The sequence below is a fragment of the Ovis canadensis genome, chromosome 21 (genome assembly GCF_042477335.2).
Source record: "Ovis canadensis isolate MfBH-ARS-UI-01 breed Bighorn chromosome 21, ARS-UI_OviCan_v2, whole genome shotgun sequence".
Lineage (NCBI taxonomy): Eukaryota > Metazoa > Chordata > Mammalia > Artiodactyla > Bovidae > Ovis > Ovis canadensis.
In genome coordinates this window covers 17,394,470-17,466,558 of record NC_091265.1, presented here as the reverse complement: position 1 = coordinate 17,466,558, position 72,089 = coordinate 17,394,470, and positions in this window count along the sequence as shown.

Here is a 72,089-nt window from a genome sequence, read left to right as displayed (position 1 = left end):
GGCCTCCCAGCAGCTTGAGGAAGGGCCTGACTTCTGAGCTGGTAGGTCATGGGTGCAGTTTCACACTGCAGGCCACTGGTTGGTGGTGTGATTGAGTCACTAGAGCCTTGTATGTGTCCGTCTGTCCATTCTCAGAGAGCTAATGAAGTGTTGGGTAAATCATCAGGAAATCAGGTAAATGAGCTTCACTATTGGAGCTTAACTCTGATATAATGTCACCACTGACTTGATGGACACGAGTTTGAGCAAGCTCCAGGCATTGGTGATGGACAGGGAAGCCTGGCGTAGAGTCCATGGGGTCACAAAGAGTCAGACATGACCGAGTGCCTGAACTGAAGTGAACTGAACTGAACTGAACTCACATATTCAACATTGTTCTCTGAAAATATTATTCTGTGAAGGGCAGTAGAGAAAGTGATTATGGCAAGTGCTAGGAAGCCCATATTTATTTTCCCACATTATTTACTTCTCTTGGTGGTTAATATAAATGGTTGTTGTACTTTAGTTGCCAAGTCATGCCAGACTCTGCGACCCCGTGCACTGTAGCCCATCAGGCTCCTCTGTCCATGGGATTTCCCAGGCAAGAATACTGGAGCGGGTTGCCATTTCCTCCTGCAGAGGATCTTCCCTGCCCAGTGATGGAGCCCGTATCTCCTGCAACGGTAGGTGGATTCTTTACTGCTGAGCCATCAGTAAAGCCCAATATAAATGGTAAGAAGGCTTTAAAGCTTGAAATAAATCCCAGGTGTCCTTCTAAAAGGCTCAAAAGGAAAAAAAGTATTTTCAAAAATGTACTTCTTTCCATTTTAAGCATTATGTATTGGTTAAACATTAACCTACAAGGAAGTGATTTAATCTGTGTTGTCTTCTAATGAAACTATTGTCATGCTGAGTACAGAAGTCTGGGTTTTCTCTGGACACTAAAATTCATTATTCTCACATGTAAAATCTAACTTGATAAGTCCCCTCTGTTTCATGATTTTAACATCAGGCTCTGGTTAGGGATTTGATTTGATACTCTGTCCCTGTCAGCTCTTATGTAGCCTAGTTTTCATCACAGTTCAAAAGCAGTGCGTGAAAGACTTGCTTATGGTAAGTAGGTCACCAGAGACACGTCAGACCTGAGCAATCCTCGAATTCCTGCTACTTAGAACACTCTCCATGGTGATCTGAGGAGCTGGCTCACAACTTAATAACATTGTTGGGTGATATCAGCAGACTTGGGAAGGAGTAGAACCAACCATACCTCACTAGGGAAATCTGCCTAAGAGGTACCGATCCCAGTGGACCTCATTAGAGAAAATTCATACGAGCACATAGCCTGCTTTTTCTAGTAAAAAGAAGTGGCATGAAGTTAGAAAGCTTCCACTTAGGAGACAGGAAATGTTCCAGTCAGAAGCTTGCATTCCAGCTAACATCCTCAGAAGTTTATAAGACAAGTGTGTTAGTTGCTCAGTCGTGTCCAACTCTTTGTGACCCCATGGACTGTAGCCCACCAGGTTCCTCTGTCCATGGAATTCTCCAGGCATGAATACTGGAGTGGTTGCCTTTCTCTTTTCCAGGGCATCTTCCCAACCCAAGGATCAAACCCCGGTCTCCTGCTTTGCAGGCAGGTTCTTTATCATCTGGGCCACCAGGGAAGCCCTTTAAGACAAGAAGTCCTGACAAAAAGATACCCTTAAAAAAGAGTGTCCCCAGCCTGTTTCCTTTAAGGCCAGGCTATAGCCAGTCACAGCAGACCCCATTTATATGGCTCTGTTCCTATCAATTTTGTTTCTCAGGCATAATAACACATAATTGTTCGTTGTTTGATTTTTCCTTCATAAAATGGCTAAGTACTTTGACTTGATTTTCTCAATAGGCTGCATCCATTTTATAATAGATTAAATCAAATATGGACTTCTTAAAGACAGGCCCATTGTATTAAGTCAGAGAAGTGAGAAATTTGCCAAGGAACAGTTCATTTTGCAAAATATAAATGCTTTCTTATTTATAGTCTAATCAGCTCTTTGAATCTACATTAATTGCATCAAGAAATTCTTTACCTTCTAAAAGTTTGACTAAAGTCAAACTTTTTAATCTTCATTGGTCATCATTCAAATATGGCTTTTGAAGGAAATAAAAAACAAAGTTCTTTATATCACAACATTTAGCTGTTTAAAAATAAGGCTCTTAATCATAATCTTTATTTACATGTCAATTACCACAACTTGATTCTGACATAGAAAATAAACTTACGGTTATCAAAGGGGAAAAGTGTTGGGGAGGGATAAATCAGGAGTTTGGGATTAACAGATGCACAGTACTGTATATAACATGGATAAACAACAAGGATCTGTATAGCACAGGTTTTCACTTTTCATTTTCGTTCATTGGAGAAGGAAATGGCAACCCACTCCAGGGTTTTTGCCTGGAGAATCCCAGGGACGGGTGAGCCTGGTGGGCTGCTGTCTATGGGGTCGCACAGAGTCGGGCATGACTGAAGCGACTTAGCAGCAGTAGCAACAGCAATAACCTGTTACAAGACGGTAGGAAAGACTAAAGGCAGGAGGAGAAGGGGGTGACAGAGGATGAGATGCTTGGATGGCGTCACCAACTCGATGGACATGAGTTTGTGCAAGCTCCGGGAGTAGGTGATGGACAAAAAAGCCTGGCATGCTGCAGTCAATGGGGTTGCAAAGAGTTGGATATTACTGAGTGACTGAACTGAATTGAATAATTTCTACTAGAAAAGAGTCTGAAAAAGAATATATATGTGTACATAAGAAACTGAATCTCCATGCTGTCCACCTGAAACACTGTAAATCAGCTCTACTTCAATTTTTTAAATCGTGAAAACAAACAAAAAAACCCCTTGATTCTGAACTCTAGATCTCCAAGCATAAAATTCACTTGGTCTCATACTTCTGGACTTGAACTAGTACAGTAGAGATGGGGTCAGAGTAGACTTTTCACTCAAGGCAGTTAGGTTTCCCAAGCATAAGATGGTACCTTTTGGAGTTGACCATAAATTACAGCTTCATATTATACAAAACTGTGCCTCTCAAGTGCCATACAGCTTGATTTCTTTAGGCACATCCTAGAAAAATGAAGCCATTAGCACACACAGGGCTGAATTCCAGGTTGTTACAACAGAGTGGTCAAAGAATCACCCTCTCCCTAAAAGCTCTCCTCCTGTATACTGTCCAAACCAATAGAAGAATGTGTTGTTAACTGCCGATATTCACAGGAATTGGTTCCTTGCCAGAGTCTTGAAACACATTTAATGGATTTATAAAGATTTGCCACTAAACCATCTGTTGTCTTTATAATTATCTTATTTTATGGTTGAGAAAGAAATATAAAGCTATGCTTAAAAAAAATAGAACTACTGTATGATCTAGCCACCCCATTACTGGGCATATATACCAGAGAAAACCATAATTCAAAAGATACATGCACCCCAATGCTCATTGCAGCACTATTCACAATAATCAGGACGTGGACGCAGCCTAGACGTCCATCAGGAGAGGGATGGATAAAGAAGATGTGGCACACAGATACAAGGAAATATTACTCAGCCATAAAAAAAGGAATGAAATTAGCTTGTTTGTAGACATGTGGATGGATCCAGAGACTCTCATACAGAGCGAAGTAAGTCAGAAGGAGAAAAACAAATATTCAATAACAGATATATGTGAAATCTAGAAAAAAATGGTACAGATGAACCTGTTTGCAAAATATAGATTGAGACACAGACGTAGAGGACAAATGCATGGACACCAAGAGGGGAAGGCAAGGGTGAGATGAATTGGGAGATGGGGATTGGCATACATACACTGTTGATACTGTGTGTAATTAACAAGAACCTACTGTACAGCTTGGGCAACTCTGCCAAGTGCTCTGTGGTGACCTAAATGGGAAGGAAATCTAGAAAAGGGGACATGTGTATACATACAGCTGATTCACTTTGCTGTACAGTAGAAACTAACACAACATTGTAAAGCAACTAAACTCCAGTAAAACTTAATTTTAAAAAATCTGCTTTGCAACAGAACTTTGTCTCAAGGCTAGAGTAACACACAGGCATGTCTTAATACCTTAAGTGAATATTCCTCAAGGAAATTGCTATTTACATGCCCCCACATGCCCACTTCTACAGTTTATTGATATCTTTGCTACAGCAGAGATTATTTCTCTGATTGTTTCTTCTTTTTGTTTCATTGAAATACAGCTTTTGTGTGTGGAAACCTAGCCATCTCTGCTATATGAGTGGACTCGGGCCAATGAGATTTGAGCAGAAAGAATATATGCAGCATATCATTCTTGCCCCTGAATCACGCAAATAAGGGCAACACTGTAGGGATGATGAGCACAAATCTTATGTGGTAATTCAGGAAAAATGATTCTTTATGTCAAATGCATTTGCATTCTATACCACCCTCTTGGATATGGCCATGCATATTAACATATTAAAGGCTACAAAACACTTCTTTTTAAATACAACTGTTGAGTTTTGTTTAATCTGGTGTTTCTCAAACTTATTTGACCATGGAACTCTTTTCACATAACATCTGTTTATAGAGACTTTACTATTCCAAAAATCAAATTTTAGGAAATTCTGCTTTAAAACTGTGGCCCTCGAACTTTGACATTCATTAGAATCACCCTGGTGGGCTTGTTAAAATGCAAATAGCTGGGAGACACCCTCAGCATTTCTGAGTCAGTAGGTCTGTGGTGGGAGCCAAGAATTCCTAAGTCTAAAAGCCCCAGATGGTGATGATGGTGTCACTGTCTATGGACCACGCTTTGAGAACTGCTTTTAAAGAGTAGAGAAATTCCATCAGGCTCTCTCATGTTATTTCCTACAATGATGCTTCGCAAACTTGAATGTGCACACCACTCACCTGGTGTTCTTTTAAAAATATAGATTTTGGTTTATAGTAGATCTGGGATAGGGCCTAAGATTCTGCATTTTAAAAACACAAGGGTGCTGTTGGTCCCTGGACCCAACTTTGTGAAGTAAGTCAATAGAACATGATACTGCCCAAGCTCTTTTGCTCTCTAAGTAATGAGATATCCATCTATTACAATTTCTGGTAAGTATCTCTATGTAATCCAAGTTTACTTTTCTAAGTAAACTAGTTCCCTTTATGTATCTGCTGCTGCTGCTGCTAAGTCGCTTCAGTTGTGTCCAACCCTGTGCGACCACATAGACGGCAGCCCACCAGACTCCCCAGCCCCTGGGATTCTCCAGGCAAGAACACTGGAGTGGGTTGCCATTGCCTTCTCCCTTTATGTATCTAGATGAGCACATAAATTTTTCACGTAGTATTTGTACTCACCATCCCTAGAGTATCGTTTCCACTGCAAACCTTAGGCTACCAGCATCGCTCTGCAAGCTAAAACACTGACTTCATGCCCCTAGGCCTCTAAGAAGTCTGATAATCAATAACCAGATTAGGATAGGTTTTTTGGTAATGTGTTGAGAAGTACAGAGAGAGTTCAGGTAATTTTTTATTAAAGTTAATAGCTCTTCTATTTGGGGAAAAAACCCAGAATGGTTCCACGTACAAAATATGCTTCTCAAAATCAACAACTGTTCACAGATAACTGAACCATTTAGATGGAGGAGGGACAATAATATATAGCTCATTTGCCCAATCCACTTGGGAAGAAAAACAGTCCATATACAAGAGCACTTACCCACACACAGCTGTACATGCCATGGGCCACCTGGACTGAAGAACTTCTCAGTGCCACAGGGATTAAAAATGAGTAGAGGTGCCTTCTAGTTGGGCCTGTGATACATTTCCCCTTAAATCTGAAAGTCTGTAGTAGACAAGGCATAGCAGTTCTCAGGAAAGGGAAAGCCATGGGATTTGAAGGGCAGCAAGAATACTTCCCAGAGCAGCTCACCTATGACTGAACCCTGAAGATAAGGTCAGGATTTGGGAAGGTCCTGGAATGACCACTTGACTGGAGAAGTCAGAAGACAGTAGATGCAGTCAGTGTAATGACCCCCCGCCTACACACACACACACACACACACACACACACACACACACACTCCGAATCACACTCCCAGTCAGTGTGATGACCCCCTACCTACACACACACTCACACACACTCACAATCAGTGTGATGACCCCCTCACCTACACACACATACACACACTCACACACACTCCAGTGTGATGACCCCCACCTACACACACACTCACACACACTCACAATCAGTGTGATGACCCCCTCACCTACACACACACACACACTCACACACACTCCAGTGTGATGACCCCCCACCTACACACACACTCACACACACTCACAATCAGTGTGATGACCCCCTCACCTACACACACACACACACTCACACACACTCCAGTGTGATGACCCCCACCTACACACACACTCACACACACTCCCAGTCAGTGTGATGACCCCCTACCTACACACACACTCACACACACTCAAAGTCAGTGTGATGACCCCCCCACCTATACACACACACACACACACTCATACACACTCACAGTCAGTGTGATGATCCCCACCTACACATACACACACACACACACACTCACACACACTCCCAGTGTGATGACCCCCACCTACACACACACACTCCCAGTCAGTGTGATGACCCCACACCTACACATACACACACTCACACACACTCCCAGTCAGGGTGATGACCCCCCCCCCACCACCACACACACACACACACACTCCTAGTTCAGGTATTAGCTTCAGTGTACAGGCTGAGTCCATACCTCTCCATTGTCACGGAGCCTAACTTTTCTCAGCCAACCCAATGCCTGACTTGCTCTTTCAATTGAGAAGCCTACTCTTACATTAGGTCACAGTATAGAGACTTACTGAAGAGCTTGGTCGCTTCCACATTAATCCGGCACGTCCAGAGGATCACTGCACTTACCCTCAGGATTCGCACCTTCTCTTCTAGCACTAAGCTGCGGTCGAAAAGAATGGCTGCCTCTGACCACATCTCCAGTGGGATGGTCTATACTCTCATAGCTAAGGTCCTAGCTTGCTTGGGATAGCCCCAGCTTACTCTGTTGTTTGGCAGGTCCCAGTTTGAATAGAAAGACATATGGCCACCTTCTGCACAGTGCTAGTCACCTTCCAACATGTGGGCATGTGCCCAGAGAGCCACTCTTGCCCCTTGCCCCAGCAAACTGGATCTACATTTCTGCTACTGTTCACAGGGATGTAATGACGGGCCAATACTGTCACCCCCACCAGGAGTGCAGATTTGGGTAAGGCCACTGTTCTTTGAAGGGCTTCCCAGGTGACTCAGTAGTAAAAGAATCTACCTGCCAATGCAGGAAACACAGGAGATGCCAGCTTGATCCCTGGGTAGGGAAGATCCCCTGGAGAAGTAACTGGCAACACATTCCAAAGTTGCCTGGAAAATCCCATGGACAGAAGAGCCTGGTGGGCTACAGGGGATCTCAAACAGTTAGACACGACTGAGTGACTGAGCACACACACACTGTTCTCTGAAATTCATCCTTTGAAAACAATTTAAATAGCCGCCTGGCCGACAATAACAACAAATCTATGTATTTTGACTTTTAACAGTGTTATGCTTTTCAAAGAGCCCAGCTAACACCATCACAAATTCTGCCCTTGCTCAGCAGCTCTGGTCTTGAATTCTCAGAGGGAAATTGGAGTACCTGGGGCTGCTACCCAGTGACCCATTTCCTCTTTACAAGGCTCAGAAACAACTGGAGAGGTGCGCTAACCAAATATCAGACATAAAAGTGACAATAAGCAAACAACAGAAGGGAAGAAGACAAGACAGGTCAGAAGCAGCCCCACACTACACACCTGCTCCAAGGGCAGACAGACCATAGAGTCCTGGCAGATTGTATGTACTACTCGCGTTAATGTCTCCATCTCCCAGCTCTAATTGAAAATCTCTCGCTACTTTTAATTTAAAGGACTCTGAGTCAGGCTTCTCCCCTGCTCAATTCTGAGACAAAAACATGCTGGGCAAGAAGGCTAGAAATGGCCTTTAACTGCTGGGTCTGGTTGGGTTGGCAAGTAATATAGATCATTTAGAACTCAATTTAAAGGAGTAAAAATATGAGACTATACTGTGAACAAGACCAAGTGGGGACTCTAGGGTTTTGAATATAATGTATTCCTTGACCAACACAGAGTTCACCAACAAAATTGCACTTACCAGGAGAGGTGAGGGAAGGGTAAAAATAAGCAGAAAATGAAATAGAATCTGACAAGTACCCTAAAGGAGTAGAAACAAGTGCAATGGAAACAAAAGAAGGAGAGAGTAGCTTTGACTTAGGGGAAGGTAAAGATTCATGGAGGTAGAAATTTTTAATTTATATTCTCATAATAAAAAACTTCCGCTAGTATTTATGGAGGGTTTACTAACACTCAAGAACTATTCTGAGTACTTTAAATGTATTTTTATCTAAATCAGTCTCATTTAAACTTGCCCTTGAATGAAAGCTATAATTAAGAGAAACAGAAGCGAAGAAGAAAGGGTATTCCTGGTAGCAGGAACAAACTGATGAAAGGTGTAACATTGGGAGGCATTCAGGAAACAGCTACGGTCATCATCACTTGGGGCAGACTTTGGGGTATGTAAAGAACAGGGAGGTAAGGCTCAAAGCAAAAAATTGGTGTCTAAAGTATCACGATAAAAAAGCTGAGGCTTATTCACTAGGCATTGAGGTCCCATTGCTGCAGTGACTCGGTCATCAGAATTGCTTGACAGGCTTTCTCAAAACCCACATGCCCTTGTCCTACTCCCAGAGACTAAGTCTCATTTGGAGTTGAGGACTTCAAAACTCCTGGGTGATTCTGGGGGACATCCCAGTCGAGAACCACTAATCTTCCAGGAACTGCTATGACTGGAACTCAGTTCTAAGAAGACATAAGCAGCAATGCAGAGGGGAATCAGGTGGGGCCCAGCCTGAGTGCAGAGTGCTGAGCTAATAAACCCTGTGATACAAACGCCATGTGAGGAGGCCTGATGTCAGGTGAATAGCAGGGGGGCTCTGCTGAGGTGATCAAAGCACAATGCTAGAATTGGCCAGATGGGAGGAGGGAGTGATATAACTCTGACATGTAAGTCCAAGTTGGGGGGATGGTACTGGTCTTGGCAGAGATGAGAAAGATGGAAAATTTCATAACTGAAAGCTGGCATGGTGAGTCTGATTTTGAACTTGCTGAGCTGAGATGACCACGAGGGACCTTATGTTGAAAACGGCACCGGATGACAGAAATGCACATCTGGCCCTTGTCCCTGGAAACCCTCAATTCTGGGCAATGTAGGACAGATGGTCACCCTGCCACCCTGGAAGGAAGAGCACATCAATGTTAGGTGGCAGCCTGGATGGGAGGGAGTTTGGGGGAGAATGGACACATGTATATGTATGGCTGAGTCCCTTCGCTGTTCACCTGAAATTATCACAACATTGTTTGTTAATTGGCTATACCCCCAAAACAAAATAAAGATTGCAAATATAATAATAGTTTTATCTTACAGTTAGAAAGTTTAAAAGAAATGATATTTAAGAAAGTTTAAAAGAAAAGCTACTGACATGGAGTAGCTACTAAATAAATGGCTCTTGCTGTCAGAAAAGAAAAAAGTGCACAGTGGCCTTAGACTGTTTATTAGATAGCCTTAGATTTAATACTCCCCCCACCCAAAGCTTATTTATTTTTAACTGAAGGAAAATTGCTTCCCAATATTGTATTGCCCTCTGTCATACATCAACATGTCACCCATAGGTATACATGTGTCCCCTGCCTCTTGAACCTCCCTCCCACCTTTCAGCCCTTCCTCCCTCTTCAGGTTGTTAAGATCCCTGGTTTGAGTCCCCTGAGTCATGCAGCAAGTCCCCACTGGCTCTATTTTACACACGGTAGCGTATATGCCTCCGTGTTACTCTCTCCATCTGTCCCAGCCTCTTCCTCCTCCCCCAGGCCACATCCATAAGTCTGTTCTCTGGGTCTGAGTCTCTGCTGTTGCCCTGTAAATAGGTTCAACACTGCCATCTTTCTAGATTTCATATACACATATTAATACATAATACTTGTTTTTCTTTCTGACTCACTCCACTCTATAATAGGCTCTAGGTTCATCCACCTCATTAGAACTGATTCAAATGTGTTTGTTTTTATGGCTGAGTCATATTCCACTGTATATATGTACCACAGTCTTTTATCCATTCATCTGGTGATGGACATCTAGATTTCTCCCATGTCCTAGCTATCGTAAATCATGCTGCAATGAACATTCGGGTACATGTGCCTTTACCAATTTTGGTTTCCTCAAGGTATATCCCAAGTAATGGGATTGCTGGGTCATATGGTGGTTCTACTCCCAGTTTTTTGAGGAATCTCCATACCGTCTTCCATAGTGGCTGTATCAATTTACATTCCCACCAACAGTGCAAGAGTGTTCCCTTTTCTCCACACCCTCTCCAGAATTTATTGTTTGTGGATTTTTATGATGGCCATTCTAACTGGTGTGAAGTGATATATCTCATTGTAGTTTTGATTTGCATTTCTCCAATAATGAGAGATTTAACACTTGTAATCGTTCACAAGTCCTTTTTAAGGAGACTTTTCACTATGATCCCATTCAAGGATAGAATTATTAACAATAGCTATAATAATGTGTTCATTGATCAGCTGCTACATTCTAGGCAGTTTGATAAGTTAATGCAGCAATGCCATGAGATTAACGTTATTATTCCCTAGCCAAGGTCTAGTTCCAGTGTCATCCATGTGGACAGAAATGAAAATCAAGAGACTTACAATTTATTCTATAAATTACAACCAAAGCAACTGATAAACTTAGAATAGGAAGATACTCCCTACATACAAATTCCTATCCTAAATCAATAGCATGCATCATTTTTTATGGTCGAATACTAGAAGTATTCTGCTAATGGTGGGAGGGAGACAAGCCAGCTACCACTGTTATTATTTAATTTCATCCTAGAAGTTTTAGACTGTAAAATAAGAATATTTAAAAGATTAAATAAATAAATAAAAATCATGATTGTCTACCCGCAAAACATTTTCAAATGAATTATTGCTAGCTCTAACAAAAGATTTTACCCATATATCCAGAAGAATAACCACTAGAAATATTTCCAGTTGAGTGTAACAGGGGAGTTTTATTTTCTTCTTCTTTGTGCTACAGTTGACATGCTAGGGATTCGAAGGGGTCCAAAAGAATTATCCTGAGACACCCTTATGAGCAGTAACTTTCCTCAGTGTTACTGAGGGCAGTTCACTTAAGAAAGGTAATACAGTAAGTCTCCCACATATAAAACTTAGTGAACTTTCAAAGATGTGAATGTCCCCTGTATGCCACCTGTCGTACTGAACTACTATACTTGCCAAGGTACTGTACTGTAAGATTAAAAATATTTTCTTTATTTTTTGTTTGTTTATTACATATTATTTGTGTCAAAAATACTATTGCAGTATAGTACTGTGTAGCTGATTGTGTTAGTTGGGTACCTAGGCTAACTTTGTTGGACTTATGAACAAATTGGTACTTAATGAGCATGCTCTCAGACTGGAATTCATTCATATATAGGGGACTTATTGTACAGGCATTTGGGACAACCAATCTTAGAAGGAGGGTAAGGAGTTTTATTGACTGGACTAGAGGTAGAATTAGCTTTTTTATGTTCAAGAACCCCAGAAATTGGGAACTGTTAGATCCAAAAGAGGCCCCAGGAGAGAAAGTGGTTGCAGTTTGGGGTCTGTAAGCTGCTAGACCCCTGGACCTGCCCTCAGAGGTCCATAATCACTCCAGCTCCCTGAAGGAGCTGTGCTGGGAAAGATGAGGCACAGAAGATTGTGTTTAACGTGATCCTATAATTTACTGATGGGCTTCCCTTGTGGCTCAGCAGTAAAGAATCCACCTGCCAATACAGAGACACAGGTTTGATTCCTGGGTCAGAAGGTCCTCTGGAGGAGGAAATGCCAACCCACTCCAGTACATTTGCCTGGGAAATTCCACAGACAGAGGAACCCACTGGGATACAGTCCATGGGTTGCAAAGAGTCAGATATGACCTAGCGACAAAACAACAAAATAATTTACTGACAAACTTGAGACATTTTTTGAGGCTCAAGCAGGACTCTATAATTATGCCAGGAGTCAAGTACGTGGTCCACCAGCGAATGTGCTCACTGGGGTGTGTGTGATCAGCCTGGCTGCTACTCGGCAGTGGCTGCTCCTTCTCGTGGTTCCGCCTGACCTTCTGGGATCAGGCTCCTGGTAAAACCTAGGAACCTCAGCTTTTCTGTCCTGGAGACATTGTTTGTTAATTCTTGGGTTCACAATGTAGGGAAGAACTGCATCAAATATATATTAACAAATACAATATGCACTTTCGGCTTCTCTGATGGCTCAGCAGGTAAAGAATCCCCCTGCAATGCAGGAGACACAGGAGACGTGGGTTTGATCCCTGGGTTGGGAAGACCTCCTGGAAATGGGAATGGATACTCACTCTAGTATTCTTGCCTGGAGAATTCCATGGACCAAAGGGACTGGTGCGCTATAATCCAAAGGGTCTCAAAGAGTCACACATAATTGAATAACTAAGCACACACACACCTGTGCACTTATGTATGTGTTTACATGTATTTGCAGAGAAGATATACTTACCTGTATTTTTAAACCTTCATCTAAAAACATGCCATTTCCATAGGAATAGTACACTGAATTTTCCCAAGGCACATCAGTCTGTGTGTACTGATAAGGCTATTTTCTCATTAACTGCCAGTTTTCTCTGGCTCATTTCCCCACATTCCAATAGCCACTAGCCTCTAAGAACCAACAGGAGATGTTCATATGTTAACAGACTGCTATCTGAGCTGCCTCTAGCTGATTTGTCAGGAGCCGGCGTCTCTCCTGTGACTCTGCTGAGCATAGCAGTTCTCTCTGGGTGCCAAAGCGGCGCAGCATTGAAAACTGAAAACTGTAGTCACAGTGGGTACCTGTGGGGAACAAGTGTGGGAGGGAAAACTTAACCTTTTTAACTATGCCCTGTTGTGCCTTTTGAGACTTTGTCTATACTTACAATTCTTTCAGATAGAGAAAAACTCCAAACAACCAAATAGCTGTGCAGGTAGCAGTGTAGGAGACAGCTAGAATGGCTCTCTGGTTTGCATGCTGTGCATCAGTGTGTTCCAGAACAGCCCTGGCACTTTAATTTTTAGTCCTTGCTCTGTTCAGGCCCAAGACCAGCACGTAGGAGTCATTTAAGGGACAGTCAAAGGGCAGCCACTTGCTCTAATCCCTCTTCCTGCTGATGCTTAAGGCTTTGTGCTGTGGTGAGTCAAACTCATTCTGTCTGGCTTCTTAGAAGATTCCTTTGAGTCGCGTAGAAATTCACCTCCACTCCCCAGATGGGCCACCAGCCAAGGGTTAACAATCCAACCAAGGGAAAAAGATGTTTATAAAAAAGAAGACAAATGCTCTGAGAAATGCCAGTTATAATTGAAATTGTTTATACAACCTTGTAAAGCGCTCTTGACTAAGCTGTAAAATGCTTAACGGAACTCCTCCTCTCCCAGGCAGGGGACTTAAACCGTGGGGACATGTTTGTGTGGTTAGTGCTAAGGTTACAGGAGCAGCTTGGGAAAGGCTTAGCTCTTCATTAAAGGAGGGATTTTCTGTCCCTGAGAAGCCTTAGGAAGTAGAGTTGTCTCAAGGGCTCCGGAGCCTTGTAACAATGCTCTACATGTAGCAAATGTTTAATAAATGTTAGCTTTTAAAATTATTGTTGTAGTTGTTTCCATAAATTCAAGTGACTTAGAGTGTCAAAAGCTAAAATTCATTTTTTTAAAATCTGGAGTTTAGCTCTCTCAAGAGACCAACCGTGACATCTCAAAGCCATGTATCATCGTTTTAGCAGTAATTACTCCCTCCAGAACGGCAGGATCTTCTTCCAGAAGATTCTCAAACCTAGTTGTTGGGGGAAACAGTGATTAAGGTAATACCATGGGCTCTGCTGTCGCCTAGTGGAAAATTGGATTATTATAAGCTGTTCTCAGTTACAACCTCATTGTGATAATAGCTCCCACTGACTTGCACTATATAGTTCTTCACAATTTCAAACCAAGAACAGAGTCCATGTCTGTGCTGACACGCCTTTTTTCTTATCCTCCCTGAAAATTGGAATATTCCCTGCCATATCAGGAAACAAAGATGTCACAGCGATCGCAGTTCTCCAGTATGAGCCAGTGAGCCTGAGGGAATTCAGAAACGAAAGGAATACCTACCATCTAGCAGTTTCAGGTCTGATCCCTGGATTGGGAAAATCCTCTGCCGAAGGGACTGGCAACCCACACTAGTATTCTTGCCTGGGACATCCCATGGACAGAGGAGCCTGGTGGGCTACCATCCGTAGTGTTGCACAGAGTTGGACACAATTTAGCAATTCCCTGCAGCCAGTTCCTTACAGTGAGCCCTGAGGAAACTCAGGATGTGAAAATACAGGACACTGGCCCCAGATAGCTGAGGTGCAGATCAGAGAAATGGTTTTAGGGAGTTTGTTCCATCTCCGCATACATTTTATGCTTGTTGAGTTGCTAAGTTGTGCCGTCCAACTCCGCGACCCAATGGACTGTAGCACTCTAGGTTCCTCTGTTAAAAGCACTGAACTCCTTAACTTGGGACACCTGGCTTTCTTTAACAATCATCTCTTGATATTCAGACTACCTGCCCTCTGCTGTAAAACTTCTATATAACCTAGCCCCTCCCCCCTTGCCTCCTCAGAGCAGTCCTCTCAGGGTTACTTGAGATGCTGCCTCCTGGGCCTAAGTCCTAAAAATTCCCACTGAATAAAATGTGACTCTGAGCTTTTAAGCTGTGAATATTCTTAATATTTTAAGTATATTTTTCATATTTTAAGTTTACACCCCGAAAAAGCAAAGGCACATGATCCGTGTGAAGCTGCTCAGTCAGAAACCAGTGGCTGTAGAGAACGTTCTTGACAATTTCGGGTCTCCTGGTCACTGGAACATTGCTGGATCCTGAGAGAAGAGGGTCGGGCACAAGGTGAGCCTTTGATAAATAACTGCAGGATGAATCTTTGCCACAATAATAACAAACAGACCGAAATAAGCAAACACATATACACACAACAAAAAATGAAAAATGGAAGCTACTTAATCACATTTCCTTTAGAGTTTTCAAAGTGTCTTCATATATTAAGATATTCTGAGAAACACCTATGAAATAGAGTATATTTTCCCATTTTAAAGATGAGGAAATTGCTGCTTGGGAAGGATAACGCAGTACGTCAAGCCAAAAAAACAAAAACAAAGCTGTCTTCTGACTCCAAATTCTGAGTCCTACCCATATCAGTCCTCTGCTTTGTGGGATCCTGTGAGGCTGTGGGTGGCTCATCAGGGGAGATATTAGCGAAGAAGGCAATGCTCTGGTTTGCTTTTGAGAGAGGAGAGGAAAACCTTATAGAAGACAAAGGGCACCCAGGACAGAAGGCAAGACTCTGAAGACCACAGGCAACTGCTAGGAAAAGATATGTCTCTCACCTCGTCAGAGCTGGCTCTGCCACCATGCTGAGCTCCCCTGCCTGTGGATTTCTCTGTGTGAGCGACCCTGTAGACTGTTGCCTGCCAGGCTCCTCTGTCCATGATATTCTCCAGGCAGGAATACTGGAGTGGGTTGCCACGCCCTCCTCCAGGAGATCTCCCTGATCCATGGATCGAACCTGCGTCCCCTGGTCTCCTGCACTGGCAAGTGGGTTCTTTACTGCTAGCGCCTCCTGGGAAGCCCGTGGATTCCTCTGGGCAGTTGCTGATCTAGGAATCCCTCTGCGTCAGTTCTCCAACCCTCCACTCTCCACAGGCAAATCCCTTCCAACTTTAAAAACCAACAATATCAATCTGCCTTTACCCAACAGTCACTAAGATTCTCTAGCATTGCTCTCCTAGTCTTCAAAGTAGGCTTAGCAGAATTATAGACTCAGTAATTTCATCCCTACAGTGACTCTTCATGGCACACAACCATAGTTTCAACACCAACCTCACTGTCGCCCCCCTCTGGAAGCTGCTTTCCCCAGGTTCCCCGGGACCACCTGACTGTCAAATCTGGTCAATTTTTCAGATGTCTGCTTTACTCCTCGGAGCATTCACACTGTTGCCCACGTCTCCATAACTGAAAATCTATCCTTCCAAACCTCCTGAGACATGGCGTTCCTGGGTTTGCCCTTCATGGGTCCCACTTCTTGGTCTTCTCCATTGTGATACTCTATTCCTCAGGTTCCCCCAAGAAAGACTCCCAAAGGCATGTCACCACCTGACACTTGATTCATGTCTCAGCCTAAACATCTCCTCTGAGTCTCACTGGATATCCCAGAGATGCTGTAAATGTACTGAATCAGAATGGTGCCCCTCGCCTTCTCTCCACTTGTACAAGCCAGAGGCAGAAGAGTTATCAACAGAAAAGTGTAACAGTGAAAAGGATTAATGGAAGACCTCTGGGCTTAAAGGGGAAATGATTTTCTATTTCATCTAGTTGGGGAGAGAACTTCACCTAAAGAAAAAAAAAATTGTTTCACCTTTTCTTTTGCCAAAGTTTTAAGTTTGTAGAAAAATTGCAAAATTAAAGCAATAAATTATGATAAATCTGTGACTAAAATTCCCCAGTTGCTAATACTTTGCCACATTTGCTTTCTCTCTCTCCATATATTTGTATGTATATTGTTATTTTATTGATGAACCATTTGAGAGCAAGCTGCAGACACCACAAGTGTCTACTCCTAAATACTTTAGCATCTATCTTTGAGGAGAGAGACATTGTTTTACATGGACCAATAATGATTTAGAATTATATCATAATTCTTTTTTATCATAATTCTATGATATAATACTATGTACAAGGCACTCAGATAAAAATGTTTAGCAGTTATCCCAATAATCTGGAGATCTTCACGCCAACGTGGAGATGTTTTCCTAATTGTTCATCCATGAGAGAACCAATCATGCCTTGTGTTTAGTTGTCATAGTTCTTTTAATTCCTTTCATCTGAAATGGTTCCCCAGCCTTTCTTTGTCTCTTCTGACATTGATATTTTTGTAAAGCATAAACAACTTGCTTGTGGCTTTTCCTTGTATTTAGATTTTGCTGATAGTTTTCTCATGATTAAATTCTGGTTATACACTTTGGGCAGGCATGTTGCCTAAATGATGTTGTGTCCTTCAGCTCATCTTTTCAGGAAAAGTGTGATAGCAGCTTATCCTGTTGGCTATGATTATTTAGCTATAGTGCTGCCTACTGTTAAAGCACTTTTTTTTTTCTTATACTTAATAAGCTCTGAGGAGAAATTTACTCAACAAACTTCCACCTAATGGTTTTAACATTTCTTGATAATTCTTATCTAAACCAAATATTAGTATGATGATTTTAAAACAGTGATTTTCTATTATTCTTTCCACATTTACTAGTTGATGTTCTATAGTACTATAAAGAAAGGCTTCTTGTTATCCTTATTATTTATTTCTTTGTTTCTTTTTGTTTTTCTTTTTTTTTTAGTATCATTAAGGACTCCTGGACTCTTGGCTGATTTTTTCCCCAATGTATTATAATCCATTACTATCATTATTCTGTATTATTATTTTGCTCAAATTGTCAATGATTTGATCAGTAGAAACCCATTCATGCTTCTTCCTCTTCTTTTTCATATGTCCCATTATGGGGTACATTTTAAAACTGAAGTATAGTTAACTTATACATAGTTCTGTTAGTTCAGGTGAACAGTGAAGTGATTCAGTCTATATACGTATTCTTTTCAGGTTCTTTTCCATTTAACTTATTACAAGATATTGAATATAGTTCCTTGTGCTACACAATAGGTCTTGTTATCTATCTGTTTGATAGGTAGCAGTGTGTATCTGTTAATCCCAAACTCCTAATTTACCCCTCCCATCTATCCCCTATATTAAGCCATAACCTTGTTTGCTATGTCTGGGAGTCTTTCTGTTTTGTAAATAAGTTCATTACTATCATTTAAATGAGTGATTATCATATGATATTTGTCTTTCCCTGTTTGACTTACTTCATCTAGTATGATAATCTCTAGGTCCATCATGTGGCTGCAAATGGCATTCAGTTGAGTTCAGTTCAGTCACTCAGTCATGTCCGACTCTGTGTGACCCCATGGACACCAGGCCTCCCAGTCCATCACCAACTCCCAGAGTTTACCCAAACACATGTCCATCGAGTCGCTGATGCCATCCAACCATCTCATCATCTGTTGTCCCGTTCTCCTTCTGCATTCAATCTTTCCCAACATCAGGGTCTTTTCAAATGAGTCAGTTTAGCGCATAAAGTGGCCAAAGTATTGGAGTTTCAGCTTCAGCATCAGTCCTTCCAATGAATACTCAGGACTGATCTCCTGTAGGATGGACTGGTTGGATCTCCTTGCAGTCCAAGGGACTCTCAAGAGTCTTCTCCAACACCACAGTTCAAAAGCATCAATTCTTCGGCACTCAGCTTTCTTTATAGTCCAAATCTCACATCCACACATGACTACTGGAAAAACCATAGCCTTGACTAGACAGACCTTTGTTGGCAAAGTAATGTCTCTGCTTTTTAATATGCTCTCTAGGTTGGTTATAACTTTCCTTCCAAGGAGCAAGCGTCTTTTAATTTCATGGCTGCAGTCACCATCTGCAGTGATTTTGGAGCCCCCAAAATAGTTTGTCACTGTTTCCACAGTTTCTCCGTCTCTTTGCCATGAAGTAATGGGACCGGATGCCATGATCTTAGTTTTCTGAATGTTGAGCTTTAAGCCAACTTGTTCACTCTCCTCTTTCACTTTCATCAAGAGACTCCTTAGTTCTTCTTCACTTTCTGCCGTAAGGGTGGTGTCATCTGCATATCTGAAGTTATTGATATTTCTCCTGGAAATCTTGATTCCAGCTTGGGTTTCTTCCAGTCCAGCATTTCTCATGATGTACTCTGCATATAAGTTAAATAAGCAGAATGACAATATACAGCCTTGACATACTCCTTTTCCTATTTGAAACCAGTCTGTTGTTCCATGTCCAGTTCTAACTGTTGCATCCTGACCTGCATACAGATTTCTCAAGAGGCAGGATAGGTGGTCTGGTATTCACATCTCTTTCAGAATTTTCCAGAGAATTTTTCCACAGAATTTTTCAACTAATGGCATTAGTTTGTCCTTTTTATGGTTGAGTAGCCAGGGGCAATGGCCGGGAGGAACCACCCCTCGCCCGAGGCCAGGGGAGGCTGCTGGGAGGTACAACCCCACCTCCAAGGAGCAGTGGCTGCATGGGCAGAGGAGGGCCTAGAGGAGCTATCCCACGTTGAAAGTCAGGAAGGGCGGTGGTGAGAAGACACCATTCGTCCAAGGTAAGGAGCAGCGGCTGCACTTTGCTGGAGCAGCCATGAAGAGATACCCCATGCCCAAGGAAAGAGAAACCCAAGTAAGATGGTAGGTGTTGCAAGAGGGAATCAGAGGGCAGACATACTGAAACCGTTCTCACAGAAAACTAGTCAATCTAATCACACTAGGACCACAGCCTTGTCTAACTCAATGAAACTAAACCATGCCCGCTGGGCAACCCAAGACGGGGGGGTCATGGCAGAGAGGTCTGACAGAATGTGGTCCACTGGAGAAGGGAATGGCAAACCACTTCAGTATTCTTGCCTTGAGAACGCCATGAACAGTATGAAAAGGCAAAATGATAGGATACTGAAAGAAGAACTCCCCAGGTCAGTAGGTGCCCAATATGTTACTGGAGATCAGTGGAGAAATAACTCCAGAAAGAATGAAGGGATGGAGCCAAAGCAAAAACAATACCCAGCTGTGGATGTGACTGCTGATAGAAGCAAGGTCCAATGCTGTAACGAGCAATATTGCATAGGAACCTGGAATGTCAGGTCCATGAATCAAGGCAAATTGGAAGTGGTCAAACAAGAGAGGGCAAGAAGGAACGTCAACTTTCTAGGAATCAGCGAACTAAAATGGACTGGAATGGGTGAATTTAACTCAGATGACCATTATATCTACTACTGTGGACAGGAATCCCTCAGAAGAAACGGAGTAGCCATCATGGTCAACAAAAGAGTCTGAAATGCAGTACTTGGATGCAATCTCAAAAATGACAGAATGATCTCTGTTCATCTCCAAGGCAAACCATTCAATATCACAGTAATCCAAGTCTATGCCCCAACTAGTAACGCTGAAGAAACTGAAGTTGAACGGTTCTGTGAAGACCTACAAGACCTTTTAGAACTAACACCCAAAAAAGATGTCCTTTTCATTATGGGGGAGTGGAATGCAAAGTAGGAAGCCAAGAAACACCTGGAGGAACAGGCAAATTTGGCCTTGGAATGTGGAATGAAGCAGGGCAAAGACTAATAGAGTTTTGCCAAGAAAATGCACTGGTCATAGCAAACACCCTCTTCCAACAACACAAGAGAAGACTCTACACATGGACATCACCAGATGGTCAACACCGAAATCAGATTGAGTCTATTCTTTGCAGCCAAAGATGGAGAAGCTCTATACAGTCGACAAAAACAAGACCAGGAGCTGACTGTGGCTCAGATCGTGAACTCCTTATTGCCAAATTCAGACTTAAATTGAAGAAACTAGGGAAAACTGCTAGACCATTCATGTATGACCTAAATCAAATCCCTTATGATTATACAGGTGAAGTGAGAAATAGATTTAAGGGACTAGATCTGATAGAGTGCCTGATGAACTATGGAATGAGGTTCATGACATTGTACAGGAGACAGGGATCAAGACCATTCCCATGGAAAAGAAATGCAAAAAAGCAAAATGGCTGTCTGGGGAGACCTTACAAATAGCTGTGAAGAGAAGAGAGGTGAAAAGCAAAGGAGAAAAGGAAAGATATAAGCATCTGAATGCAGAGTTCCAAAGAATAGCAAGAAGAGATAAGAAAGCCTTCTTCAGCGATCTATGCAAAGAAACAGAGGAAAAGAACAGAATGGGAAAGACTAGAGATCTCTTCAAGAAAATTAGAGATAACAGGGAACATTTGATTCAAAGATGGGCTCGATCAAGGACAGAAATGGTATGGACCTAACAGAAGCAGGAGATATTAAGAAGAGGTGGCAAGAATACACGGAAGAACTGTACAAAAAAAGATCTTCACGACCTGGATAATCATGATGGTGTGATTACTCATCTAGAGCCAGACATCCTGGAATGTGAAGTCAAGTGGGCCTTAGAGAGCATCACTACGAACAAAGCTAGTGGAGCTGATGGAATTCCAGTAGAGCTATTTCAAATCCTGAAAGATGATGCTGTGAAAGTGCTGCACTCAATATGCCAGCAAATTTGGAAAACACAGCAGTGACCACAGGACTGGAAAAGGTCAGATTTCATTCCAATCCCAAAGAAAGGCAATGCCAAAGAATGCTCAAACTACTGCACAACTGTACTCATCTCACACGCTAGTAAAGTAATGCTCAAAATTCTCCAAGCCAGGCTTCAGCAGTACATGAACAGTGAACTCCCTGATGTTCAAGCTGGTTTCAAAAAAGGCAGAGGAACCAGAGATCAAATTGCCAACATCTGCTGGATTATGGAAAAAGCAAGAGAGTTCCAGAAAAACATCTACTTCTGCTTTATTGACTATACCAAAGCCTTTGACTATGTGGATCACAATAAACTGTGGAAAATTCTGAGAGAGATGGGAATACCAGACCACCTAACCTGCCTCTTGAGAAATCCGCATGCAGGTCAAGAAGCAACAGTTAGAACTGGACATGGAAAAACAGACTGGTTCCAAATAGGAAAAGGAGTACGTCAAGGCTGCTTATTTAACTTCTATGCAGAGTACATCATGAAAAACGCTGGGCTGGAAGAAACACAAGCTGGAATCAAGATTGCTGGGAGAAATATCAATAACCTCAGATATGCAGATAACACCACCCTTATGGCAGAAAGTGAAGAGGAACTAAAAAGCCTCTTGGTGAAAGTGAAAGAGGAGAGTGAAAAAGTTGGCTTAAAGCTCAACATTCAGAAAATGAAGATCATGGCATCTGATCCCATCACTTCCTAGGAAATAGATGGGGAAACAGTGGAAACAGTGTCAGACTTTATTTTTGGGGTCTCCAAAATCACTGCAGATGGTGACTGCAGCCATGAAATTAAAAGACACTTACTCCTTGGAAGAAAAGTTATGACCAACCTAGATAGCATGTTCAAAAGCAGAGACATTACTTTGCTGACTAAGGTCCGTCTAGTCAAGGCCATGGTTTTTCCAGTAGTCATGTGTGGATGTGAGAGTTGGACTGTGAAGAAGGCTGAGCACTGAAGAATTGATGGTTTTGAACTGTGGTGTTGGAGAAGCCTCTTGAGAGTCCCTTGGACTGCAAGGAGATCCAACCAGTCCATCTGAAGGAGATCAACCCTGGGATTTCTTTGGAAGGAATGATGCTAAAGCTAAAACTCCGGTACTTTGGCCACCTCATGCGAAGAGTTGACTCACTGGAAAAGACTCTGATGCTGGGAGGGATTGTGGACAGGAGGAGAAGGGGATGATACAGGATGAGATGGCTGGATGGCATCACTGACTCGATGGACGTGAATCTGAGTGAAGTCCAGGACTTGGTCATGGACAGGCAGGCCTGGCGTTCTGCGATTCATGGTGTTGCAAAGAGTCGGACACGGCTGAGTGACTGAACTGAACTGAATTGTTTAAATCCCACTTCCCTCTCTAAACTTTAAGCTCCTGAGGGCAAGGACCATCTGTTTCACCCCCTTGCTTGAGCCCACATGTATGAGGGCAGGAACCTGTTTGCTTTCATCTCTAGTATCTCCAGCAGCTGGAACCATTCCTGGCACATCATAGGCACTAAATAAATATTTTTTGTCGCTAGACTTTGCTCATAACTATTGCTTCAATGATCTAATTAGAAGGAAATGAAAGAAAGAAGGAAAAGGACACAGGTTTGTCATTCCTTGGGTTTTGTGGGTGACAAGCAGACAGCAAGGGTTCCACAACACGAAAGCACATTTTAAAATTGCCGTTTCATACATTTTTCAGACATGTAGGACTTAATGAGACTAATATTTTGTATGCGTATAGTGCACTAAAGTTTATAATGGACAGTCAATATATATACCATGATTTCTTCAGCAGTCGTGTTAGACAGGTAGGGTATTTTCATGTTTATTTTACAGATGAGTTAACTAAGGTTCAAATACATTAATCAGCTAACCTGGGGTTAGATGCATGGAATGACCTGAGTTGGGGTTAGAACCCAGGTGTCCTGGCTCCCAGTGCCTCAGGCCACCCAGCCGCAGTCTGGGGGACTGGCCAGGAGACTCCGTGAGGAAGAAGCTGGCACATTATTCCTTCCAGGGATGGTGATAAGAGCTTAACCGCATTTAAAGCCTTCTGCAGAGGAGAAAGGTCTCCTCTGGTGGTTCAGTGTAAAGAATAAGCCTCCAATGCAGAAGCCACAGGAGATGCAGGTTCAAAATACCTGGGTTGGGAAGATTCCCTGGAGGAGGGCATGGCAACACATTCCAGTAATCTTGCCTGGAGAATCCCATGGACAGAGAAGTCTGGCAGGCTACAGTCCATGGGGTCACAAGGAGTGGGACATGCCTGAGCCATGCATGCACAGGTCCTGAGATATGGCTTTCCTGGTGGCTCCGTGGTAAAGAATCTGCCTGCCAATGCAGGAGGCCCGGGTTTGATTTCTAGGTCAGGAAGATCCCCTGGAGAAGGGAATGGCAACCCACTCCAGTATACTTGCCGGGGAAATCCCTTGAACAGAGGAGCTGGTGGGCTGCAGTCCATGGAGTCGCAAAAAAGTCAGACACGACTTAGTGGCTACAGAACAACAGATCCTACGATGGGACAGTGCACTAGCGCCACCTTAACCCGAGATGGCTGCGCTCCTCCTCAGCGCATGTGCTGGGGTCCTAGTCCCCAGTGGGATGATCTTTGGAGGTGGGGCCTTAGGAGATGATTCCGTCCCTTGGGTGGAGGCCTCAGGAGAGGCATCAGTGTTCTTAGAAGAGGAGACCTAGAAGAGGTCATCTCTCCATGCGAGGACACAGCAGGAAGGCAGCCAGCTGCAAACCAGGAAGCGCGTTCTCACCCGACTCTGTCATGGTTCCCTGATTTCAGATTTCCAGCCTCGGGAGCAGTGAGAAACACGTTTCTGTTGTTTAAGCGACCCTGTGCTTTACTCTGGTCAAAGCAACTTGAGCTGAGTCAGTGGTCAACAAGGGGCTCTTCTGGGCCGTGGAAGGCGCGGGAGGTACATATGAGGAGGGATGCGACTGCTTCTCTGTTTAGCCTCCACTTGCTCACCGGGCTGCGGGTCTCCCGGCACTGCGCGCCCGCGCCCTGCGGGAGGGCAGGTGGCTGTCCGCGGTGGAGGGCGGCCGGGGGACGGGGACAGGGCTGCCTGACTCCACCGGCCAGTCCGCCCCTCCCACTCTTACAGCCGGGCCGAGGGCCGAGCCGCGCTCCAGGGCCCGCCCGCCCCGGCACTGCGCTCGGCGGCCGCACAGCGGCAGCGCAGCCTTAGTTAGCGGACGCTTCTCACCGGCTGCAGGAAGGGGCCTCTCCGGGCACTTAGCTAGGACGCCGCATCAGCCTGGGCCCTTTCCAGATAAACACGAGCACTGCTCTTATATAGTGTGATTAATACTCCAGCCATTCTTTATTCACTCGTTCATTTAAATCATCGATTTATTCCTTTTTCTTTCTTTTTTTTTTCTGTAGCTCTCATGCATTGATTGAAACCCGACTATTTGGGCTTCCTTGGTGGCTCAGTGGGTAAGAATCCGCCTGCCAAGGCAGGAGACGCAGGTTTAGTCCCTGGGCTGGGAGGATCCCATGTGCTGGGGAGTAGCTAAGCCCATGAGCGGCAACTGTTCAGCTTGTCTCCAGAGCCTGCGAACCTCAGCGACCGAAGACCCGGTGACCCAGGGCCTGTGCTTCACAAGAGAAGTCCCCACAGTGAGAAGCCTGCGCACCACAGCTGGAGAAAGCGCGTGTGCAGCAGGGAAGGCCCAGCACGGCCAAAGATAAAAGCACAGACAAAATCATATATATATACATATATACACACATATATAATGTTCACTATTTGCAAGGGCTCTGTTTTTTTCTTTTCTTTTTATTACTTTACAATATTGTATTGGTTTTGCCATACATCAACATGCATCCACCATGGGTGTACACGTGTTCCCCATCCTGAACCTCCCTCCCACCTCCCTCCCCATACCATCCCTCTGGGTCATCCCTTGCACCAGCCCCAAGCATCCTGTATCCTGCATTGAACCTGGACTGGCGATTCGTTTCATATATGATACTATACATGTTTCAATGCCATTCTCCCAAATCATCCCACCCTCGCCCTCTCCCACAGAGTCCAAAAGACTGTTCTATACATCTGTGTCTCCTTTGCTGTCTCTCATACAGGGTTATTGTTACCATCTTTCTAAATTCCATATATATGTGTTAGTATACTGTATTGGTGTTTTTCTTTCTGGCTTACTTCACTCTGTATAAAAGGCTCTGGTTTCATCCACCTCATTAGAACTGATTCAAATGTATTCTTTTTGATGGCTGAGTAATACTGCATTGTGTATAGGTACCACATCTTTCTTCATTCATCTGCTGATGGACATCTAGGTTGCTTCCATGTCCTGGCTACTATAAACAGTGCTGCAATGAACATTGGGGTACACGTGCCTCTTTCAATTCTGGTTTCCTCAGTGTGTATGCCCAGCAGTGGGACTGCTGGGTCATAAGGCAGATCTAGTTCCAGTTTTTTAAGGAATCTCCACACTGTTCTCCACAGTGGTTGTCCTAGTTTGCATTCCCACCAACACTGTAAGAGGGTTCCTTTTTCTTCACACCCTCTCCAGCATTTATTGCTTGTAGACTTTTGGATAGCAGCCATTCTGACTGGTGTGAAATGGTACCTCATGGTGGTTTTGACTTGCATTTCTCTGATGAGTGATGTTGAGCATCTTTTCATGTGTTTGTTAGCCATCCATATATCTTCTTTAGAGAAATGTCTGTTTAGTTCTTTGGCCCATTTTTTGATTGGGTCGTTTATTTTTCTGGAATTGAGCTGCATAAGTTGCTTGTATATTTTTGAGATTAGTTGTTTGTCAGTTGCTTCATTTGCTATTATTTTCTCCCATTCTGAAGGCTGTCTTTTCACCTTGCTTACAGTTTCCTTTGTTGTGCAGAAGCTTTTAATTAGGTCCCACTTGTTTATTTTTGTTTTTATTTCCAATATTCTGGGAGGTGGGTCATAGAGGATCCTGCTGTGATGTATGTCAGCAAGTGTTCTGCCTATGTTCTCCTCTAGGAGTTTTATAGTTTCTGGTCTTTAATCCATTTTGAGTTTATTTTTGTGTATGGTGTTAGAAAGTATTCTAGTTTCATTCTTTTACAAGTGGTTGACCAGTTTTCCCAGCACCACTTGTTAAAGAGATTCTTTAATCCATTGTATATTCTTGCCTCTTTTGTCAAAGATAAGGTGTCCATAGGTGTGTGGATTTATCTCTGGGCTTTCTATTTTGTTCCATTGATCTATATTTCTGTCTTTGTGCCAGTACTATACTATCTTGATGACTGTGGCTTTGTGGTAGAGCCTGAAGTCAGGCAGGTTGATTCCTCCAGTTCCATTCTTCTTTCTCAAGATTGCTTTGGCTATTCGAGATTTTTTGTATTTCCATACAAATTGTGAAATTGTTTGTTCTAACTCTGTGAAAAGTAGCATTGGTAGCTTGATAGGGATTGCATTGAATCTATAGATTGCTTTGGGTAGTATACTCATTTTCACTGTATTGATTCTTCCAATCCATGAACATGGCATATTTCTGCATCTATTAGTGTCCTCTTGAATTTCTTTCACCAGTGTTTTATAGTTTTCTATATATAGGTCTTTAGTTTCTTTAGGTAGATATGTTCCTAAGTATTTTATTCTTTTCGTTGCAATGGTGAATGGAATTGTTTCCTTAATTTCTTTCTATTTTCTCATTATTAGTGTATAGGAATGCAAGGGATTTCTGTGTGTTGATTTTATATCCTGCAACTTTACTATATTCATTGATTAGCTCTAGTAATTTTCTGGTGGAGTCTTTAGGGTTTTCTATGTAGGGGATCATGTCATCTGCAAACAGTGAGTTTTACTTCTTCTTTTCCAATTTGGATTCCTTTTATTTCTTTTTCTGCTCTGATTGCTGTGGCCAAAACTTCCAGAACTATGTTGAATAGTAGTGGTAAAAGTGGGCACCCTTGTCTTGCTCCTGACTTTAGGACAAATACTTTCAATTTTTCACCATTGAGGATAATGTTTGCTGTGGGTATGTCATATATAGCTTTTATTATGTTGAGGTATGTTTCTTCTATTCCTGCTTTCTGGAGAGTTTTTATCATAAATGGATGTTGAATTTTGTCAAAGGCTTTCTCTGCATCTATTGAGATAATCATATGCCTTTATTTTTCAATTTGTTAATGTGGTGAATTACATTGATTGATTTGTGGATGTTGAAGAATCCCTGCATCCCTGGGATAAAGCTCACTTGGTCATGGTGTATGATCCTTTTAATGTGTTGTTGGATTCTGATTGCTAGAATTTGGTTAAGGATTTTTGCATCTATGTTCATCAGTGATATTGGCCTGTAGTTTTCCTTTTTGTGTGTGTGTGGCATCTTTGTCAGGTTTTGATATTAGGGTGATGTTGGCCTCATAGAATGAGTTTGGAAGTTTACCTTCCTCTGCAATTTTCTGGAAGAGTTTGAGGATAGGTGTTAGCTCTTCTCTAAATTTTTGGTAGATTTCAGCTGTGAAGCCGTCTGGACTTGGGCTTTTGTTTGCTGGAAGATTTCTGATTACAGTTTCAATTCTGTGTTTGTGATGGGTCTGTTAAGATTTTCTATTTCTTCCTGGTTCAGTTTTGGAAAGTTGTACTAAAAACAATTTTACATCATGTTCCAAGACCTGCAGGGGCACAATACTGAGTGAGAGATTTGAAAATGGCGAATACCCTGTAACTGTAGTGAGTGCTTAATATGGTAATAGTAGAATGTCGCGTTGTGTAATGTAGGTCATAACCCTTCAGGCCTCTGCTTCAATGTTGCTTTTGCAGGCTTGCAATCCCAGGCAGCCGGACCAGGTTACAGAGCCCCAGTCTGTGGTGTCTGGGAGCCTATATCTGCTCTATTGTAACAGCACACCACAGTGTTATTCCGTGTTTGTCTTTCCTGATTGATGGAACCAGCTTCTCAGGGACAGGGACCATTGCAGTTTTGTCTCTCACTTTTTCCAGTAGTCATGTATGGATGTGAGTTAGACTGTGAAGAAAGCTGAGTGCTGAAGAATTGATGTTTTTGAACTGTGGTGTTGGAAAAGACTCTTGAGAGTCCCTTGGACTGCAAGGAGATCCAACCAGTCCATTCTAAAGGAGATCAGTCCTGGGTGTTCTTTGGAAGGAATGATGCTGAAGCTGAAACTCCAGTACTTTGGCCACCTCATGCCAAGAGTTGACTCATTGGAAAAGACTCTGATGCTGGGAGGGATTGGGGGCAGGAGGAGAAGGGGATGACAGAGGATGAGATGGCTGGATGGCATCACCGACTCAACAGACGTGAGCTTGAGTGAACTCCAGGAGTTGGTGATGGAGAAGGAGGCCTGGCGTGCTGCAATTCATGGGGCTGCAAAGAGTCGGACACGACTGAGTGACTGAACTGAACTGAACAGCCCCAATGTAGTGCGAAACAAGTGCTTTGGTATCCTAAAGCAGGTTCACATTCCCAGTAGGAGCTCAATAAGTGCTTATTGAATGAAAACTTACCCAACCACAATTGTTCCATGACACTCAAATGCAAGAAACATTACATCTCTATAGTTCTTTGTTTAATTTTTATTTTATATTGGAGTATAGTTGATTAAAATGATGTGTTTCAGGTGTACAGCAAAGTGATTTGGTGTTTTTTATATATGTATCTATTCTTTTTCAAATTCTTTTCAACCATTTAGGTTATTACAGAGTATTGAGCGGAGTTCCCTGGGCTATACAGTATGTCCTTGCTGGTTATATATTTTAAAACAGAGTGTGTGCATGTCAATCCCCCACACCAGGTAATCACAAGTTCATTATCTAAGTATGTGAGTCTGCTTCTGCTTTGTAACTATTAAAATGTTCATTTGTGTCATTCTTTTAGATTCCACATATAAACAGTGTCATATGATATTTGTCTTTCCCTATTTAACTTACTTTACTTAGTATGATAATCTCCAGGTCCATCCATGTTGCTGCAAATGATATTATTTCATTCTTTTTAGTGGCTGAGTAATATTCCACTACATATGAATCACATATATATTTCTAAATTAAATAGCAACTTTATATTTCTGAGTCAAATCAAATACAATTTACCAAGGTTAGTAACAAGTCCAATATTAATTTCTTATTTTAAAAAATGCCCTCCACCTTCTATGGTTCATACCAAAATTCCAGGCTTACAACATTATGCAGCTCAGGGAAATGGAGGCAAATGGACTTTTGTGCTATATAATGCAGCTGTTGAGCTCTGGTCTTTTGCTACCACCTGGGGCCACTGAAGAATTGATGCTTTTGAACTGTGGTGCTGGAGAAGACTCTTGAGACTCCCTTGGACTGCAAGGAGATCCAACCAGTCCATCCTAAAGGAGATCAGTCCTGGGTTTTCATTGGAAGGGCTGATGTTGAAGCTGAAACTCCAATACTGTGGCCACTTGATGCAAAGAACTGACTCATTTGAAAAGACCTTGATGCTGGGAAAGATTTAAGGCAGGAGGAGAAGGGGACGACAGAGGATGAGATGGTTGGATGGCATCACCAATTCAATGGACATGAGTCTGGGTAAACTCGGGGAGATGGTGATGGACAGGGAGGCCTGGCGTGCTGTGGTTCATGGGGTCTCAAAGAATGGGACATGACTGAGCGACTGAACTGAACTAAACTGGGGTCCCTGCTCTGGAAGAGTTATGCTAAATCCTTAACCCCCATCATTCTGACCCCTGCCAGAGGCATCCCCATTTAAGCCCTACCCTTTCCACCATTTCCTGTGAGTGGTGCGCAAGTACATGGTGAGGCCCAGGACACACACACCCTCCCCAGCCCCTGAGAAACATTCATGAGGGCGGGACCACTCCCTACATTCCCTACCCTCCCCACTCAGACAGCAAAAGCAACTTTGTGGCTCTCCATCCTATGGTCTTGGGAGGGGAAGAGAAAAATACCAGATGAATACTGACAAATTTACAGCTTCAAGAAGACAAGATGCCAATTAACTCCAACTCTCCCTGTTACCAAATAAATGAATGTATATTTTTGTGGAGCTGTGTTTTATAAGGGCAAACCACATTTCTGTGTTCAGGCAACTGTGCACCGATAAGTCAACAAGCACCCATTTCTGCTGGGCTAGTAATTCCTTTTGACCTCAGGAAAGTATACCTACTTCTGGTGAAGATTAATGAAGATAATGTCTTTGAAAGCACTTTGGGAACCAAAAGTACTATACAAATGTAGAATGTTGGTATTAACTAATGATTTTTGTATTTTGCAGTTTGAGAAGAGATGACAGGATAAATTATCCCTTTGGGGTCCGTTTCAATTCTCCCATGATAGTTTTTTTTGCTAAAAACTGTCCTTCAGTGATCCATTATTCTAGAACAGCCTATATTTCCTTACAAAATAAAAGTAAAAAACCTGTGCTTCAGTGTTTACTTCTCGTTCTTCTTTCTCACTGACTCTTAATGCAAACTTGAGATTCTGAGGTACTTAAGCTGAAACCACTTGTGAGGGGAATAGACAAAGGGACTTTTGGGGCTCATTTTATTTTTATTTTTTAAATTAATTTTTATTGGAATATAGTGGCTTTACAATGTTGTGTTAGTTTCTACTCTACAGCAAGATGAATCAGCCACGTATATACATATATCCCCTCCCTTTTGGACTTCCTTCCCATTCAGATCAAGGCAATATTGGGTCTCATTTAAATCTAAGATTCTATGATTTATCCAAATGCCTATATGCAAATGATAGAAAAAGTCTGACTTTTCTTTACTTCTTTCATTCATTCCTACAATCATTTGAATAATATTTATTTAGCACTTTCTCTGTTTATACACTTGCCTGGAAAATCCCATGGACGGATGAGCCTGGTAGGATGCAGTCCATGGGGTCACTAAGAGTCAGACATGACTGAGTGACTTCCCTTTCACTTTTCACTTTCATGCATTGGAGAAGGAAATGGCAACCCACTCCAGTGTTCTTGCCTGGAGAATCCCAGAGATGCGGGAGCCTGGTAGGCTACCATCTCTGGGGTCGCACAGAATCAGACACAACTGAAGCAACTTAGCAGCAGCAGCTGTTTATAATGCCATTCTAAGCATTCCTTAGATTTATAATTGGCCACTAACATACCTGTGTAATATTCTGGTAACACCTGAAATTTAACAGCTGACTTCAGCTCTCAGTTCTCTCCCCACACCACAATCCCCACCACGTACATTCTTCATTCAGAGCCCAGCTCACAACTACGTTGCGCTTTTCTCTGCTCTATCTTGGCGTCCTTGGATGTCTTGCTGTTAATGTGTTTCCACTTCTATATCAAGTTTCTTGACTGTTACATTGTTTACTGTGTTTATATTGGTTGTTGGAGAACATTCAGAAACTCTGAGATAAAACAGAAGCAGAGCATTGGAAGAAAAACCACAGGGGGAAAAAAACCCAGTGAGATACAAAATAAAAGTGTTGTTCTCATGGAGTGGGATCTGTTCTTTTTTTTTTTTTTACCCTAACCACAGAAATATAAATTTTGACTTGGCTAAGCACACAGTTAAATCTGGGACAGATACTCAGGTTTAATGTACACTTTGGCATTGTGTGTAAGAGGGGTTGGTTTAATTTTGAGCAAAGGTGGCCCATCAATGGGCTATTTATACTGTACTCTTAACATTATCTCCCAAGTTATTCCTTACTTCTGTTGTTTTGGAAACTGACTTGCTCCCCTGTTTTTGAATTATGACCCCTAATTTGCATAGTTTGGGCTTCCCTGGTGGCTCAGTGGTAAAGAATCTGCCCACAATGCAGGAGACACAGGTTCCATCCCTGGGTTGGGAAGATTCCCTGGAGAAGGAAATGGCAACCCATTCTAGTATTCCTGCCTGGGAAATCCCATGGACAGAGGAGCCTAGTGTTCTACAGTCCATGGGGTCGCAAAGAGTTGGACATGACTGAGCAACCAAACAATAATTTACATAATTTGGTGTGAGTGGCCATTTTTTACAATGTGTCTCTGTTTTCTAGTCACAGCTTCATGTCCAAGGAAGATGTTTCCTGTGGGAACTTCAGAGCTTGGATTGGGAGGGAGAGGTTGGTGTCTCCCTGCATTCCAGTAAAACTCAGGAGTGCTGGTCATATGGATTGTGAAAGCAAAACAGGTGCTGATGGAGTAGTAACTATAACTAATATGTGCTGAGTTCCCTCCAGGGAATAAGCATGGATAGGAGTGCTTGACAAGTATCATACTCTGACTTTTTATGTGCGTTCCCTGAATTAAGGTACTGACGCACAGTTTCAGTAACCTGCCCAAGGTGAAGCAGAAACTAGCGGATCTGGGATATCAACCCCAGGATTCTGGGTCACAGATCCATGTGCAGACACACACACACACACACACACACACACACACACGCACACACGCACACACGCACACATACGCACACACACACAGAGTCTTGCAACTACTTAGGAAAACAACACTCCCAGCCCAGGACTTGCCTGAGAGAAGCAGAAGTTGGATTCACACAAAATCTTAGCAATGCAGCAAATATTCAACTTTTGTTAAGAAAAACTCTTTTTAGTTAAAAAACAGTACCCACATGATAAATTTATAGCTCAATGAATTATCACAAAATGAACCTAGCTATGAACCTAGGTCACAGTATAGAATGTTACCAACACCTAACAGTCCCCCTGCCCTCCTCCAAATGCTGTCCTTCCTGCCTGCCCTAAAGCAAACCACTTCAAAAGTCTGCATCAACCTTGCCTAGTGCTGAACTTTATGTAAAAGGAGTCCTACCTTGTGCATGTTTGTGTCTCTGGCTTTTTTTGCTCATTATTAGCTTGTGAGATTCATTCAATTTGCTTTTATGCAGTTTGATTTGCTGCTTTCAGGAATATAGAGAATCCCATCATATGAATAGACCACAATCTGTTTATCTGTCCTACTGCTGATGAACATTTGGGCTCTTTTTAGCTTGAACCTATTATGAGTAGTACCACTATAAATATCCTTCTACATGTCTTTCAGTTAAAAAGAGTGCAAAATTTGTGTTGGGTATATGCCTAGCATGTAAAAGGAAACTTTTTAACACAGAGGGCAGGGATTTAATAGTTATAATACATGAGATATATTCGATAATGAGATCATAGGAAAAACAATTTCTGGCCAATCAGGATATCTTCAATCCATAATTTAAAAAAAAATATTCTTTTTTCATTTGAATTCAAGAAAGCCTGTAAAAGCCCTCCTCTTGGAGAACAGGATATTTTGTAGAAGGTGCTCAGGTGCAGAGAGCACTGTTTTCAGAATGCATTCATCCTTGAGGGACACTGAGCCTACATTATGTGGGTTTCTACCATTGTGACACCGGACAGGACTGAAGGAAGAAAACTACATGTGATGGAACGTGTGTAGTTTCAGTGACAAAGTCTGAGGTTTCAGCCACCACAGGCACAAAGTATGGAAACTCTGGAAAACTGGCTGGATTTTAGGAACGCAGCTCCCTGCAAGTAGGCTAGTGTGGACTGGGATAGACGAGCGCTTAGAGTGGAAGGCGGGAACAAAAGCTGCCAGCAGGGTGAGAGAGAACAAGCCACAGACCAGGAGCTGCGCAGGCAGGACGCTAGGAGCCTGGCTTCGGCTATCACGGAGTTTCTCCCCCAGAGTGCAAGCTCCTTGAGGGCAGGGAGAAGAAAGCGCAGTCAGGAGAAGCAGAGAGGCGTGTTCAAGACGTGCTGTGTGATATCCTGGGGAAAGCGGGGCTGGGATCCAGCCGTGCCTGAGCCAGACAGATCCTGACTTGGAACAATACAGTTCCAGCTAGGTTTTCCGATGATGCTCGCATCCGAGAGGCTCTTCACTAACATCGGGAGATCGCTGACTTGCGGAAGTCAGAGCAGACAGCCCGGAGCCCATGCTCTGACTTCCCATGTTGCATTGTAGGATGGGGCCGATCTGGAGATGAATTGAGTGAAACATATAAGATTAGAATTAATAAAAATAAAACAGACTTAAGAAGCAGGGCAATGTTCAGTGTTTGTGATGAATCCGAGGCAAATAATGGCTGTGAGAGAAATAAAAGGGATAATAACCTGAAACAAACATACTAATTCGTTCCTTCTGGGGATCTGTGTACCTTTGCTTCCGATGCTTTGTATCTGGCGTTGCAAGACCTATGTCCCTTTAAATTTTTGTGTGTGAATTTCTCAGCATACTGCTGCTGCTGCTGCTGCTGCTGCTGTTAAGTCGCTTCAGTCGTGGCCGACTCTGTGTGACCCCAGAGACGGCAGCCCACCAGGTTCCCCCCGTCCCTGGGATTCTCCAGGCAAGAACACTGGAGTGGGTTGCCATTTCCTTCTCCGATGCATGAAAGTGAAAAGAGAAAATGAAGTCGCTCACTTGTGTCTGACTCTTAGCAACCCCATGGACTGCAGCCTACCAGGTTCCTCCGTCCATGGGATTTTCCAGGCAAGAGTACTAGAGTGGAGTGCCATTGCCTTCTCAGCATAGAGACAACTGTAAAGACATTACTATGATGAAGTGATATAAATCAATGATTCTCAACCTGGGTACCACAGATCTATACAGAGGGGACTCAGAAATATTGCCTGGGGTCCATGAACACATAGTTATAGTGTCTGTTATTATTTATTTTCAAAGTGGTGGTTTACTCTTCTGCAACCGCATGGACTGTAGCCTGCCAGGCTCCTCTCCATGGGGTTTCACAGACAAGAATACTGGAGTGAGTTGCCATTTTTCTTCTCTCTCTTTTTTTAAATATAAATTTATTTATTTTAATTGGAGGTTAATTACTTTACAATATTGTGCTGGCTTTGCCATACGTCAATATGAATCTACCACAGGTATACACAAGTTCCCCATCCTGAACCCCCCTCCCTCCTCCCTCCCCGTACCATCCCTCTGGGTCGTCTCAGTGCACCAGCCCCAAGCATCCAGTATCATGCATCGAACCTGGACATGACCAAGTGGGCTTTATCCCAGGGATGCAGGGATTCTTCAACATCCGCAAATCAATCAATGTAATTCACCACATTAACAAATTGAAAAATAAAAACCATAAGATTATCTCAATAGATGCAGAGAAAGCCTTTGACAAAATTCAACATCCATTTATGATAAAAAACTCTCCAGAAAACAGGAAAGGAAGGAACATACCTCAACATAATAAAAGCTATATATGACATACCCACAGCAAACATTATCCTCAATGGTGAAAAATTGAAAGTATTTGTCCTAAAGTCAAGAACAAGACAAGGGTGCCCACTTTCACCACTACTATTCAACATAGTTTTGGAAGTTTTGGCCACAGCAATCAGAGCAGAAAAAGAAATAAAAGGAATCCAAATTGGAAAAGAAGAAGTAAAACTCTCACTGTTTGCAGATGACATGATCCCCTACATAGAAAACCCTAAAGACTCCACCAGAAAATTACTAGAGCTAATCAATGAATATAGTAAAGTTGCAGGATATAAAATCAACACACAGAAATCCCTTGCATTCCTATACACTAATAATGAGAAAATAGGAAGAGAAATTAAGGAAACAATTCCATTCACCATTGCAATGAAAAGAAAAAAAATACTTAGGGACATATCTACCTAAAGAAACTAAAGACCTATATATAGAAAACTATAAAACACTGGTGAAAGAAATTCAAGACGACACTAATAGATGGAGAAATATACCATGTTCGTGGATTGGAAGAATCAATACAGTGAAAATGAGTATACTACCCAAAGCAATCTATAGATTCAATGCAATCCCTATCAAGCTACCAACGGTACTTTTCAGAGTTGCTGCTGCTGCTGCTAAGTCACTTTAGTCGTGTCCGACTTTGTGTGACCTCATAGATGGCAGCCCACCAGGCTCCCCCGTCCCTGGGATTTTGTGGGCAAGAACACCGGAGTGGATTGCCATCTCCCTCTCCAATGCATGAAAATGAAAAGTGAGAGTGAAGCCGCTCAGTCGTGTCTTAGTGACCCCATGGACCTTAGCCTACCAGGCTTCTCCATCCATGGGATTTTCCAGGCAAGAGTATTGGAGTGGGTTGCCATTGCCTTCTCCGTTTCAGAGCTAGAGCAAATAATTTCACAATTTGTATGGAAATACAAAAAATCTCGAATAGCCAAAGCAATCTTGAGAAAGAAGAATGGAACTGGAGGAATCAACCTGCCTGACTTCAGGCTCTACCACAAAGCCACAGTCATCAAGACAGTATGGTACTGGCACAAAGACAGAATAGATCAACGGAACAAAACATAAAACCCAGAGATAAATCCACACACCTATGGACACCTTACCTTTGACAAAAGAGGCAAGAATATACAATGGATTAAAGACAATCTCTTTAACAAGTGGTGCTGGGAAAATTGGCCAACCACTTGTAAAAGAATGAAACTAGAATACTTTCTAACACCATACACAAAAATAAACTCAAAATGGATTAAAGATCTAAACGTAAGACCAGAAACTATAAAACTCCTAGAGGAGAACATAGGCAGAACACTCTCCAACATATATCACAGCAGGGTCCTCTATGACCCAGAATATTGGAAATAAAAGCAAAAATAAACAAATGGGACCTAATTAAATTAAAAGCTTCTGCACAACAAAGGAAACTGTAAGCAAGGTGAAAAGATAGCCTTCAGAATGGGAGAAAATAATAGCAAATGAAGCAACTGACAAACAACTAATCTCAAAAATATACAAGCAACTCCTGCAGCTCAATTCCAGAAAAATAAATGACCCAATCAAAAAATGGGCCAAAGAACTAAACAGACATTTCTCTAAAGAAGACATACAGATGGCTAACAAACACATGAAAAGATGCTCAACATCACTCATTATCAGAGAAATGCAAGTTAAAACCACAATGAGGTACCATTTCACACCAGTCAGAATGGCTGCAATCCAAAAGTCTACAAGCAATAAATGCTGGAGAGGGTGTGGACAAAAGGGAACCCTCTTACAGTGTTGGTGGGAATGCAAACTAGTACAACCACTGTGGAGAACAGTGTGGAGATTCCTTAAAAAACTGAAACTAGAACTGCCTTATGACCCAGCAGTCCCACTTCTGGGCATACACACTGAGGAAACCAGAATTGAAAGAGGCACGTGTACCCCAATGTTCATTGCAGCACTGTTTATAGTAGCCAGGACATGGAAACAACCTAGATGTCCATCAGCAGATGAATGGATAAGAAAGCAGTGGTACATATACACAATGCAGTATTACTCAGCCGTTAAAAAGAATACATTTGAATCAGTTCTAATGAGGTGGATGAAACTAGAGCCGATTATACAGAGTGAAGTAAGCCAGAAAGAAAAACACCAATAAAGTATACTAACATCATTTTCTTCTTCAAAGGATCTTTCCAATTCAGGGATTGAATCCACGTCTCCTATGTCTCCTGCACAACCCAGGAAGCCCAGTCACAGTCTCGAGCTAGAAGTAGATCTCAATAAGGCTTTGTGGATGAATGAATATGCACATAAAGCATTACCAATGAAATTACACATGAAATATTTGACTCATGCAAATATATTCAACTCTTTGACAAATAGATAGATGCTGCTGTGATTAATAAAATAAAAATTTACTAAAAGGTTTTATTGATTTAATAAAAGCTTCTTACCTCCCCTTAACAGATCTCCAAGTAACAGCTACAAAAATGCCTAATTCCTGAGGCTGGAAATTTCTTTATATTAAAAATGTACCATTACACTTGGAGAGGTTGGAGACCCCTGTACAGATATAAATTTCTTGAAGGTAAAAATCTGCCCCCTTGCATGAGCACATGCAGAGCATTCAAAATTATGTAATGAATAGAATACAATGCTGACAATAAGTCATATTCATGAGAATAGGAGAGTAAAATAATCCTTTCCTCACCATTTTAAATTTACGATTTAAAACCATTCTATTGTCAAATGTAATCTACATTCATACAAGTGCAAACATGTACATTTTCCCAAATATTTATAAAGCGAACACCCTGTATTCACTTGCAAAATAAGAAAGAGGACGTTGTCAGCCTTCCAGACCTCCTCTCCCTCCGATGCGTCCTGTCCTGATCACAAACACCCCTCTTTCCCCAAAGGTAAACTTGTCCAAGCTGTGATGATAATCACATCATCACTTCTAAAACAGCACTTCCTTCTATATGTGCATCCCTAAACCAGGTAATTTAACGTTGCCTGTTTTTGAACTCTGTTTAAATGGAGTGTAGCATATGCATCCTTTGTGTTTCATTTCTTGCTCAGTATTAAATCTGCATGATTCATCCACGCTGTTGCATAGCTGCAGGTTTCTAAATTAGTTTTTACCTTTATTTTTTGAAGTGTTATATTCCATACTGTGTCTATACTATTGTTATCCATTCCATCGTAGATGACATTTAAATAGTTTCTAATGTGGTGTAACACACGTTTAACAAAAGCATTTAGTTAAAATATCTATTTCACGTGATTACTGATAATGTTTTGATTTAAATTTACCACCTTATTTTGTGCTTCTATTTGTCCTACCAGTCCTCTTTATTATTATCCCCTTTTTTGGACTTTTTTGGATTGAATATTTTTCATCTTTCTATGTTTATTTCTACAAGCTTAGAATATGTACCTTCTGTTTCCATTCTTCTAGTGGTATCCTAAATATTACAACATTTACATTTAAATTATAAAACCCTCAAATTGCTTTATACTTTGCTCCCTTCATATTATAATATTAAAACCTTAGAAAAAATTTAATCCATTTGTCTCACCAACACAACTTTCATGTATTTTCATTCTTTCTGTGCTTTTAACTTAATGCATTACTGCATTTTTATACTCAATTATCACTTTCTTTGCTCTTGATCTCTTTTTGCTTCTCAGACCTTTCATCTAGGATTACTTTTCTTCTAGTTGAAGTATATTATTTAGCATTTCCTTTAGTTAGGGTCTGCTCATAGTAAACTCTGTCTGATGTCCTTGAGCTAAAAATATTTCTTTTCTCCTCATTTTTGAAATAAAATTAAGTGGCTATAATATACTTGATCAGCAGTTATTTTCAGCACCATTAAGATATTCTGTGTTCCATTTTGTGGCTGAGAAGTCAGCTTTTGGTCCAACTGTTGCTCTTTTAAAAGTAGTATTTTATTTGTGTCAGTTTTTAAGATTTTTCTCTGTACTCTGTGATTTCACTTTGATTTCTCTATGATTTTTTTTTCCTATTTTTCTTTCTTAAGATTGTCTATGCTTCTTAAAACCATATATTGTTTTCTTCAGTTTTGGAAAATTCTTAGCTGTTATTTTCAGCTCACTTTCTTGACCCTCTTTTCTGAAACTCCAAATAATGTATGTTTGACCTTTCTTTTTTGAGATACAATTAATGTATCATTTTACTCTTCATGTTTCTTAATTCCTCTTTGATATTTTCATTTTTTATCCCTATGTGCTTCATTCCTTTTCATTTCTTCAGGTGTATCTCCCAGTTTACTAATTTTATCTTTCACTCTTTCCATATTCTAAGTTCCTACACTGAGCTTCTAATATCAAATATATGTATACACATATATGCAATTTCTGGAAGTTCTCTTTAGGTCTTTTTCAAATGTGTCAGATCACTTTTCATAGTTTCTGTCTTTTATTTCATTTAGAAAGGTCAGCATACACATTGCTATATATGAAATACATAACTAATAAGAACCTACTAGGTAGCACAGAGAACTCTACTCAGTACTCTGTAATGACCTATATGACCAAAGAGTCTAAAAAAGAGTGGATATACATATATGTGGAGTCTAAAAAAGAGTGGCTATACATATGTGTGTGTGTGTATATATATATATATATATATATATATATATATTATATATATATATGATTCACTTTACTGTACCGCAGAAACTAACATAACATTGAAAATCAACTATACTCCAATACAAATCAATAAAAATAAAAATAAATAGAAAAGTCAGTATAGTTGCTTAATTATCTCTATTTGATAATTTCAATATTTGAACTCCCTGTGGGTTTCTTCCCCCTTGCTCCAATCACAGTGTGTATATAGGTAAAATTTAGTTAAAATGAACAATATTGGTGTCATTTTTCAAAGGAATTAAATAGGAAACAGCAAGCTGGAGTTAGGAATAATGTAGCCTGTGGTTATCACAGTCAGACAACTGATGGACTGATAGGGTTAGCTGGAAAAGCAGGGAGATTTTTCCTGCCTATAAAATTTCTGAATTTTTGATTCTGACCCTAATTACACTTTATCTTCTAGCCTCTCCACTTCCCTCGCTCCCCAAAAAGTGACATCTAGAACAATCCCTCTGTTTTTCTCTGCTCTGCAGAGCAATTGTTGCTATGGCTATGAGATTAAGCCTGATCACAGCCCTGCAATTATTAATAGCGCTGAAAGTAGCCACTGATAGGGGTTCAGGTTTCTTTCCTCTACTTTCCCATCCAGAGCTTTCTTGGCACAACTGTACCTCAGACCTGGGGGCCATTTCATAGCTGCTCTCTGATGACTTAAGGGGCTCCTGCTTCCTCTCCATCAGTGCAGGATACTGTCACCATCAGTGACTTTAAGGTCTGTAAAGGTCTAGTTAGGTTAAAGGGAAGCCTTCATGGTGCTTAAGATAAAAATACAAAACAGCCTTTCTGGAACTTTTTTATGGGAGAAAGGGCACTTGAGCAACATTTTCCTGACCCTAATATAAGCAGGAAATCACAGTGCAATCAATGGTGAGCCATGAACCTTTGTAGGCAGCTATCTGTATAATAGCAACATCTATGCAACATCAAGGACTTCCCCGGTGGCTCAGACAGTAAAGCATCTGTCTACAATGCGGGAGACCCGGGTTCGATCCCTGGGTCGGGAAGATCCCCTGGGGAAGGAAATGGCAACCCACTCCAGTACTATTGCCTGGAAAATCCCATGGACAGAGGAGCCTGGTGGGCTACAGTCCATGGGGTCGCAGAGAGTCGGGCACGACGGAGCGACTGCACATGCAGCATGAAAACACTGTGTTACAGCATGATCTCGCCCTTGTGATGCCAGGCAACTGTCTGAATGAGGAAGATAAAAGCTGTGCTTGTTTGTAAAGATTTCTGTCTTTTAGATATTTCCAGGATTCACTAGGCACCTATGATCTCAACAGCAGCATGTGTTTCTGAAGGGCTTAACATTGAGGAGACCCGGGTTCGATCCCTGGGTCAGGAAGATGCTCTGGAGAAGGAAATGGCAACCCACTCCAGTACTCTTGCCTGGAAAATCCCATGGCTGGAGGAACCTGGTAGCCTACAGTCCATGGGGTCGCAAAGAGTCGGACATGACTGAGCAACTTCATTTCACTTAACGTTGGGAAAGAGACAAAGGTCATTTCCAAGGCTTATTTTCCTTGACTCTGGAGAGAATTATGGGGCACCTGACTGAGGAAACCATTCTCAGTGTCATCCCTGAATTACAAAGATGCAGATTTCGCACTTACAAATTATATGTTAAATCCAGGCTTCCCAGGTGGCACTAGTGGTAAAGAACCCGCCAGCCAGTGCAGGAGACATAAGATACTTGGGTTTGATCCCTGAGTTGGGAAGATTCCCTGGAGGAGGGCATGGCAACTCACTTTAGTATTCTTGCTTGAAGAATCCGTGGACAGAGGAGCCTGGTGGGTTACCATCCAGAGGGTCACAAAGCGTCAAACATGACTGAAGCGACTTAGCACACATACACACATGTTAAATCTAGACTGATAGGGACTTCTCTAGTGGCTCAGTAGTAAAGAACCTGCTTGCCAATGCAAGGGGCACGGGTTCGATCCCTGATTCAGGAAGGTCCCACATACCATGGAGCAACTAAATCTGTGTACCGTAACTATTGCGCCTCTGAACCCACATACAGCAACTGCTAAAGACTGCGTGCCCTAGGGCTTCCACTCTGCAACAGGAGAAGCTGCTGCAATGAGAAACCTGCGCGCCACAACTAGAGACTAGCTCCCGCTCGCCATACGGCAACGAAGACCCGGCACAGTCAAACAAATAAAGAAAATTATTTTTTTACATCTTGATGATGTCTTGAGGCTTGTTTTATGTGTGACTCATTTAAACAACCAGTGCTGATCACATCAACCTCTTCAAGGTAGCCTCAGTGAAGGACGTTGTTACCAGTCAGTAAAGCTCAAAATGTGAGCTATGAAAACAGTTCTAGAGTCAGATATACTAGACCTCTCCCTCACCCCTACAACTGCTCCCCAGGATATTTCATATATTTCTCTTACAAGGTCACACAAACATTTCTCTCATAAAATCAGAAGCTCTGCCAACTCAAGACCTTCGTTTCCATTTGCCAACAACTGACCGGTGTGGAGGGGCTGTCCCCTCCTTAGACGGGACATGCACTTTCTAGCTGTCCTGGCCTCAAGCCCTCTCTGTTGCCTCGCTTACTTGGAAGCACAGCGTCTGAGGCTTCCCTTTGTCTCGCTCTACCGCTTGCCTTGTCTCTGTTGCCTGCGGCTGCTCTGCTCACTGTTCTCTGCATCTCCGTCTAGACGTTTAACGGGCACATGGAGCCGTGGCTGGGGTTTGGCATCCGCAGTCCCTCACCCGTCAGGCTGCCTCTTGCCCGTTTGCACCCCTTTCCCTTTGGTTTCCTCTCAAAGCTAAAACTGTGTTCCTTTTATCAGTTTCGATGGCACGAATGTTTGGCTGTTGGGAAGTCCACAAACCGTCATTTACCCTGAGACCTATACCTTCTGGAGAGAGTGCCATGGTCTTTTTATGAATTTCAGGGATTTATATTATCCTTTGCATAGGCTAAGGAAGTTACCTGGGTTTGGTAATTACCTTCCTGCAATATAGGAAACTGAGAGACTTTTATTTCTTTTATTAACCTTGATGTTTATTTCATGTGATCTTTATTTGAAACATTATCACTCCAGGTAATCCTTTTTAAAAAAGTCTGGCTTTGATCCCCTGCTTATTCCCTAACCATTGATAAATCAGAGGAGGCGGGTTCAGCTTGCCAGTGTTACTATTTTAGAACTGAGAGACAATTTCTTGAGTCTCCATCTGGTGTATTGTTGGGCAAGGCGGCCAGTCATCACAAAACAGTCCTCTGACCTCCAGCTTTGAAACTGTGTACACAGCGCTGGGGAAGCCAGAGTTCTTTTCCTCTGCCTTGATGTATGCAAGTTGAGTCACGCTGTTACAGGCTATTTTAAGTACGTGCTGCGGTTGATCTATTATTTGCCAGTTAATTCAAGTTTCTTCATCTGTGCACGCTTTATTTCCCTCCTGTGGCTAGTGGCCACTTATTGGAGAGTGCATTTCTAGGTCATTGATTTTACTTGGGTTCGTGTGAAAAATTGAAAGTAAGAGAAACTTAAGGAAAGGTCCCTGGTAGAGACAATCGCAGTGGTCTAGGTGTGTGGGATCTTAATGACTTAGACCAGGCTGAGACCAGTGGGAATGGAAAGCAAGGCATACATTCACTATGTGATTGAAGAGCAATCAATTAGAAAACTCCTTGAAAGCTGGAGGCCAAGACAAATCTCTGTAAGCATTAAATAGCTCCGGCCAAAGTTTGTTCTCCAGAGTTCTAGTTGCATGGACTGTTAAAAGAAGAAAAGTTTTAGGTATGCTGACATTAGGAAACAATGTGTTATACTGCCAGTCATCTCAGAGACTTTAGTATGTTACAGCGCTTTCTGAGCCTACAAGAGCAGCATAAGGTAGGCCACACTTCGTCAACTTGTTGGACTGTGGAATTCTTTTTGATGGACAGCTGTTAGTATCATTATTCTGTAGGGCAAGTTTTGAGAAAATGAAAGCAGCCACATGCTAATAAGGTACTAGTGGGAGAAGCTAGCCCAAACGGGCCAAAGGGCACAGGTGAGCCGCATCATGGGGTCACGTAGACTCCTGTGCCAGCCCCACTGTGGCACTGGCACCTCTTCCTCAGCTCTGCTAAGACGGGTCATGCCAGACCCATCTTAGGGTCTGTTCTTACGCTATAGGAGCAAGAAGGAATGTGTTTAGCATCTAGACACACCACTGCAGTGTCCCTTGTACTGTCTTCTCTAATTTTACTGGTAGTCATGGCCTAAGAATTGCATGGTGACTAGGGGCTCAGACTGCCAGGTCATAACGGACCTGCTGATGAAAGAGGAGATGGAGTGAATTGGTTTGTTGGTGAGCCAGCTCAATACATCAGTGAGACTGAAACTAGGCTGCTATGCATGGCAGCCCCAGTCAAGAATGGCGCAAAGGGCAACAGTGAAGGGAAATTCTCCCCAAGAGCAAAGTTTCGGAAAACATGCCTGATCAGACACTTCGTGTCGAAAGACAAAGGTCTTGAGATCCATGTGTGTGTATGTGTGTGTCTGTACAAACTCACAGTCAGGGGCTTAGAAGGAGAAGGATTAAAAGTGTGCAGCCCAGGAGGACTGGGAAAGAGGCGTGCATGTCCATGGACCTGGGGAGGGGATGAAAAGCATGAAGGTTTTCGTATGACGTGCTAAGCCACACTGAAGACTTCTGCCGTGAAAGAGGCACTGAATCACCGTGCAGATAGGGTGACTCAGCAGCGCAGGAGCAGCACAGTGAGTGCCCGGGAGGAGGACCCTGTCCTCACAGACACAGGCTGTGCGCGGGCCATACAACACCGGTTCCCACCCGCCAAGACCAGCACAACCACGACTGCTGTGAAGCATCTAACCTGTCCACAACAGAGGCCAGGATTGAGCTCTTGATATTACACCATTCCTGGGAGAGACTAACCTGCCATTCGATGTCAAAATGATTAAATGAGATCACTTCAACCCTGGCACTTCATCTTGACTACTACTGCTACTACTAAGTCGCTTCAGTCGTGTCCGACTCTGTGCGACCCCATATTCTGGGTGTGGGTTTGCCTTTCCTACCTGCATGTCTTCAGCCATACTATCTGAAGGCTCACGGATTAGCTGATCTGTTTACATGGGATCCCGCATAACGTGGAGATCTGATTCACAGCACAGGGACTCATTCCATGAGAGCAAACGGTCCTTTTCCACATGGTACCACCCAAAGGATGCTGGCCTGATAGAACAATGGAACAGCTCTTTGAAGGCACAGTTGAGACGCCAGATTGGTGATGATGCTTTCTGAGTATGGTGTACCATTCTTTAAGGCCCAATATATATGCTAAAGGTATTCACCAGTAGCTCAGCAGTAAAGAATACACCTACAATACAAGAGACACAGAGACACAGATCCGTGGGTTGGATCCCTGGGTCAGGAAGACCCCCTGGAGGAGAAAATGGCAAACCACTCCAGAATTCTTGCCTGGAGAATTCCATGGACAGGGGAGCCTTGGCAGGCTACAGTCCATGGGGTCGCAAAAGAGTTGGACGTGACTTAGTGACTAAACAGCAACCATGCATATGCTTAACCAACGATCGTTATAAGGTACTGGACCCATTGTGTTACCCAGTTCCAGGAAGGAGTAGACATAGAAGCGGTCCCAATTATCATCACCCCCAGTGGTGCATTGGAGTAATTTACTCTTTTATCTTCACAGCTCTAGGTTCTACATGTATAGAGGTTCATATTCCCAGCTGTAGAAGGCTTTCACCAGGTGATAAGTAGGGGTCCCATTGAATTTTAAGTTATGTGTGTCATCCAACTTCTTTGGGTTTTGTGAGGTCCAGAAGACAAGGAAAGGAGTCACCAGCCTGCCAGGAATAATTGACCCTTATGATCAGGAGGAGAGAGGGCTGTTCTTATGCAACAGGAGCGAGAAAGAATATGTGTAGCAACCAGATGGACCACTGAAGTGTCCCTTGTTATTGTCTTATCTAATTTTAATTAGTAGCCATGGCCTAAGAATTGCATGTTAACTAGGGGTTCACATCCCATGGGAATAAGAGTCTGAATTGCCCCACTAGGTCAGACACCAGGCCAGCAGAGGTGCTAGCTGGGGTGTGGGGAATTTGGAATGGGAGGTAGAGGAGGGAGCATCACTTGAACTATTATGCCCATAAGCTCCAGTAACTTTCCTTTTGTGACTTTCCCCAAGGAAACAGACCAATAAGGATCCTCAGGTTGTTGTTCCAAGATGGGGTAAATTTGTAAGAAGCAAATGGATCCATATAGCCCAGGAGATGGACTCTTGTGGATGTGGTGATATTCTCCACAGACCCCTTTTCAGGACTGAGTAGTTATCCTCTCAACTGCCAAGAGGCCTTCCTCATGAATCACCTCTGATCAGAGGGAGCTGACTCACTCAAGCCTACACCCCTTCCCAAAGGCAGCACGTATCCTGTAACTAGCCAATATGGAGGACAAAGGTCTTAGCCCCGTGCTGAGTTCAGGACGTCTCTGAAGGTCCACCTCAGTGTCCGAGTTACCCAGGAATCCAGCTGTCTCCCTGCAACTGTGCTGTGGGTCAACTTTTCTTGCTCAGTTCTGCTTTCCTCACTCTGTGACAGCTGTTATAACTGAAAGTCCTCCCAATAAAACACATGCACATACATCTTGGTATCAGAGTCTTTTTCCTATGACAGATATGAAATAAGGCTTCTCTCTAGAGCTTAGGCAGCCTGATGTAAATCGAAAGCCTGACCACACTCTGATGATTATGTTACACTAAATCAACCTAGAATTAATGGACACTCTGTGTCCTTATCAATTTCCTACTAATGTGGTTGGAACCCCCAGATTTCCCTAGAGTGTGACAGCATAGCTTTGGGCTTCAGTGGCTAAGGGAATATACTGTGAATAGGAAGAGGTTTTGAAAAAATAGAAGAGACAGAGATCATGGTCTTAAGGTTGTGACCTAAGAAGGATGATTGCTTATTGAGTATCAAGGAACCTCTATTAGTTGATCACTCTCAACTGAGAGTAGGAAAGGTGTGTTGGACCCCTGGGTAAAAAAGTGTTTAAGAAGATGAGTAGGTACCAAAAAATACCAAAGCAAAAATTTTAATTGTTTCTTCCAATGGAATATAGGCTTTTTAGGGAAAAAATGTCTAAGTCATTCATATTTTTTAATGATTATGTTGATTTGTTACCTTTAAACCAGACGTGGCTGAAAATTACATTATATTTTGATGACCTTCAACATGTAGAACTTCACACTGAAAAATTCCCGTGACCCAGTAATTCCATCTTCAGTAAATACTCCAGTAAACACTCTTGTACCTACAAAAGGATGTTTACAGCAGCACTATTTGCAGCATTAAAATTCTGAAGCAGGGCTTCCCTGGTGGTACTGTAGCTAAGAATCCACCTGCCAACGCAGAGGACATGGGTTCCATCCTTGGCCAGGGAAGAATCCACATGATACAGAGCAACTAAGCCCATGTACCACGACTACTGAACCCGTGCTCCAGAGCCCACAAACCACAGCTACCAAGCCTGTGCACCGCGGTTACTGAAGACTGCATGCCTGGAGTCTGTGCTCTGCAGCAGAGAAGCCACCTCAGTAGGAAGCCTGTGCCCCTCCACAAAGAATGCTCCCGCTCACTGCAAGGAGAGAAAGCCTTACACAGCAAGAAAGACCCAGCACAGTCAAAATAAATTTTAAAACATTTCTGAAGCAGTCCAAATGTCCTTTAAGAGAAAAATGGATGAATATTCACATAATGGGTATTGTCATATTCAGCAATAGAATACAACAGTTGAAATGAACTACAGTGAAATTTTAAAATATGGATGAATCTAGTAATGGGATATTCAGTGAAAAAAGTAAGAATCAAATGTTGCATTGGGTTTGATAGTATTTTTATAGCAATAGAAATACTAAAATAGTAATTTTATATAGTATAATAGTATAGTATTAATAGTATAGAAATAGTATAGTATTAGTATAGAAATAGTAATAGTATTAATAGTATAGAAATTACTAAAATTTCTAAAAAGGCATTTTGTAGTCATGCATACAGTTGCAATAAGATGTGAAATTCAGGGTGATGAATTCCTAGAATATGGGCTTATCAGGGGATATTTGGTTACAACAGCAGCAGCAGGTTATTGTCAAGGACCTAGCTTTTATTTTGGTGGTGGATGGGTCTGTTATGTTTGTTATTCTACTAAGAAATTTGAGGTCCATACATACGTCACCAATATGAGAGTGTCATAAAACAGAGTGTGATGAATACTATTTCAGTCCTGAAAGGGGAAAAATAAACCCCACAGATGGTCATATCTGATTTGCACCTTCAATGTCACTCCAGTTTTCAATATTACACAATCACATACCCATGGTTAGTACCCTAAATTGACTCATTCAACCCCCATTTCAGTCCCCCTTTAACATGCAGAATTCAGAAAGCTAAAAACCACACTTCTCAGACCTCCTTGCAGCTAGGGCTTCACATGAGCGTAGTCAAATGAGACTTGATTCATAACTAAGCGGTATGGGAAGAGAGACAAGTTGGCACACCACTTGGCTGGTATGGACAGTAGTTTTGGCAGAGAGGCAGTGTGTCCAGGGGCAGGCAGCTAGGGTATCAGCTTCCTGAAAATGCAGGAAGTCTCTTGACCAATGCAGAAGCAACTGCTCTGTTGACCTAGTTCCATATTTTCATCTTGGGAGTTGACCTTGGAAGTTCAGCCCTCAAAAAAGAGGGCAGCTGTTTTGGCCTCCCAGTGGTACAGTAAAGCACAAAAATTCCTTTCTCTTAAACTTGTTGAAGAGATTCTGCTCTTCAAAACTTAATCATGGCTGATACAATATCCATTACAGAAACTTTCTTACTTCTAGAAGTAAGATTTTATGAAATGAAAAAAAAAAAAAACCTGTCATTGATTGGTTCTTTTCTGCTCGAGGCTTTCTTCTTATCAAGAAGGACCATAAGCTTTCCTGTCCTTCAATTTAAATACAAGTGACACTTATAAATGAAAAATATGACAGATGAAAATTTTGTATCTCATAGTTGTTCGTCTTATTTCAGACAATATATGTCTTAGTAATACCAAATTGTTATGCACCTATCATACTTCTTTATAGTGAAACAATACTGTGCTTATTGAGTATTAAAATTCTACAAAGGTAGAAAGGTGTGTGACACTGTGATAATTAAATAAAGTTTAAATTTCTATTAAAGTCATACCTACTCAGATGTTCCTAATACATAACCATTAATGAAGAAGGCTTTTTACAATCCCAAAGTGATAGGAAGTGTATGCGATACGAATACTTATTCATATAGGTCACTCATCCAGCAAAAATGGGACTTAGTAGGATATCTGTAAATCTTCAGAGAATGGTTTAGTCTCAAGGCAGGAGTCCTGCTTGATTATGAGATGTGGCTCTTCATGGATGCCTAGATTAGACATAGTCGCTGCAAGTGGCCTTTCCTGGGGAGGAAACTTCCATGTGCTGAGTAGGTGGCAAAATGACAATCAGGGCCTGAGAATGTATAATAGCATAATTATAGTAGACCACTACTTACTGCTAGGCTCATTTTTCCTGTAACTGTTTTCTGCTGTGAGTATAATTGAGTTATATTAAAACTGTACAGTAGAAGACATGTCATTAGCTGCCCCAACACAGCTTGAAGGAGGGCCAGCCATACAAAATATGGGGGTTGAAGGGCATGCAAGAGTGTGGAGGGAAGAAGGAGAGGGGAAAGATTAGCTACAGCTGATTGGATGTATGGTGAACACCTGACTAGAAGCTGCTGTAGCAGAAAATTTGAACTCAGATCTGCAAAAAACCAACATCAGTGGTATGTATATCTGATACTGAGTTGGGGCTAGGGACTGTTGAGCTATGTGCAAGAGCTAAGCAATTAAAGAAGTCTGTGGAAAAAAACTCTGTTCAGTCACTCAGTCATGTCTGACTCTTTGCAACCCCATGGACTGCAGCACACCAGGCCTCCCTGTCCATCACCGGCTCCTGGAGCTCACTCAAACTCATGTCCATCGAGTCAGTGACACCATCCAAACATCTCATCCTCTGTCGTCCCCTTCTCCTCCCGCCTTCAGCCTTTCCCAGTGTCAGGGTCTTTTCCAACGAGTCAGTTCTTCACATCAGGTGGCTAAAGTATTGGAACATCAGCTTCAGTGTCAGTTTTCCAATGAATGGAAAGAGCTAGAGTGAAGCAAACAGGAAAAAAGAAGCACAGAAGTAAAGAGACCACACAGTCTCAACTTTCACTGTGCTAAGAGAATATAATCAAAGAAAAGCCTCAAAACCATTCATAGTTCAATTCAGTTCAGTCGCTCAGTCATGTCCGACTCTTTGCGACCCCATGAATCGCAGCACACCCGGCCTCCCTGTCCATCACCAACTCCCGGAGTTCACTCAAACTCACGTCTATCAAGTTGGTGATGCCATCCAGCCATCTCATCCTCTGTTGCCCCCTTTTCCTCCTGCCCCCAATCCCTCCCAGCATCAGAGTCTTCTCCAATGAGTCATCTCTTCGCATCAGGTGGCCAAAGTACTGGAGTTTCATCAGTACTGGAGTTAGCATCATTCCTTCCAAAGAACACCCAGGGCTGATCTCCTTTAGAATGGACTGGTTGGATCTCCTTGCAGTCCAAGGGACTCTCAAGAGTCTTCTCCAACACCACAGTTATAAGCACACATCAAAAACCTTCACCAAGGCATCTCCTTAGATACTGGTCATTCACCATGTTGAGCAGATCATTAATCCCATGGCCCTGTTTGATTTTCATGGGAAGTAGGCACTTTGGCCTTCATGGGTCTTTTCTTCTATAAAAAAAGAAATGGGATCCATGATATAAATATATATGTGTGTATATTATATATAATATATATTTATGAGTTATATTTATGACTACATTAGAATAAAGGCAAATATAATCCATGCTGGATTCATTATTATATATACATTATTATTGTTATTATATGTATAATATATGTATATAATATATTTTATTATGTCATTTTTCTTCAGCTTTTAAAGAAAATTAAAATTGAGATATTTTCATGGGCCCTGAAAGTATCGTGCATAGAAGCTTTTGGATACATCAGCCCCAAGAATTTCTAATACTTCTAAGGATTAGGTATAGGGAATTTTGAAGAGCCTAAGTCATAATTTCAATCTTCACTATTCCTCTTAAGACCTCTTCAACTTTTCTTTTAAGGTGGACTTTAAATTCTCCATGTACATTGTTTAAAATGCACGACTTGCTTGTCAGCACATACTTTGCTTCCATGTACACCTGTAAGTTGGTAATTTGGCTGTCGGGTTTTAAGCAGCTGTCACTCTTGTTCTAGAAATTGATGCCTTTACCTCTCTGCCTCACTTCAGGAAGCACATGACTTTAAACTGAGTCCCCTTAAGGACATGATTAGCCTGCAAAATTGGGACTGTTTCCTCAGAGCACTAACTGAAGAGGAGTATTAAAAGAAGAAATGAATTCATGAGTAGCGGCGGTAGTTTAGTCACTAAGTCGTGTCTGACTTGCAGTCCCATGGACTATAGCCCACCAGGCCCCTCTGTCCATGGAATTTTCCAGGCAAGAACACTGGAGTGGATTGTCATTTCCTTCTCCAGGGAAACTTTCAGACTCAGGGATCAAATCTGTGTCTCCTGCATTACAGGAAATCTCCTGTGTTGCAGGCAGATTCTTTACCGCCAGAGTCACCAGGGAAGGCCTGAATGCATCAGGGAGATTGCAAGAAGACTGCATACAAACCTCACAGACAAAATGGAATACATCTGAACAACTTGTTCCAGAGTAAATTTTGATACAGGGACTCAGCCCTTTTTCTGATGCCCTATAGAAGCCTAGTTTCCTTGTGAATCTCATTCAAGAGCCTGGAATAAAACAAGAAATGCCACTTAGCACTGTTTATAGGAAGGATAAGCAGTAAATATCAATATCACTTGCAGGAATCCAGTATGTTAGTAATTATAATTTTTATTTATTAAAGAATATTGTTAATGTTGATTTTAAGTTATATTAATATTTAGAAATTGAGCTCTTCATTCTTACTCTGACAGATCAAGATGGAGAAAAGTTTCTGAATTTTTTGGGTGTCATATCCCTTTGAGGACTTGAAAGACCCATGAGCTTTCTCCTAAAAAAAGGTGCACACACATCTCCTGAGGCTCATCCATGGATCATGCATTAAAAAAAAAAAAAAAAAAAAAAACTTAATACAGAGAAGAGAAATATTTTAATTGTGAGGTAATTAAATAAATGTATATGTAGAATTCTACACCTAAAAAATTAAAATACTGCACTTTTCCTTTTCATGTGCTCAGAGGATTATTTACAGAAATTGATTATATAGGAAACCACAAAATAACTCTCTATAAATTAACTGAGAATTTACCATTAATCTCCTGTGGTCAACATGCAATAGAGATAGAAATTATTAATGGAAATATGAACCAAAAGAATGCACCTTCCTGAAAATAAACTCTCTCCACAAAACTCAGAGCAAAGGAGAAATCAAGCTGTAATTATAGACTACTTAGAAAACAGCAATCATAACACTACATATCAAATACTTGCAATATGGCCAAATGTATGCTCAGAGGTAAACTGGTATTTTTAAATTCTTTCATTATTAAGCAATAATGAAGGAGCATACTAACATCCATGTTATATGGGTCCCTGAAAGAAAAGAGAGTGAGAGAGGAATAAAAAATGTATTTGATGAAATTGTGTCTGAAAACTTTCTGAATCTGAAGAAGGAAACAGATATTCAAGTCCAGGAAACACAGAGTTCCAAACAAGATGAACACGAAGAGACCACACCAAGATACAGCATAATAAAAATTGGAAAGTTAGAGATAAAGGAAGAATTCTAAAGGTTAAAAGAGAAAAATGAAGAGTCATGCAAGGCAACCCCCAAAAGGGTATCTGTTGACTTTTCAGCAGAAAAATGGCAGGCCAGTAGGGAGTGGTATGATATGTTTAGGATACTAAAAGGCAAAAGACCTACAATCTAGGATCCTCTACCCAGAAATGTTATTATTCTTAATTAAAGGAGAGAGAAAGGACTTCTTAAATAAGCAAAAACTAAGAGTTCACCAATGCTTAACTGACACTAAAAGACATGATAAATGGTCTTCTCTGAGTGAAAAAAGTGAAAAATAAGAGTCTACAATAAGAAATAAGAAATTATAGGAAGGAAAAACTCCCCCACATAAAGGCAAATATATACTACAGGCATTGGATCAACCACCTAAGTAAGCTAATACAAAGGTTAAAAGACAAAAATTGTAAAATCAACTAAAATAAAAATAAACAGTTAAAGGATAGACATAAAGATATAAAATACGGTGACAAAACACAAAATGCGGGTGAGGAATGAAAAAAAAAAAGTAGAGCTTTAAAAACTTGTTTGAACTGAAATAACTATCAGTATTAGTGAATCATGTGCTCTCATCCTTTACTGTTTCTGAATATTTGTCTTTGGTTATGTTAGTATTGAGTACAATTATGGCTTGGATTTTGAAACTAATAAAAATACTAATGTTTGTAAACTGTTTAGTGGTTTACAAAATTATTTTATACACACTATATCTTTTAAGACATAACAACTCTGGCAGGTAGGGATAGGGATTACTATTAACCCTGTGTTATAGTGAGAAAATGGAATCTTAGAGGGCTAGCATACTTGTTTAGAGTATTTCTTTAAATTTCATTTGTAGTTATCCGGGCAGGAGGAGAAGGGGACAACCGAGGATGAGATGGCTGGATGGCATCACAGACTCAATGGATGTGAGTCTGAGTGAACTCCAGGAGATAGTGATGGACAGGGAGGCCTGGCGTGCTGTGATTCATAGGTTAGCAAAGATTCAGACACGACTGAGCGACTGAACTGAACTGAACTGAACCCTGAAGAATGTGAAAAGGTAAAACAGATAGCACTCTACGTTTGGGAACTTTTTATTCCTGACATTATTTTATATATTACCTCTGGAAAGAGAAATAAAATGCATGTGAATGTGTTTAAAATTCAGGCAGTAAGTATGTTCGGGCTTAAAACTCTGTTGAGAATCAGGTAACTTAAGTCGTCCAGGAGATGGTACGCTTCATTAACCCTGTCTTCCTGAACAGATAAAAACTGTGAGCCAATGAAAATCAGACCCTTGCTCTTCTGACTGGGTGTGAGGAGAAATAAACCAATGAGAAGCATGCCTCCGTGTCTGATGTTGCCAAGGTGTGCGGGCGGACCCGTGGAAGGTCACCCAGCATCTGGTGGACAACGTCTGGGGCAGCGTGACAGGAGACGAGCTCCACAGAAGCTCCGCAGTCATTCCTGCCACGTCTACATCATCAGGACAAACCCTGAGACCCAGGCCTGCCTACTTTCACAGCGCTTGTGGGTTAGGAAAAGTGGGATTCAACTAGCCCCGGAAAAATCGTGACATGCATTTCTATTCATCACAGAAATAAAAATGCCTCCTCCCTAGGGGGGGTACCCTAGCACCAGGGGTAGAAATACACGTCACTGAACAATCAATACCATTTCTACTCTTTTACGATCATATCACCCAAATTACAAGAATACCTTCTTTCCTTGATTTTTAAGTGTTTTTGCTACACAGTGCTTGATTAGATGACAGTATATGGGTTTGTAGGCAAATTTTTAAAACATTATCTAAGAATGACTTGCTCTAGACCAGAAGACATTTTGTCCACCTGCCAAAGATCATACTAAAGAGGCTTCCTGGGCTTCCCTGGTGACCCAGTGGCTGAGAATCTGCCTACCACTGCAGGGGTCTCGGTTTCAACCCCTGTTCTGGGGAGACCCCACATGCTGCAGGCAGCTAAGCCCATGCACCACAACTGCTGAGCCCTTGTGGTGTAGCCGCTGAGCCTAGAGCTGTGCTGCGCTACAGGAGAACACACACCACAGCCAGAGGAGGCCTCTGAGCAGCAACAGAGCCCAGCACGGCCAGAACACAAGGCACATAAATAATAAACCTTCAAGAAAGGCTTCCTGTTCCCCAGAGACCTTCCCCATTTGCTTTCCAAAGTGCCAAATCAGTCATTTAGATGAATTAAATGGAGTATAATCTTTTACCCTTGAAGCAATGGAAAATTTTATAGTAGAGAAGACAGATCAAGCGAAAAACAAGTAAAGTGTACAATAAAAAACAAAAATAAGAGAAAGAAAGCAGAGAAAGAACGTGGAAATATTTTTAATAAAGTGATAGACACAAATAAGGTTTGCTCTAAGGCTGGTGGGATAGTTAAAATAGGTCGTCGGATTATTGCCATTTTTGAAGATAACCTACCCGTACGTACTAAGATCCATCATATAGTCAAAATAACAACTGACATTAGTTCAACACCATAGCACAGAGAAGTGAAGGAACCTGTCTCAACTCACACAGCCAGGAAGTAGGACAGCTAGGACTTGATCCCACGTGGGCTGCTCCAGAGTCTTTGCTCAGTGTCTACATTCTGATATGACCTAATAATCCCACTCTTAAACATTTATTCAAAGAAACAAACTCAAAACTTAAAGAAGTCAAGTGCACAAAAATGTTTGTATTAGCATATTTGAAACAAACAAAAAAAACTAGTACTAAACTAGATGTAAAAGCACGTTAGTAATTTACTGACCACATATCCTTCCCAGATGGTGCTAGTGGTAAAGAATTGCCTGCCAATGCAGGAGACGCAAGAGACATGGTTTGACCCCTGGCTCAGAAAGGTCCCTTGGAGTAGGAAGTGGCAACCTTCCCCAGGATTCTTGCCTGGAGAATTCCATGGACAGAGGAGCCTGGTGGGCTGCAGTCCATGAGGCTTCATAGAGTCAGACATGACTCAGCACACATACATGCCTTACATCCAGGCATGGTCCTTATGTACATCACTGTGTTTTATCCTCACAGCAGAGAGATGGTCCCCACATTGTCACTGAAGAAACCAAGCTTAGGAAGGTTAAGTTACCTGCGCAGGTTCATAGAGCAAGAAGTGACAGCATAAGGATTCAAATGCTGGCTGGGTGACTCCAGACCCCCTGCTTTCCACCTCTGCTGAGGAGCGATTGCATCTTTCCCAGCCTGGCCCTGACCTTAACTAACTAAAAGTGCCTTCAGCAGCGAGGTCCAGGAGGGCAGGGCTTTAGGGAAAGCAGAATTACAGTCAGGGCAGGCAGGGCCTCTCCACTCCCAGCGGCAGAGTGCCGGGCACTCCCGTGTCCCGTGGGACTTCTTGCTACCATTGCTGAAAGATCATAGAGGGGATTTGCTCTGTCAGCAACTGTAAAGGACAATATCTGCAGTGAAAGTCCCAGGCAGAGGGGGCAGGGCTGAATGTAGCAATCGAGAAGAGAAGAGAAGGGCATCTTCCTTTCTAAGCCCAAAGGAAAGTTATGTTTTCCCAGTCTCTGCACTACTCTGCATACAGGGGGAGAACTGGACATTGAGTTGCCAGATATAGCCATTAAAAATGCTGGATGCCCAGCTAAACCCGAAATTCGGATGAATAACAAATAATTGCATGAACCATGCAGTATTTTACCTGGCAGTCTTAACTGGGCAGCATGTTTTTCTTTGTAAGGATGGGACTGCCACTTTCAAATGACCATGTGTACACACAATACTGCCCTGTCGTGTTTAGCCTTCGAGCCTCACTCCCTCACTGTAGGGACAGTGCTGAGGTCTTCTTTGACCCAAACTCTGTGCCTACCTGAGTGCCTGGAAGACAGGAAGCATTCACTAAATTCAACTCAACCCTAAATGCATATTGATATGGATGAATGGCAGAGGAATTGACAATTTATAATTATGAAGTTCATATTTAGAAATAGACCATCTATGGTATCAACATCTCTCTAAAAAGTGACCTCCTCTGTGAAGCCTTTCCAGATACGCATCTGTGTTAGAGTTTCCAGGAAAAAAAAAAAAAAGGACCAATAGGATGTGTATATAGAAACAGAGATAGAGAGAGGTTGATTGACTGATTATGAGAAATCGGTTCATGCAGCTAAGGAGACTGATGAGTTCAAGGTTTATAGTCAGTAGCTGGAGACCCAGAGAGATGATGGTGTAATTCTAGCCTGAAGGCCAGCAGGCTTGAATCAATGTCTCAGACAGAGCCAGAAGGTGAGAAAAAATATCAGTGTCCAGCTCAAAGCTGTCAAAGAGGAGGAATTCCCCCTTATCTTGGAAAGGCCCCCCTTTTTGTTCTATTCTAGCCTTCAGTTAATTGGATAGGGTCCATCCACATTAGGGAGGGCAATCTGCTTTACTCAATCTATTAAGTGAAGCGTTAAACTCATCCTGAAACATCTTCGTGGACACATTCAAAATACTTCAGTTCAGTTGCTCAGTTGTGTCCGACTCTTTGCGATCCCATGGCATGCAGCCCGCCAGGCCTCCCTGTCCATCACCAACTCCCAGAGTTTACTCAAACTCATGCCCATGGAGTCGGTGATGCCATCCAACCATCTATCTGAGCACCCCATGATTGGGTCAAGTTGGTACATAAAAGTAGATACTGCACCATCCTCAAGCAGAATTAGCTGTCCCCTATGGGCTCATATAACACTATGATGGACAGGCATCTTTAAGGAAAGGTACAAGGCATAGCAATAGGCGCTTTAAAGTTGTTAGTAGCACCATGTATGCATGTGTAGTTGCTTCAGTCATGTCCAACTTTGCAACTCTATAGAAGATAGCCCACCAGGCTCCTCTGTCCATGGGATTTCCCAGGCAAGAATACCAGGATGGGTTGCCACGCCCTCCTCCAGGGGATATTCTGAACTGAGGGACTGAACCCAAGTCTTCTGTATTGCAGGCTGATTTTTTTTTTTTCACTGCTGAGCCACCAAGGAAAGCCAATAGCACTGTAACATTGGCTATTCTTACTCCTACTAAGACTCTTCTAGTATTTTAGGGACTTTACCCGTGTTCCTGCGACTGCTCTATGTCTATGCCCAGCTCATTGTGAGTTTTTTCAGAACAGAAACTTAGTGCCTAACACAAAATAAAGTCTCAACTAAGATTTATTTTTGCTTTAAAATCTGTTACCCTCTTCTCAGAGCACTGCTTCCATCGACAAGGAGCATTCGGTTCAGGTGTCCTCAGTTGGGAAGGAATCCTTTAAAAACTCACACCAGTGCTTCTATTAGCCTTGCTATCAACAGCCTCGTCTTACAAACTAAGAAACAGAAATTGCATTAATTTCCCAATGCTGCTTTTAGAAATTACCACAGATCTAGCACCTCAAAGCGCTTCCTTGGTGGCTGCTTGGTAAAGAATTCACCTGCCAGTGTAGGAGATGCAAATTTGATCCCTGGGTCAGGAAGGTTCCCTGGAGAAGGAAATGGCAATCCACTGCAGTCTTTACCTGCAGAATCTCATGGACAGAGGAGCCTGGTGGGCTACAGCCCGTGGTGTTGCAAAGAGTCAGACATGACAGTGACTAAATGACAACTAGTGGCTTAAAACAATACAATTTATTTTCCTACAATTCTGGAGGCCAGAAATCTAAAATTAGCTTTATGAGACTAAAATCAGTCAGAAGGGCTGGTTCTTTCTGAAGACTCCAGGGGAGTCTGTTCCTTTTCCCTTCCAGGTTCTAGAGACTTCTTGGCTTATGGCTGCACCACTCCCCTCTCTGTTTCCATCTTCACATTGCCTTCTCCCACTTTATGGTCAAGTCTCCCTCTCACACAGGGTTCCTGTGATTACACTGGGCACACCGAGATCATCAGTGTCATCTCCCTCTCTCAAGGTCCTAATGTAATCACCTCTGCCAAGTCCCTTTTGCCCTTCAAGGTAAAAGTCAAGGGTTCCAGCGGTTAGGACGTGGACATCTTTGGGAGGCATTATTTGACCTACCACAGGTGCTAAATGACTTGCTGAGATCCATAGCTGGTGAACGCAGAGCAAGGGTGCAAACCAAAGACTGGTTTTCAAACTGAAATCACCAGTGTTGTGTGCTGACACGTTACTGAGCATCAGTTCTTTAGATCAGCTTCAAGTGGGAACTTGGATTGACTGGATGAGTGACAGGACTGTTTGCATAGAGAACGGCTACGGATGTGCAGGTGGAAAGCCACAGTGAGGACGCTAAGCTGCCGGGAGACAGAGGGCGTTTAGAAGGATGGGGGGGAATGAAGGATACCACCGCCCCTGCCCCCCGCCACCACAAAACCTTAGCTAAACTGGAGCAGACCTTAAATGTAATGCCACCAGTGTATGGACTTTCGTATTTACTAGAAGTGAGACTTCTTCCAACTCTGAGTTGGAGTTCTTATGTATCAGTTCAGTTCAGTCACTCAGTCGTGTCCTACTCTTTGAGACCCCATGAACTGCAGCACACCAGACCTCCCTGTTCATCATCATATCCCGGAGTTCACTCAGACTCACGTCCATCGAGTCCGTGATGCCATCCAGCCATCTCATCCTCGGTAGTCCCCTTCTTCCCCTGCCCCCAATCCCTCCCAGCATCAGAGTCTTCTCCAATGAGTCAACTCTTCTCATGAGGTGGCCAAAGTATTGGAGTTTCAGCTTTAGCATCATTCCTTCCAAAGAAACCCCTGGGCTGATCTCCTTCAGAATGGACTGGTTGGATCTCCTTGCAGTCCAAGGGACTCTCAAGAGTCTTCTCCAACACCACAGTTCAAAAGCATCAATTCTTCAGTGCTCAGCATTCTTCACAGTCCAACTCTCACATCCATACATGACTACTGGAAAAACCATAGCCTTGACTAGATGGACCTTAGTCGGCAAAGTAATGTCTCTGCTTTTGAATATACTGTCTAGGTTGGTCATAACTTTCCTTCCAAGGAGTAAGCGTCTTTTAATTTCATGGCTGCAGTCACCATCTGCAGTGATTTTGGAGCCCCCCAAAATAAAATCTGACCCTGTTTCCACTGTTTGCCCATCTATTTCCCATGAAGTGATGGGACAAGATGCCATGATCTTCGTTTTCTGAATGTTGAGCTTTAGGCCAACTTTTTCACTCTCCCCTTTCACTTTCATCAAGAGGCTTGTTAGCTCCTCTTCACTTTCTGCCATAAGTGTGGTGTCATCTGCATATCTGAGGTTATTGACATTTCTCCTGGCAATCTTGATTCCAGCTTGTGTTTCTTCCAGTCCAGGGTTTCTCATGATGTACTCTGCATAGAAGTTAAACAAGCAGGGTGACAATATATAGCCTTGACATACTCCTTTTCCTATTTGGAACCAGTCTGTTGTTCCATGTCCAGTTCTAAGTGTTGCTTCCTGACCTGCATACAGATTTCTCAAGAGTCAGGTCAGGTGGTCTGATATACCCATCTCTTTCAGAATTTTCCACAGTTTATTGTGATCCACACAGTCAAAGGCTTTGGCATAGTCAATAAAGCAGAAGTAGATGTTTTTCTGGAACTTTCTTGCTTTTTCCATGATCCAGTGGATGTTGGCAATTTGATCTCTGGTTCCTCTGCCTTTTCTAAAACCAGCTTGAACATCAGGGAGTTCACGGTTCACGTATTGCTGAAGCCTGGCTTGGAGAATTTTGAGCATTACTTTACTAGCATGTGAGATGAGTGCAATTGTGCAGTAGTTTGAGCATTCTTTGACATTGCCTTTCTTTGGGATTGGAATGAAAACTGACTTTTTCCAGTCCTGTGGTCACTGCTGAGTTTTCCAAACTTGCTGGCATATTGAGTGCAGCACTTTCACAGCATCATCTTTCAGGATTTGAAACAGCTCAACTGGAATTCCATCACCTCTACTAGCTTTGTTCGGAGTGATGCTTTCTAAGGCCCACTTGACTTCACATTCCAACATGTCTGGCTCTAGATTAGTGATCACATCATCATGATTATCTGGGTCGTGAAGATCTTTTTTGTACAGTTCTTCCATGCATTCTTGCCACCTCTTCTTATGTATACCAAGGGCTATACAAAAGAGTTTATTGTCTTCCTATTCAAATTGTGGGGCTCAGACAAACAGCACTTTGTTAGAAAGCAGAACCTCATTTCCCCTCCAAAGCAACTGAGTCAGAATCCATATTTCCCAGATAACTTGCATGCGCATTAAATTTTGAGAAGCATCAGATTTTATCGCAGCCTATCACCTCTGTATACATGGGAGAGTGGAGATGCTGATACATTTCAGACCCAGGGCATCATTATGATCTGAAACTGGTCACTCTTAAAAGAAGCTGTAAATTATACAAGCTGACTAATGTAAAACACAGATGAAAGCTCTGAGTTACACTGCCCTCAAGGTTATCTACTGTAGAAATAGGATAGATCTTAGGTTCATTAAAAGAAACAACCCAAAGCCAAGAAGGACAGGAGTCAAGGACATCTGTTGAACATGGCCTCTGTTCAATTCAAGAAATCTGGAAAACATCCAAGTATGATCTCAGAGCTATAGTCAGGCAATGTTAAAGCTACTACTGGGTCAGAATAAGCTGAAAAGAAATGTAAATGTCACCTGAATATAATATAAGAATGTATGTCATCCAAAGGTTAGCACATTAATAGATGTAAAATATGAGAAGTCATTATGAAATTTTATTCAGTTATTTTTAGAAAGAAATCAATTACTTGAAAAAACTATATATGAATTGTGTTCTAATTTAGTTAAGCCAGACATGGATACATTTGTTCATTCAACTGGTAAAACATTAGTTGAATCCCTCCTATGTGCCAGGTACAGGTACACTGATTATAACAGTAAATAAGACACAGTCTTACTCTAAAGAAATTCACAGAAGAGGTACATAGGCTTTTTTCTTTTAAAAAAATGCAACACAAAGTAATAAGTGCAGGGCAGTCAATGTGGATGGTAAGTGCAGGGTAATAAATGCAGGACTGTAGGCACAGGGTATTAAGGCACAATCTCTGACAGAAGTAAAGAGAAACAACAATGTTGTTGAGTAAAGTAGAAGCAACAGAAAATTTAGGGAAGACAAAAAGCAGGGAATAAAAATAAAAAGCACATATTGTCCCACTGCCATTTACCCTGTGCACGTACATGCAAAATAGTTACTTTTGATTTATATTGGGATTGGGATTGCTCCTTCTGAAAGCTAAAATTGATTGACTATTGGCAACTTCAGATGGTTCAACCTAACACTTTAAAAATGTCCAGGGATAACTTATTATAGTAAGGCATATAAAACAGGTCATTTTTTTAAAAGTAAGAATAAAAGGTACTTGAAACAGCAGCTATATAAATGTCCCAGGCTTCTGAGATCCATCAGTTACTGCCTTTGTGCTTTATACTGTGAGTTTCCTGGCAGCTATGAAAAGGCAGAAAACTTATTCTGTTATTAAATTTCTCTTTATAATTAGGGGAAGCATAAGTTATTCATCTGGAAAAATGAACTTTTCCTCCCAGTGAAACAAAATGAATTTATTATTTCAAATTATGGTCCTTTACATGACTCTCTCCATTAGAGCAAAAACTATAATATTAAATCTTCACTCTATGGTGGCCTGATTTAATGCTGGGAGAGAGTTTCAAGGAGCTGAAGGGTTGAAAAACTAGCAAGACCCTCAGGCTCAGGCTCAGAAACTGCTTTAAGGAAGCTTTTAACAGGTCTCAATTCATGGTCAAATTAGTTCTTAAATTCTCTTGAATTGCTGGCAGTCTATGTCATTGGTTAAAGAGTACTGCATGTGTTTTTTTTAAACTATGGAAGAAAAGCTGTGACAAACCTAGACAGTGTATTAAAAAGCAGACATCACTTTTCCAACAAAGATCCATCTAGTCAAAGCTATGGTTTTTCCAGTGGTAATGTATGGATATGAGAGGTGGACTGTAAGGAAAGCTGAGCACCAAAGAATTGATGCTTTTGAACTGTGGTGTTGGACAAGACTCTTGAGAGTCCCTCGGACTGCAAGGAGATCCAAGCAGTCCATCCTAAAGGAGATCAGTCCTGAATATTCGTTGGAAGGACTGATGCTGAAGCTGAAGCTCCAATACTTTGGCCACCTGATGGGAAGAAGAGCCAATTCATTGGAAAAGATCCTGATGCTGGGAAAGATTGAAGGCAGGAGCAGAAGGGGGAGACAGAGAATGAGATGGTTGGATGGCATCACTAAATCAATGGACATGAGTTTGAGCAAACTCAGGCGGATAGTGAAGGACAGGGAAGCCTGGTGTGCTGCAGTCCATGGGGTCACCAAGAGTGAGTCACAACTTAGCAACCAAACAACAACAACAATTTGTTTAATCTTCTTTTTTAAATTTTTGTTTTATATTGGAGCATAGTTGACTAAAAATGTTGTGTTAGTTTCAGATATACAGTAAAGTGATCCAGTTATACATATACATGTTCTATTCTTTTTCAAATTCTTACCACCTTTAGGCTATTACAGAATACCGAGCAGAGTTCCCTGTGCTATACAGTAGGTCCTTGTTGGTTATCTGTTTTAAACAAAGCAGTGTGTACATGCCCATCCAAAACGCCTGATCTATTCTCTCCCCCACCCATCCCCACTGGTAACCATACATTTGTTCTCTAGAGCTACCATATGACCCAGCAGTCCCACTCCTGGGCATGTATCTGGAGAAAAACATGATTTGAAAAGATACATGCACCACAATGACCACTGCAGCACTATTTACAGTAACCAAGACATGGACGCAACCTAAATATCCATCAACAGATGAATGGATAAAGAAGATGTGGTATATATGTGGTATATATTGTATATATGTGGTATATATTACTCAGCCATTAAAAATGATGTAATGGCATTTCATCTATATGGATGGACCTGGAGACTGTCATACTAGGTGAAGTATATAGAAAGACAAATTTAAAAAATGATACAAATGAACTTATTTTAGGGTCAATTAGTGTGTCCAGCTGGACTGCAAGGAGATCTAACCAGTCCATTCTAAAGGAGATCAGCCCTGGGATTTCTTTGGAAGGAATGATGCTAAAGCAGTACTTTGGCCACCTCATACGAAGAGTTGACTCATTGGAAAAGACTCTGGTGCTGGGAAGGATTGGGGGCAGGAGGAAAAGGGGACGACAGAGGATGAGCATGGCATCACCGACTCAATGGACATGAGTTTGAGTGAACTCTGGGAGTTGGTGATGGACAGAGAGGCCTGGCATGCTGCGATTCATGGGGTCACAAAGAGTCGGACACGACTGAGCAACTGAACTGGACTGAACTGAGTGTGTCCAGCGTTTCTGTGACCTTCTTGCTTTAGCACTAATGACATCATCTCAATCTCCCTGGTTTCGGCTAATGCTCAGTCTCCTAAGCCTTTTCTCTCTATTTTTACTTCTTTTATATTTCTGTTACTTCTATACTCTCTCCCTAAAAATGTCACATTCAACACACCCTCTAGTAAGAGAGGATTTGATTGAGTAGAATCATCCCCAATATGGAGTACCCCTGTTGAGCAGACTCAGCTGACCACTCAGGCTACGGGTGAGGAGTAATGTCTGTAGAAGCAGGCAAACAGAAAGAGACTGAATTCAAGCCCCAGAAGCCCCACTTACCAGCCTGTGACATTGGGCCAGTTACTAGGCCTCTGTGATGAGGTGGGCTGCTCGTGAAACATGTAGTCAAAGCTGGATGGTTATTGACAACATTCTGAATCCTGTCAGGGTGTCTCTGTAACTATGTGTATTATTATTAAGCTGCATTTGATAATATTTCAGCCAATCTCATAGGACTTGTGAAGATTAAATAAAACAATCCAGTGGAGGCCTCAGTGTAGCCCTTGACTCACAGATTCAAGTGCTCGTTAAATATTTAGTTCTTATTCCTATGCTCAGCTCTTGACAATTACTTTTGACCCTGATTTCTGGTTCAATCCATTTTGGCCAAGTAACAGGGTCACATGTCCCTAATTCAGGTAGCTTTGGAGACAAGGAAACTTTTTTCCCTGAAAGGGACAATGGTCATGGCATTTGCTTAGCATTTTACACGTTGTGTTTGGGAAAGGGGATGTATTTAGCATCAGAAGCCTGGAAGATATAGTTTGGGCTTTAAAAAATTACAGACATTATTACAAACTGTCCTCCCTGACCATAAAAGGAAAGAACCAAGAAAACAACATCCTGAGGGACTGTCCAGGATTTGTGTACTTTTATTTCATAATTATTTCCCAGACAGAAATCTTGATGCCACAGTTAGATTGGGAACTTGGGAACAGAAAACCATACTTTTAAATTTCTTTTTATTTCCCGAATAAACAATAGATTCTCAATACGCACTGGTGACCTGTCTTATTGAAGATAATTAAACACAAATAACCTGCATATATCTTTTTCCCTCTCTCCCTCTCTCTCCTTCTTTCTTTCTCCAGCTTAAAAAAGTACCCACGTGAGAGCTGTGAGTTGTTTTATTTGGGGCAAAATGAAGGCTGCATCCTGGGAGACAGCATCTCAGATAGCTCTGAGGAACCACTCCAAAGAGGTTCAGGGGAAGGTCATATATATGTGATTTTGGTATAGGGGGAGTGTATGCAATCAAGCACACACACACATATATATATATATATATATATATATATATATATATATATATATATATATATATATATATATTTATTTTATGAAAGGTTTCTGCTAGTTTCATGAAGGTTACTACTAGTCATGAAAATCACCATGCAGGATTTTAGTGCTTCTCTAGATATGAGGGGATACAAGGATTGGGCTTATAAAATCATCTCCTGAAAACATCTAACTATGTGAAGACCTGTCCTGCCGGTTCCCTCTCTCCCCTGAGCACAGAGTGCCCCATTCCTGCTCTCCACCCTGAACTCCTTTCACTGGGTACTGAAAGTCAGCAGCTGCAGGAGCTCAAGTTTAATCCTTGCAGGCAGATGGTAAATGCCAATGGCAAGTGCCAATTTGTAGTTGACACTTTATTTCTTTTTTATCACTTTCAAGGTATGACTGGAGCAGAAATTCTCTTGGCATCCTTTGAAAGTGCCATTCCCTCCTAGCCTGAGGTGCCCTTTTCCACCACTTTTATCACAGCAACTTAGCAGACCTTAATGATTACTTAGAAGACAATAGAGGCCCTGGCCACTTCCATTTCTTTGTGCATTAAAACAATTCTAAGTCAAAAGAAGACTATAAAACACAAAAGCAATGCAATATAGCTCTATTATTTCTAAGATGATTAAAAATATATACAAATATTAATGAATGAAGGAAGTATAACAAAAATAATCTAATGGTCAGTTTATAGTATTTCTAGAGTTTATTCTCAAAATTATAAAAAGAAAAGGAGAAAATACATAAGCTAAATACATTAACTGACAGATTAACTACATGGTCTGGCAGTGAGATACATATATGGCTTTTGACAACTTCTTTCAATCTTTTTAGGGTGTCTTTGCAACTCTGTATTATCATTTGTGATCAGTCTTAAGCTCCCTCCCTGACTCCCAGCCAAGTGTGACAGTTTCCTCAGTCGCTGTGATTCACGTCCACTCGTAGGTGCCCAGAACTTGAAGGCCTTTGGGAGTCTTCTTGCCTGTCTCCATTCTCCCATTCAGCTTTCCTCTCTTTCTTCCTCCTGCCCCCACCCGCTACATCTGCTTTTAATATTTGAAGAAAATGAGCCCACATTTTTGATAATCAGAAAAATTTAGACTCAAAGTCTCCAAATTTTCTAAAGTTTATAATCTGGCTCCTCCTTGCATTCTAAAAACTGCTCACTGGAGGGGCTATTTCATGTGTGCGACTCTTTCGTGACTTCCTGGACTGTAGCCCACAAAAATCCTAACAAAGTTTGGATTATCCTTGTAGCCCCAGATAGTCCACCAATATTTTATTGCTTTAAAATATTTCTTGATTTCACTTTGTTTCCCTCTATTTTCATTGCCAGTATTCATGCCCAGGTTTTCATAACAATTCTTTTCAATCTACTCTGCTGCCAACTCATCATTCATAGCACTGCTTTTATCATATCATACCTCTGTTGAAAACATCCAAAGCAATGGTGGGGATAAATCTTTACACATTTTAATCGTTTACTTAACATATATAATTTTTTAGGTGCTGTTTTATCCACTCTACTATAAAATCATGGAAGGCAGGGATAACGTCTGGTTTGTCTACAATTATACAATAAGTCATAAGCACACAACCAATATTTGTCGCCTGGCTGGACTTTTGGACTCTCTTCTACATCGGTAGAGGACACGCCTGCTATGCAGGAGACTCCAGTTCAATTCCTGGATCGGGAAGATCCGCTGGAGAAGGGATAGGCTACCCACTCCAGTATTCTTGGGTTTCCCTTGTGTCTCAGCTGGTAAAGAATCTGCCTGCAATGTGGGAGACCTGGGTTTGATTCCTGGGTTGGGAAGATCCCCTAGAGAAGGGAAAGTATTCTGGCCTAGAGAATTCCATGGACTGTAGAGTTCATGGGGTCTCAAAGAGTCGGAACGACTGAGCAACTTTCACTTTCACTTTCTTTCTACATGAATAGTGGGAATATGAATTGTAGGGAAATTTGACGATGTATTTATATACATAGAAAAACTGCTAGGGAAGCACAAATAACTTTGATAGCAGACAACACTGAGAAGTGGGAATTTGGAGGCCTTTTATTTTCTGGGTCTTCTAAAAAACAATCCAGGAAGCAAACAAGATGACAGAGGAGTAGGTGGACATGGAGTACATCTCTCTCCACGGATACATCAGGAACACACCTTCAGACACAGAAGTGCAGGCAGAACATCAGCTGAGAGCAGACAGGAGGACCTGACCAGCGGAAAAGAATATATAGACCCACACAAAACTCGGTAGGCCAAAGGAACTAGGGGGGAAAACAGGAGTGTTAGTAGGTCTGGACCTGCCCTCAGCGGGTGGGGGAACTGAAGCAGGGGTCCAGTCCCCACATCAGGGCAATTGTTTGAGTCAGAGGAGAAATTTTTAAGGCTGAGAGTGAAACAGCTGACCTGTGGCAGCCTAAATGGAATGAGAATCAGACAGTCCTTGCCACAGCCATACATACCCCGGACAGGGACACAGGTCCCCTAGAAGGTGCAGCAGCTGGGAGCTGGAGTTTAGGGATTGTGGAGCAATCCCAAGGCTAGAGCTGGTGCTGACTGGGGAGAGAAGTATTCAGGGGATGTGAGGGAGGAGATCGTGGTAGGAAATATGGGTGGAGGAAAGCCAGGCACCATGGAAGCAAGGCGATACTGCTGAGTCACGTGTAGCGGGGGGAGCCATCACCATGGCCTCTCTCCCCCCACAAGCCAGCACTGGCAGCTGAACAATAGAGGGGCTGGCCCATCAAGCGCCCGACGCACTGAACTACAGGGTAGGATCCCGCTCAGGGGGGACCCTGTATGTGACTGACGCACTGAACTACAGAGTAGGACCCCAGCCAGGGGGCCCCTCTATGTGCGTGACACATTAAACTACAGAGAAGGACCCCAGGCAAGGGAGCCGTCTAAGTGCCCAAATGTGTGGAGCTATAGAGAAATACTGGCCAAAGATGCCTTCTGATCGCCAGCTACAAGAGGCTAGAAAAAAGACTCTGATTGGGCCATAACTCCTGCGGTGGAGGCAGTCCGAGTCCCTGCACACTTGGTGCCTCCAGGGTCCCTGCAAGCCAAGCAGCTATGCCACCTTCACGTTCAACCCTCACTGGGGCAGAGCTGCCACAGGCAAAAAAAAGAAAAAAAAAAAAAGTCTTGTGTCTATGCGTGCAGGGTCGCTTTGGTCATGTCCGACTCTTTGCAACCCTGTGGAATGTGGCCTGCCAGGCATCTCTGTCAGAGAGGGGTTCTCCAGGCAAGAATACTGGAGTATATTGGCCAATACTGGTTGCCATACCCATCTGCTGCTGCTGCTAAGTCGCTTCAGTCATGTCCGATTATGTGCGACCCCACGGACGGCAGCCCACCAGGCTCCCCCGTCCCTGGGATTTTCCAGGCAAGAACCCTGGAGTGGGTTGCCATTTCCTTCTCCAATGCATGAAAGTGAAAATTGAAAGTGAAGTTACTCAGTTGTGTCCGACTCCTAGCGACCCCATGGACTGCAGCCCACCAGGCCCCTCCATCCATGGGATTTTCCAGGCAAGAATACTGGAGTGGGGTGCCATTGCCTTCTTCACTATACCTTTCTAGAACACTATATTTCCTGCAGTTTCCAACCCCTCTGAGTACCTGGTGCTGCCAGAACTCCTGTGACCCAAGCAGCTGCACCACCTCCTTCACTGGTGCAGACCCAAGTTCTCCAGGGCAGCCTCAGGAGCAAACCCTAGTGGACAACCCACATGCAGAGGTGGAAATAAATCCACAATTGAAACTCAGGGACATTGTGGCTAAGGAAGAAGACCCAAAACTGCTGGAGTCCAGCTCCAGCAGCCAAGGATTCCACCTGAAGGGGTGAGCGGTGTCGGTGAGAAACTGAGGCAGCCTCTCAGTTTTCTTGGACGGCCTGTTTATTTCAAGCTTATGATTCTCTTCTATACTTTTACAAAAGCATTAGGTCAGAGGTTTGATATTTTTAGTTCCCATTGACCCAGATTTATTTTTCTCCAAAAATCATTGTTGCCCCTCAAAAGGAGTTCCTTCCTCAGTGATTCTCTTATTTACTTTTCTCATGTGTCCTTGTGAATACACTGTAACTCATGCTAATATCTGGGCTGCATACCACATTCCTCAGTTTATTTCTTATCTTTCTAAGTCCTGTTTGCCCCTAGTATCCTAAGCTCACTATTTCTAAGAAAGGGCTTCTAGCTATAAATATCTCTAAAGTCCCTAATCTCTATAAGCTATAGTAGAATATGCTAACATTACAGCACCCCTTAAATCTTTAGCTTCTAACTATTTTAATTACTCCTAAGCCCTAAATTCAGCAAACTCCTGTGCCATAAACACTTTCCTCACAAATAGGCTTCAGATAGCAATCCCTCCCATGGTCTCAAGCTGCAGCCTCTGTGCTCATCCTGGAATACTCTTTTGTAAAAGTCCTTGAACAAATGTCGATGATTAACTTTATGAATTATTCTTTGAGCACAGCTGCAGAAGGCTTTATGCCTTCTCATGCGCCTCTCAAAAACAATAAGCACCTTAATATTCTCCTCAGTCAACTCAGCCAAGGAAAGGAAAAAACAAATCAGAATCACAAAACCTAACTCCTTCATTCTGGGTCCATTCCTATGGAACAAAGAGAGAGGGTTTAGGGCCGTGCCTCCATTTTGTCAGTAATGCCTAATGCAGCTCCCGACACAAAACCTTTGCACCAGCTGTACAATTTGCAGATTAAATTCACATAATCAACTAGGCACTCTGTGTTTATGGAATACATAAAATGCTATTGAGAGCTCCAACAAAAGAAAATTCACTAGCTCTGATAGCTGTGGACATTGGGGGTAAGAACACACAGGAGTAGGACCAGATTAAAATAGGAACTGCCTGCACAACAGGTCCAGAGACCAGTTCAGTGTTGGAGGGCATCCTAGGGAGGTGAGATGGACTGACTCCCAGCAAGGGAAAGGACTCTGACAGCAGTGACTCAATAAAAACATTTATGACTCTTATGTTTTGACTTGTTCCATAGATTCCTTTGGATTATTTTTCTTTTTCTTTTCCGTTTGTTTCCCCTCTGTTGTACTTGTTGATTTTACTGGCACTAAGAAATCCAATTAAGATTTTGAGTGTTTTTTTTTTTCTCAGTCACAATTTTTATTGTTGTCATAAACCTCTGCCTCTACATTGGCTTTTGCAGTTCTGTGGAGATTTCTTCTTTTTTCTTTTTATCACTTTTTTCAATTAAAAATTTTAAAACCTATTATTATTTTTTCTACATTTATTCCTTTGTTCACTTTTCCTATTGTTCTTTTCCCCTTGCAGTTAATCTTTAACATATATAAATCTTCTTTATGTCCTCTATTTAACTTTACATTATCTATTCTTTCTTTTCTTTCTCTCCTTTGCTCTTAACATATTTGTTAGTCTTATTTTCATTGCTTTATTCCCCAGTTGGCACCTTGATTTAGTTTTGTTTTCTAGTTTGTGTTTTAATTAGTTTTGTTCTAATAGATATAATTTTCGGTTTCCTTTGTTTGCTGGGTCAGTCTACTGTACTTTATTTTTGTTGGACTGTTTTGATTTTGCTTATGGGTGTATATGTATATGTGTATATTCAGTCACACTTTGTATTGTTGTTATAAACCTCTGCCTTTACATTGGGTTTTTGCAGTTCTGTGTTTTCCTTTATTTTTCCCTTTTTTCTTTCTTCTTCTATTTTTTTTCTCTTTTGTATAATTTTAATTTTTAATTTTTTTAACCTGTTATATTTTTCTATATTTATTCCTTTGTTTGCCTTTCCTACTGTTCTTTTTCCCTTGCAGTTATCTTTAATGCATATAAATCTTTTCCATCTACCTCTATTTAACTTTGCATATCTATTCTTTCTTTGTCTCTCAACATATTTGTTAGTTTTGTTTTCATTGCTTCATTCCCCACTTGGCACCTTGCTTTAGTTTTATTTTCCAGTCTGTGCTTAAATTAGCTTTGTTCTTAACTGGTAAATAAAATCTTTTATTTCCTTTGTTCACCAAGTCAGTCTACTGTACTTTATTTTCATTGGACTGTTTGCACTTTGCTCATGGGTGTATATGTACATGTGTATATTCCATTATTTTAATTATTATTTGCCTGATTTTGCAATTGCCATATTTCTGGGATTCATCTTTGGTTTCGAATTTTGGGATATTTGTTTTAATCTCACTTAAGGCCATAACAAACCACTTGTGGAATCTTTGTTCCTGATCAGAGATCAAGCCCTGAGCCTTTAGAGTAGGAGCAGTGACTCCAAGACCCTAGACTACCAGAGAACTAACTCTTAAGAGTATCAAATAGT